Genomic DNA, 71,386 nt, shown 5'->3' on the forward strand with positions numbered 1-71,386 from the left:
CCTTCTCTCCTACCCGAGGGCTGCACCAAGGTGACCCCCTGTCGCCGTACCTTTTCTTGTTTGTAGCAGATGGTCTTTCTTGCTTGATCTGGAAGGAGATTGAGGATGGGGCGCTCCATGAGTTACATATTTGCCTACGTGCACCTGGGATATCTCATTTTCTCTTCGCAGACGATAGCCTTCTTTTCTTTGAGGGGTCGGTAAATCAGGCGTTAGTGATCAAGTCTATCTTGGATCGCTATGAGCGCAACACGGGTCAATTGGTAAGTCTTGGAAAATTCTCCATCATGTATGGTGACCATTGTCCCCCTGAGGTGCAAACTGATATAAAGGACATCCTGAAGTATGAAACAGAGAGTTTTGAAGAGAAATATTTGGGCTTGCCGGTTCCTGAAGGTAGAATGAAAAAGGGGAAGCTAAAGAATACAAAAGAGAAGTTTGTTAAACATGCTGATAGTTGGGCGGAGAGGTATATGTCTAGTGGCGCAAAGGAAATCTTGATCAAATCCGTACTGCAATCTTTGCCAACATATGTGATGTCTACGCACGCTTCTATTCCTGTAGACAGTGTTGGGCCTCCAAGAGCAGAGGTTTGTAGAACAGCAGCAAGTTTCCCTTAAGTGAATCATCCAAGGTTTATCGAACTCAGGGAGGTAGAGGTCAAAGATATCCCTCTCAAGCAACCCTGCAATTAAGATACAATAAGTCTCTTATGTCCCCAACACACCTAATACACTTGTCAGATGTATAGGTGTACTAGTTTGGCGAAGAGATAGTGAAATACAAGTAATATGGATGATTGTAAGTAGTAATTGCAATCTGAAATAAAGATGGCAGCAAGCAAACATGTAGCAGAACTTGTTGGAAACGATGTTTCAATGCTTAGAAACAAGGCCTAGGGATCATACTTTCACTAGTGGACACTCTCAACAATGATCACATAATTAAATAAAGCTACTCATAAACACTCTCTTGTTGAATAACAAACACCATTCATTGTGTAGGGCTATAAAAGCACACCTCAAGCCGGAGTAAACAAGCTCCACAACATCCGGAGTTCATATTAAAGTAACCTCTAGAGTGCATAATAGACCGTTGCAATTTAGACAGAGTACTAACATAGCATACACACTGTCAACAATAGCTATAAAAGGGGGAATAGATTGCATCAATACTATCATAGTAATAGTTAACTTCATAATCTACAAGAGATTACAATCATAACCTATGCCAAGTACTACATGATGCACACACTGTCAACATTACATCATGGAGGAGGAATAGACTACTTTAATAACATCACTAGAGTAGCACATAGATTAATAGTGATACAAAGCTCATGATCACATAAAGATCACACCATGGGAGAGAGAGATGAACCACATAGCTACCGGTAGAGCCCTCAGCCTCGGGGGAGAACTACTCCCTCCTCATCATGGGAGACAGCAACGGCGATGAAGATGGCGGTGGTGTCGATGGAGATGACTCCGGGGGCAATTCCCTGTCCCGGTGGCATGTCGGAACAGAGACTTCTGTCCCCCGAAACTTGTCTTCGCGATGGCGGCGGCTACGGAACTCTTCGTGGAATATCGTCGGTCGTCGTAGGGTTTTCACGTCTGGGAGCTTATATAGGCGAAAGGGCGGCGTCGGAGGGGCCAGGGGGTGGCCTCCCCATAGGCTGGCGCGCCTGGGGGCCTGGCCGCGCCGCCCTGTGGTCTGGGCCCCCTGCTGGCCGCCTCCGACTCTCCTTCGGTGTTCTGGAACCCTCCGTGAAATATAAGATCGTGGGCTTTTGTTTCATCCAATTCCGAGAATATTTCCTGTGTAAGATTTCTGAAACCAAAAACAGCAGAAAACAGGAACTGACGCTTCGGCATCTTGTTAATAGGTTAGTTCCGGAAAATACATAAAATCATTATAAAGTGTATATAAAACATGTGAGTATTGTCATAAAACTAGCATGGAACATAAGAAATTATAGATACGTTTGAGACATATCAATATGCTATGGGGGTTTTTCAGTTCCCTATTGGTCTTATTGATGAATTATCAAAAATTATCCGAGATTTCTGGTGGGGGGACGAAGAAAATAAGAAGAAAATGCATTGGATGGCCTGGGACAAACTTGCCCGGCCTAAATATCAGGGTGGAGTTGGCTTCCGTGATCTAAAAAATTTAAACCAAGCTTTACTGGCCAGACAAGCTTGGTGTCTAGTGCAATTTCCGAACAGCATGTGTTCTAGATTGCTTAAAGCAAAATACTTCTCGGCAGTTAACCTCCTAGATACTGCGTTTGTTCAAAATACATCGCCTACCTGGAAAGGGATCATGCATGGCCTTGAACTGTTAAAGAAGGGAGCCATATAGAGAATTGGGTCTAGAACCAGCGTGAAGATATTCCGTGATAGTTGGCTTCCCCGACCTGGTGCTCTTAAGCTTCAAGGTAGGAACAGACATGCACGCTGCCGCTGGGTTTCTGACCTTATTGACCCATTATTGCATGTGTGGGACGAAGCGCTGGTCCGACAATGTTGTTTGCCAGATGATGCTGAGGCCATCCTCGCACTAAAGCTCCCTGCTCGACCGTGCGACGATTTCATCGCATGGTCGCAAGAGGCAAATGGCATGTTCTCTGTGCGGTCGGCGTACAGACTTGGAATTGAGCTAATATTATCTGCCCTGAGTACAGGTCAATCTAGTAGTGCTCCAAATGGAGATCGCCAAGTTTGGAACATCATTTGGAAGGCAAATGTGCCACAAAAGCTAAGGATATTTGCTTGGAAAGCAACGACCAATTCCCTTGCTGTAAGAACCAATCTGAATCGTCGTATTACTTATGTGGATCCAGTCTGTGCCATCTGCGGCTGTGGTAAGGAGGATATCCATCATGCCCTCGTCAGTTGTACCTTGGCTGTGGCGTTACGTCATGGAATGAGAGATTGGTGGAATTTACCGGCAGAATCAGCCTTCCGTGATACTGGGGATGAGTGGTTTCTGAACCTTCTCATCAATGTGGCCGCTGTTGATAGATCCCGCATCATCTTTCTTCTATGGAGGGTTTGGCACCATCGCAACAATATAGTACACGGTGATGAGAAGGCGTCTGTTGATGCTTCTGTTCCCTACCTGAAGAACTACTTTGAAACCTTTGTCTCATGCACAAGGCCGGTCCTGGACGCTAAAGGCAAATCAGCATTTTTGCAAGTACCACAACCTGATCCTGAGGGCTCTCTTATCTCTAAGTGGGCAGCACCACCAGAACATTCAGTTAAAGCCAATGTCGACGCAGGATGGGACGCTAAAACAGGGAGAGGCGGTCTGGGGGTTGTCATCAGAGACCACCATGGTCGTGTTATGCTGTCAGAATGGAAGCACATCCCATATTGCTCAAGTGCTAAAGAGGCTGAAATTTTAGCATGCCTGGAGGAGATGAAACATTTGTCCAACGTTCCATGTGATAAAGGCATCGTCGAGTCTGACTGTCTACGGGTGGTACATGTGTTAAATGATGTATGTCAGTACAAGTCTCCTTGCTGGTGTCTCTACAAAGAAGGACATGAATTACTGCGTATTTTCAGGCATATCTGCATCTCAAAAGTGGACCGTGTGAGTAATAGGGTAGCTCACGGTTTGGCACACTTAGGCAAAGAGGGCGAAGTAGGTTTATTGCATGGCTCATTCCCTACTTCCCTGGAGGATTTAGTCTTGGAGGATTGTAATCCTGTGAGGTCGAGGTGTCCTCTAGTTTCCTATGTTCTCTCGCCTCCTGATGTAACCATTTCTATGTCTCTTGGTGCAGTAAGTTTTTCACGCACTCTTTTCCTTACCAGGGTACCGAAGGGGACTGAAAGATTTTTAATGAGACGGCTTGTTTGCGTTTATATATAATGGTTTCATCTTTAAAAAAAAGCATGACTCTTTTTCCAATTGGCACAGAGCCGGCCACACCAAATGCAGCATTGAGAGTGTACCTATGGCATGACCAGACGTACCAAAGAAAACTAGAAGATTGGGAACCAAAAGCTGGGATACCAGTTCCAAGAGGTGGGCAACCATTCATTCCGCTTCAAAACCGATAGCAAATTCCATTTTTACGGACAGAGATTTGGTGCACATGAGCACCAGTGATCTCACTTCAAAAAATAAATTAAAAATCATATTTTTAAGCTTCACAAAAATCTGAAAATAAATTATGATGTAGCCGGTATTGTATCCCATAATCGTGTAAATTTTCAACTGAAAATAATGTGTATTTTAGGCTGCACAAAAATAACAAATGCATAGATCTGAGTGTAATGATTCAAATCTACAAAAAGAAAACAGATTTTGTCATTTTTGTATAGGTAAAAAAAACAAAACATTTGAAATAGAGATTTTGTAGGTTAGTGGGGTACATCATTAGGTACTTTTAGAAATTTTTTACATAATTATTTTAAACATATAAATATAATTTTCGAATTTTTTAATACGGTGAGAGCACTGGTGCCCATGATCCAATATGACTTTTCGCATTACCTCTTATTTTACCATTTATGATAATAATTACCTCACTTAGCGAAACTCGTGCCAATTCTTACCTATTTAAATGTTTACACCATTCACTGATATTCAATCATCATAGCAAATATACCTTCCCACATCTCACGTGTTATTTATTCCTAACATATTTTTATCCCCAGCGATTTCCCCTCGCCTGCACAATGACCTCACGACATGGCTTTGTACCTGTCTCCTGGCGCTAGCTGGCGATTCAATAGTTGGCTCAAACCGATAAGAACATATTTGGTTCAGATGGGATCCAAGTGGATTAAAAGGTATTGAGGGATATTTAATACCCTGTAAGTAAAAAAAACCTAACCGAACCCAATCCCGGTTGATTAAGCAAATAACCAATGGTTTCCCATCCTTGCTTTAGCTAGCAACTATGAGCACAAAATAGAATGACATCACAGTAGGATGACTGGGCTGGATGGATAATATTCGGGTGGGAGGGAGTAGGGTTTGGGACTTGGGGGCTGTGGATGCTGGGGACGGGAGGGAAAATATGAGGACCGTAGGATTAGGCCTTTCTGTTATCTAAGCATACATCTCTAGTATCCTGGTCCCACATATAATGTGTCTAACAAGGATTTCATGATTATGTGTAGATAGTGCTAACCTAGACCCAACCCCGCCTTAACCGATGGGGATGGTTTTGCCTCAAATAAAAAACCTACGTAGATCCAATACTAACCAAAATCATGCCCTAATAGGTGAATTTACCACCGGGGATTGAGGCCTCGTTAGGCCTCGTTCGTTTATTACACTCAGGGATTGATGAAACCGAACAAGGCCTTACCAAATTGACTTCCAGCTCACTCGCCTCCCTCTCTCTCTCTCTCTCTCTCTCTCTCTCTATCTCTCTCTCTCTCTCTCACCTCCCTCCCTTCTCTCCCTCTCCCCATATCTCTTTCCCGCAGGACGACATGAACCGCCTCGCTCTGGCCGGCTCATGGCCATGCATTCCTCACGTTGTACTTCGGCCGCTCACGTCCTCGCCCTGGCTTGCCATGGATGCAAGCTCCGCGCCTCCGCCGTGCTCCCGCAGGCTTTTGGGACAACGGTCCATGCATGAAATCAAGTTTTTTTGAGCTTAATGCACGAAATCAAGTGTGTCGTGCTTTTCCCATTTCCAGGCAGGTAGGCCATAGGCCTAACTGGCCCAGCATGAAAGTGATTCAGGCTGCGTTAGGCCGGCCCATCCCGAGGCCAGCATTACTCTAGAAGGGAAGAGAACCCAAGTCCGAGCAGTAGCCGACTCCTCCTCCGCCTTAAAACCAGAAGGCGGCGGACAGGGGCAAGCGAGCAAGCGAGCTCTTCAAACCCAGACTGGGGCGCCTGCGATTTGCGAGGAGTTAAATTCATGGGTAGTCATGGAATTTGTCCGGTAAAATCAATTTGGTCACTGTACAACCAAAATACGAATTTACGTTCACTGGATACGGGTCCGAGATTCACACGCGGTCACAGCTCGCGGCCTAGCGTCGTATTTGCTGATGTGGCGCTAACTGGGTCCTATTGCCAGCTAACTTATCAGGGAGGAGGGCGTTTTTGCAAAACTGTCATCCCCTTCCTGGCTCTCTCCAGCGATTCCCTCTTCGCGATGCGCCCGAGCCGCCGACTGCTGCCGCCCCTGCCGTTGCCGGCCGTCCCCGCCGCCGCTCTCCGGCGAGGCTCCGCCTCAATATCCTCCTCCGGTTCCCCTTCTTCTCGACGCTGCCCTGCACCTGCTTGAGCCCCCACGGCTAACCCCGGCCGGAAGCGCGATTCGTTTTGCTGTTCAGATCCGCGTTGATTTGCTGTCCCCGACTTGTCCCGAGTCCTAACCCTAACCACAGCCTAGGGTAGCAAGCCTCAGGCCGTGTTCCGTTTGATGGCAAATTAGTTTGTTCCTGTCAATTTCCTTAGATATTCTGGTTCTTGCTCATTTGTCTAATTAATGTCTTCCCTGAATCAATGAATAAATAATTCCAGCTGGCAGGACAAGCTGATACAGGCATGAATCTCGCTGAGGCGCTGCAAGGTGCTCTGTCTCAGGATGTTGACGAACGGTCAGAAGCAGAAGGCGACCTCGAGCTGCTACGGGAGCACGATCTTCCCAACTTCCTCCTGTCCTTATCGTCCGTGCTCTCGAGCGATGCACATCCACCGGCGTGTAGAAAACTTGCTGGCATTGTTCTCAAGAATTCGTTCGAGGCAAAGGATTCCTCAGATAAGAAGCTACTGTCTAACAAATGGATCAACCTAGACCCATCCATCAAATCGAAGGTCAAGGAGTTGTTGCTGGCGTCTCTAGGATCTCCGGCTGATGCATGCCACATCTCACCAGAAATCATTGCAGTGGTTGCAGCCATTGAGATGCCCCGGGGGGAATGGCGAGACCTCGTTGCCAAACTGCTAGGCAACATGACGCAGCAGGGCGCGTCTCCTCAACTGAAGCGAAGAACTCTTGTGGCGTTGGGGCTTGTCTGTGAGGCGATTGAGGTTTTGGGGCCGGAAGAAGTGGATGGTGTTGTGAATGCTGCCGTCCAGGGGATGATGGAGCCAAATTCTGATGTCCGTTTCGAGGCATTTAAAGCTCTGTATGGTGTTCTTGGTTTTGCTGAGGTCAAGTTTACAAATATGGATGACATGGATCGTATAATGAGCGCAGTTTGTGAATCTGCTAAATCCAAAGATCCGGGCATCCAGCATGCAGCTATCGATTGCCTGGTTGAAATTGCATGCACACATTTTCTGCTGTTACAACCTTACATGGCAACCATTCTCAGTCTGACAACTGAGTGTATGAAAGGAGATGAGAAAGCCGCACACCCGTGTATTATGGTGTTCTGGAGCGCTATCTGTCAAGAAGTGATTATACACAGGGGCTCTGCTGATGCTGAACCTACTGCAGATTGTCGCTTTATTGAGGAGGCCCTCTCTTCACTTGTTCCAATGCTGCTAGAATATCTTGTGACCCATGAAGATCTAGAGGTAGATCTAGAGGGAGATGATTATGATCTGAGATTTACACTAGGTTATGATCTAAGATTTGCCTTAGGTTATGATCTGAGATGCCAACATGACCGGAGAGCTACCACACGGTGCCTAGCTCTCATCGCTAGAACTATTGGGGATGCAATTGTCCCCCTTGTGATGGGCTCTGTTCAGGCTAACACCAAAGCGTCAGATTGGCGTAGGCGCAAGGCAGCTATTTCTGAAATACGTTTTATCCTTGAAGGTCCTTCTGTTGAGAAACTTTCTCCCTTGGTTGATTTATTGCTCGGCATGATGGGAGATCCAAACAGCGAGGTAAAAGTAACCACTGCACGTACTCTTGGGCGGATGTTCGAGCTTCTGCATTCTCCAGCAAGTGGAAATGGAATCATAACAAATGCAAACCTTCCTCGCATCATCGATGTGTTAGTAGAAAGGAGTGAAGATACTCAAAATGTGTCCGAAAAAGTATGTGGAGCTATATATTTTCTTGCCCGAGGTTATGAAGATTCAGAGTCAATGTCGTCTGAGCTTCCACCTTTCCTTGATCGTGTTGTTGAAGCTCTTATTTCTGCTTCAGAACCTGCCGATGGGACCCCTTTCAGGCTTCCAGCATCTGCCTATGAAGCATTGAGTGAGATTGTGAATGTCAGCCACATACGTGAACCTGGAGTTACATATGTTGTAGAAGGTTTAATGCGTCGTATCATGAAAAGATTGTGCATGACGCTTGATCGCCGAGCTTTTGCTTTAGATGACAAGGAGAAGAAAAACAATCTTCTGGTTAGGCTGTGTGCTCTACTGCAGGTCATCATCCAGAAACTGAGAAGCTCAGGAATGGCAGGGATAGTTACCGATGCTGCTCATGTTTTGTTGTTTCTTTTTTGCCGAGTGTTTGCGAGCGATAATTCTGCTGTACGTGATAAAGCAATGCTTGCCATTGGCGCTCTTGCTAACGCCAGTGGTCCAGATTTCGGGGAACACATGCCAATATTCATACAGTTCTATGATGTGCACCTACTCTCCCCCATCTCCTTAGAAGTGATTGGTGATATCTTTCATGTCTTGGAAGGTAAAATGTTGCCATACTGTGATCAAATTATGGAAGTTCTTCACAAAGGTCTCTCAGAATCGACGCTTAAACCCCTAATTTTCTCATGCTTTGGAGACATTGCTCTTGCTATTGGCAAGGATTTCGAGAAGTACCTGAAGGATGTTCTGAAAAGGCTTAAACATGATGCTAATCTAAAAAACTGTGCCGATGTTGAGGTTGATTATGTTAACCAGCTTAGACATGGAATGCTAAAGGCTTACTCTGGCATACTACGGGGTATAAAGGACCCTGAAATTGGGTTGAAAGTATCAGTGCCTCTATTTAAATTCATTCAAGCTGTCTGCAGAGACCAGAGCAGGTAACATCATTTTCATTGCCTTCTTGTATTTTGTTATATGGATGTATGATGTGCATGCAGAATTATGTCTTTACTTTACGCCTTTTAGCTTTAGCAGGTCTATTCAATATATCATAAGCAACTCTTGCAATCAGTTGCTGCTGGATAGAAAATTATATACTCCCTCTGATTCATATTAATTGACTCTAATATGGATGTATCTAGAACTAAAATGTGTCTAGATACATCCATATTAGAGTCAATTAATATGAACCGGAGGGAGTAATTAAATTCACCGTAAGACAGTCATGTTCTAGAACTGTTTTTATACTTTTGGCATGTCTTTTTTGTTGTTCTTTCAGTAAGCATTTTTCTTATTATATCCTTGTTGCGGAATCCACTTTACGATCTTGTTATATCCTTATTTTGCTGATTCTTTGTATTCAGTCCTGATTTTTTTAATCATGTATATAATTCGAATCTTTTAGATATCAAATTTTTGTATGATAAATTACTGATCCAGTGAGAATTCCATCCCCTATATGAACATGATAGAACAATAGAATGACAAGTTCCATCACTTCAGCTCACTGTGTAAGCCTGATATATAAGGATGCGTTTGAGTCATCTGTCACAAACTCTTGTTCTGGCTCCGCCCTACTTCTCGATCAATTTTAATCCTTATTTACTATAGCTTTGTAAACTAATTCCTTCCTTTAAATTTTTATTTTAGAGCAGGTGACATCATTTTCATTGCCTTGTATTTTAGTTCTATGGATGTATGATGTGCATGCAGAATTATGTGTTTATTTTACTCCTTTTAGCTTTAGCAGGTCTATTCAGTCTATCATAAGTAACTCTTGTAATCAAGTGCTGCTGGATAGAAAATTATATAATTAAATTCACAGTAAGACAATCATGTTCTAGACCTGTTTTTGTACTTTTGGCATGCCCTTTTTTGCTGTTCTTTCAGTAAGCATTTTTCTTATTATATCCCTGTTGCCGAATCTATTAATATTGTTATTCTGCTGATTCTTTGTATTGAGTCCTGATTTTTTTATCATGTATATAATTCGAATCTTTTAGATATCAAATTGTTGTACGAGAAATTACTGATCTGGTGAGAATGCCATGCTCTGTATGAACAACTTGATAGAACAATAGAATGATGAGGTCCATGAAATTCAGCTCACCATAAGCCTGTTATTGGAGGATGTGTTTGAGTCATCTGCCACAAACTCAATTTCTTGTTCTGGCTCTGCCCTACTTGTCGATCGATTTTGATCCTTATTTGCTATAGCCTTGTAAATTAATTCCTCCCTTTCTATTCTGCGATGCATATGCTTTATGGGTTGTTGATTTTGAGAATCTGTTCTTGCTGCACATCTGCACATCAGTAGCTTGTTAAAGTTTACATGTTTATATTTTTCTCTGCAGCTATCTCCCTACGGATGACTGTCCCTGTTCAATACCACCATGATGTGTTTTTTCTTCCATCATTTTCATTGCCTTGCTCTTTCCTGTTGGTATATGTGCGACTATTCTTGTTCATTACCGTTGCGTGCATCTACTTTCAGGGACCAAAGTGTGAGCCTCGCTGTAGCTGATGTCTTGGCGCAGTTTCATCTTATGGCTGGGTCATGGGCAGAGGAAATGACTGAGAAAGCAATGATTAACTACCATGAGGGTGTAGGTTTCTTCTGAGTCCATTTGGTGTGGATGAATGAAAGGATCAACGTAGATGTAGCCTCAGTAGTAGGATCCTTCTCATCTGTGCACTATTTTGGTGGGTTCTGGCATCGGATTAACTTAAAATTCTGTCATTGGGCAGGCTAAACTTGTTTAACTTTTGACGAATCTGGCCCTAGCTTCCGAGGGACTTTCACCCACTCTGGATGTCTTTTAGCATAGCATCTCGTTGCACAAGCATCTCATCCACACTGTACAGGCATCTCTGAGAACAAAGTGTAGCCAGCCATGTGCTGCTATTGCTGTTAATTATGTTGCTTGAACCGTATTGAAGCATGAAGAATGCATTTGATTAGCATTACCTATTCAATGCTTTGAAGTAGTCCACGAGCCTCTGAAATAGTTCTTGTCAATAATCTAATTTTTAATGGTGATCCACCGGCAGCTGGAGCGTGAGCCCGTGCGGAACCGGCTCTTTTGTCCGGTCGCCGTGCGCCGTGCAGTGAATAGCCGCTTGCAGGATGGTAGGCATGGTACTATATACGATTGGTTCTCCTTAATTTAGTACTAAGTAACATGATGCCATATATAATTTTCTTATTCCAATTATCTAGAAGAGTTTTGTAAAGATTAGATTATTTTCGATGAAGATTCTTTTAACAAGATGGTGGTAAGAAAAGGAAATATTAACAAGCTAAGTGGAGCGTAGTTTACCGTCCAAAAGATCAGGGGAACTTCGTATTCACAACCAGACTTCAAGAACCGAGACCTACTACAGAAATGGCTTTTCAAGCTTTTTATTGAAGATGGGATTTGTAAACTATTCTAAAGAGAAAGTACATGGGCTTAAGGGCTTTGTCCCAAATTTATTGAAAACCTAGGAACTCGCACTTCTGGGATAGCCTTATGGTGATAAAGAAATTCTTATTTTCATATGGTTCTTTTTCCATTAAGGATGGATCTAAGATGAAGTTTTAGCAAGATAAGTGGGTAGGTAATGCCACACTTCGAAAACAATATCCTACCCGTTATAACATTGTACATCACAAATCTGATACATTACCGAAGGTGTTCGAAACTTCACCTCCAAATGTGACGTTCATAAGATATCTTGTTAGTCCGAGGATTGCATTCAGGAATATTTTGCTACAACGTCTGGCATTGGTTCAGTTGACGCAAGGAACCGACGAGTATTGATGGAATCTACATGAGAATGGTAAATTCTTTGTAGACTCCATGTAGAGAGTTTTAATCCAGCCCAATGTGTCAATCGATAATTTTTTTGGAAAATGAAGATATTACTAAAGACTAAGGATTTTGTGTGGTATCTTCGTAGATGAGTATTTCTCACTAAGAACAACCTCGCTAAACAAAATTGTATGTAAGTAAAAAAATATATCTTATGTTATCCGGACGAGACTATCAAAACTTATTCTTCCATTACCAATTTGCTAAATCTATATGGTCAATCATCTAAATAGGTTCTACCTTATACCTAAAGTTCTTGATTTTTTTTTTGAAAAGTAAGACGTGCAGGCTCAGTAAATTCAAGATCCAAAAGGACAGTAAATGAAGAAGTGTGTGCTGCACTTGCACGGTGAATGAATGAACTCGAAATCAATGTGAGATCAAGAATTGATCATTGTTCCTTGTTGCGAGAGCTCTCCTTCCTGTCCTTGAAGTAGGCGAACCACAGGTTGCCCACCCACAGCACGCTCAGCACTATCCCGGAACCGATCACCACCGTCCACGACACCCAAGCCCACGCCGGCACGGCACCTTCGCCAGCCCCGGTGACGTAGAATCTCACCATCCTCACGAACCACACCGGCCCGAGTACCGCCCTCATGGCCGTGTACGCCACGTAGAACGGGAGCGACAGCGCCGCGTGCGCCCTGGCGGCCGTGGGCGAGCCGGCGCGGCGCATGTCGGCCAGCGTCCACAGATTCTGCACGAGGCTGGTGGCCTCGGCGAGCACCTCCAGGGCGAGCAGAGCGTAGGCGCCGCGTCGGACGGCGGCGCGGCAGGTGGCGAGGACGTAGAGCGTGGCGAGGTGGTGCGCGACGAAGAGGGCCTCGTGGGGCAGGAAGACGAGGTAGTGGAGGAGGTCGACGGCGAAGTAGGCTGTGCTGAAGTCGAGGGCGAGGTCGTCGGCGTGCGTGTTGGGCGCCGCGAGCGCGAGGTCGCCGGCGGCGGCCGGGTTGGACAGCACGGCGCGCAGGGCAAGCAGCAACGCCGGCGTGCCGTGGAAGAGCGAGGTGAAGCAGCTGGACGCGTCCGGGCGGTGCTGCCGGCTCCAGCGGCGGAACACGACCAAGTAGCCGAGGAGGTAGATGGCCGCGAACATTACCAGGAAAGGCAGGAACATGGAGCCCGTCGCGCTCGTGGTGGATGATGCGTACTCCATTGATTGATCGAGCTCAGCTTCCTCGCGATGTATGAGTGCCTCTTCTTGCTTTGATCGGCAATGGGTACAATAGTGTGATGTGGTTGGCTTGGCTGAGAGGTGATGAGCGGTCGCTCTCTGGAGAAATGAGATAGTTCCGTGCATGGAAGAGCCATCAGGTTCGAGATTCGGATCCGGGTTCCTTATATTCTCGGGTATTCTTATTCTATGTCATGTTGTATGCACTGCTTCGCACTGACAGCTTTCTGCCAGAGCTGTCGAGAACTATCCCCATTCCCGCGACCTCTCCTCTCATCTTTTGAACAAAGGCATCCCGTTATCTAGTTTCACCATAAACCTAGCCTTGTTTACTTCTCTCGTAATTTTCTTCCCAATGGATATGGGGATGGGAGAGGATTTAGTGTTCACCCAATCCTCTCAAATACTCTTCCCAAAAAAATACACTAGTATGATGAAGAGTTTTTGATTTAGGCAAAAAATATGGGGATAGGAGGGATATCTCGGGATTATGTCGTTCAAAACCGGAGAGTAAACGGACTGGTGAAATTTTTTCAGGATACGAAATAATCCCCTCCCATCCCCATAAATACCTTAGAAGTAAACAAGGCCTAGATGAACCCCTCGTAGCACTATCGTTATCAAGGCAACGACAATACCTCTAAATGCAGCCGACCAGGATGCTGGTCAAATATTTTCAGGAAGGGGAAAATGAAACAAAATATTTTTAGTTTATTGCGAAAGGAAAACATACAAAGAAGATATTTCAGTTAGAATAAGAAGAGTGAACCACTGTGGGAGAAGAAAACTGGAAGGTCTATTTGACAAAACATTACAATGAACTCTTTGGACTGGTCTCAAATAATTTCTCAATCATGTGCGATTATATCCATGATATACCTCAATTGTCTCCTGAAGAAAATGCAATTCTTACAGCTGACTTCACTTAGAAGAAATTGTATGAAGCAATTTTCAGACGGGGCACAATAAAGCTCCTACACTAGATGGGTTTTTAGCAGATTTTTTCAACAAAAAAAAGAAAGAAAGAGGATGTCATCAAGATGGACTTGCAATGTTTTTCAGTTGTAAATTGGGAACTCTCCCTTGTTCAAACTGAATTTCAATGTTATCACACTACCCAAACACAGTGGTGTATGTCTTCTATATAAGCTCAAAAAATTTCACTAAAGTGGGTGCTGATCGCATTACATGGATTGTCGATAAGGTGATTAGACCCATTGATGTAACATTCATGCCGGGAAGACATATCTTAGAAGGGGTTGTCCTTTATGAAGGGATTCACACAACTTGATAAGTAAGACATATTGACCAGACCATTTTTTTAGACTACAAAAAGATTGAGACATGTCCATCCGTTGCCCCCAATGCTTATGAATATAGTAGCAGATACATTGAAAATTCTCATTGCAAGAGAAAGAGGGCAGCCTAAGTTGGAGGACTTACATATCCCAGATCTAGTTGACATAGGAGTATGAACACCAATAATCACCCTGAAGAGAAGCAAGAGACGGAAAGGCACAACATTTGCCGATTGGCACAGGGCCGACCAGAACAAATGCAGGCTTGAGCTGGAAGCCAGCAACCCATGCATGACCAGACAAGACACACAAAGCAATTAAGCAAAACAAGGAGTTTTAGAATGAAAAGCTGAAATATCAGTCATTCAGTTGCCACAGGCGTCAACCACTTTATACGCACCCACTGATCCCAACTGATAAATATGAAAAACGAGGGAACAAGGAGAAACAGATGCAAATATGTCACTATATAAATTGGACACTGGCTGTATGCAAGGATAACTGGTGTTACAGACTATCAAGTATGATTTATATCCTCTTCGCTGATATAATGTAATAATCAAACTCGCGTTTATTAATCACTATTGCTTTCAAAATGACCCTCTACTGGACACCAACTCCAGATTATGCTGATGTGTCACTCGCTCACTCTGAGACCTCTTTAATGAATCTATGCATCAGCTGCTGTTTGACATCCAGGACCCCTGAAGGGCTGTGGACTCGTAGATGAAGCTACTGGCAGGCTCGAAACTTTACCTGGTTACCAATCATTTCAGCCAAAAAAATGTGACCCCGATCAGGGCCACCAGACTGCCAAAGGCGACATCTTGCTCCCATTAGGCCTTAAGGTCATCAGACATCGCCGATGGTATACAGTGTGTTGTTAGAATGTCCTTAGTAGCAGCCTTCGCAGTTTTTCTCTCAAGGACAACAATCTGTCAAATCATACATTAGTTACTCAGTTAACATCAGCAAACAAAGCAACTGCATTAAACAGGGACCTTGTCAAACCATTCGCTAATTATTGTTTTATTCTACTTTATGATAATACCACCCAACCGCCAATTAGAAGAGACCAAGGGGAATTTAGCGCAGTAAACCAGCCAGAGATATATTTTTGAAGGGAGAAATAAAATCAGTAAAGTTGCAGACACTCTAGAAATCAACAGCCAATATAAGGGCCACTTGTCAAATGTCAACACTATTTTCCAGCTTGCATGAAATAAAATCAGTAAAGTTTCAGAGATTCTAGAAATCAACAGCCAATATAAGGGCCACTTGCCAACTTGCATGATCTTAGTAGCATTACTAAGAATGCAGTCATGACGAATTACTGGTACTCCCTCCGTTCCATATTAGTTATCACAGATTCAGATGTATCTATACACATTTTAACAACCAAATCAGCGACAGCTAACCAAGGTCATATCTGTGCCTTCGTAGGGACTTCAAGGCGTCAAAAAAAGGTTGGCATGAGAGATGTTTACAACATAAATAGTCAAATAAAGAAGGAACCTGGGTCTACCTGGTCATACTCCAAATCAAACTTCAAGAATTCGTCCTTGCAATTTTCTACCGTTGTTACCAAGTCTCTCAAATTTTTCACAGGATGACCATTGACAGCAAGGACCTGTCAACAGAGCAGTCATAATGACAATGTCAATTATTAGGTTCAGAATCAACTGTCTAGAAACAAAGAGGTGCTGGGATGCTAAAATAGCACTGAGAATGCCTATCTGACAATTATATTAGACTGCAAATGCCTCACCACAAAAATATATAGAGTATTAAAAAGTAACAACACCGTGTCAATAAATGCATTGGTAAAGAATAGGAGGCTTGAATTCCAGAGTGTGGGTACATATTCTAACAGCAAAATATCTGGAGGGAACTGCTAGAATCAACCGGAGTAACTCATGCTAGAAGTTTCTTACCTGAGTGTTGACAATATCTTCATAACCGATATTGATATCTGCCACAAGCACCTGCAAGTGTTTGATGCATGCAATCACGTTAGGAGATTAAAAGAAATTTTAGTTCATTATAGAGCTGCAAGAATACTTCAGTCATATCCGAAGAGAGTTGCCATGAACAACTAACAGGGGAAGAACTTATAACCTGTGATACCACAACCAGCTGTTCATCAGGTGATTGCGCCATTGAATGCAAATGCTTCACCAGCAGCTTGACAGGTGCATCATATTCATAGTCTTTCCCATACTGATAAATAAGTAGATCCAGTAAGCTTAGGAAGTATTTCTTTTTGACAAATTAACATCCTCTTAAACATAATTAAGTTTTATGTGTTCACTGTTTTCTAGGGAGATTGTCCAAGGAGAGAAGTTACCAGAAAGGCGATAAACCCTAAAATGTTCAACTTCTTTGCCATGGTAACTATCACAAATTAGAACTAAACAATGGTAGCTGAAATACAGATATAATTTGTTGTAGGTATAATTTTAATTTCTTAATTACATCTAAGAAACTAAATTAGCTCATAAATCCTCCCTTGCTATTGATCTACATCTCTATGCATGTGAATTTTCACTACCACCGAGGTTATCATTAGCAAGTGGCTACCGCATCACTATGAGCACTGAAACATTGAAGTGAACATTTTTTTTATTGAAAACTGATTACTAGTAGTGTAGATGACCTCATTTCGTTACTGACTCCCTTTAAGATCAAGAAGATCAGGATCCAACCAAATTATACTGAAATTGAAGGCATTGACAGCCTAGTTTGTTGATTATTCAATGCACTGAAACAGGATGCAAAAAGAAGATAGATAGAAACCTCCGAACGAAGATACGGAACGGAGACAGCTGCAAAAACAAAGCCTGCAACAATGTAATATGATGGTGGCCTGCCCTTTACATGAGCTGCAATCAGCCGCTTGTGGGTCGCTAGCTTTATTTTAAATTCGTGAACTTTTGAGTTGCGCAGGACTTTAATGACGGCTTTGTCGCCAGTATATTTCTGAGAAACAAGATAACTAAAGCCAATGCGCTCGCCATGCCTGAAAGGAACTAATACCCGAAAGAAATGGGGTGAGTAAATAACATTCGATAAAAAGGAATATTTACTGTTCTAAGTGAGGAGGTTTGAATTTGTCAGGAATTAAGCATAATTAAGATGCTAGAAAGCTAAAAACAGAAAGAAAAGTTTGCCAAAATAACAACATCACACTTAAGGAAATTGACAAGATTCATGTATCTACGAGATTCAAATGAAAACGAAAATCAGCAGTGTTGGCCGCCTGCAAACATTTTACATTTACAAAATCATAATTTAAGTGCTACAAGCTATCTGAATAATGTGTTCAGTTAGAACTTCCATTAGACTCCAGAGAGAAAGGATAGTTATATTAACAAAGCTTTGAGTGATACTTTCATATAGAAATACAAACATGGCACATAAAAGATAAAAGATAAAAGTGGTATCTAGAGCAGGAGAAGTCAAATAAAGAACGTGTTTAGACTTATTTACAGCACAATATAGGGCATTAAATGAACATGTTCCAATCCACAAAAGAGTGAAAATGTAAGAAGATAGGACATACCTGTACCATCATTGGCAATGTCAATACCATCAAAGCTAAGAATAATATCTGATGGTTGCAGACATCCAGACTCAGGAGCAGTAGGTTCCACCCTCCTAACACGAACACCCTTTTGATCCGGTTTCATTCCCATTGCTTTCCGGAGATCAGGATTTTCCATTTTCTGCCATTCTATCCCAATTATAGGGAAGCCTGAAATAATATCGCGAAAGATAATAATCAAATCACATCTCACATGCAGACACCAAAGAGATAGATGTGGGACAACATAATATTGAACATTAGACCAGGGGTTGACATGAAGGAAAAAAATGGAAAATACTAAACAAACTCTTTCTTAATACTCCCTCCTAGCCATAATATAGTGGGCATTGGTTTTCATGAAAGTCAAACTCCACTAAGTTTGACTAAGTTTATTGAGAAAATTATCGATATTTACAATACCGAATGTATACCATAATAAACTATACTTTACAATGAATCAAATGATATTAATTTGATATTCTAAATGTTATTATTATCACACGGTTTGACTGACAAAATCTTATACGCACTATATTTTGGCATAGAGGGAGTACAACAGTATTTTGTCCGTTGTATGGTCCATTAAAAGATCAATACAGAAAAGAGACGCATCAATCAAATTCAAAACAATGTATCTGCACACTGGAAAGTGCATTGAACAAACTGAAAGAGAAGGACTAAGCAAATAATTGATCATTACAGGATCTAATAATAATAGGAGGAAAAATCCTAAACAGAACTCTACGACAATATATTGGCTTTACTTTATTAATGTCATGATAACCAACCCAAACGATCAAGATTGCACAAGCAATACCAATCATCAGACTGCATGTCAGGAAAACACAGAACAGAGGAACACTCTATGAGACCCAACGCTAGTAACAATTAATAAATATTTGCAAAGTCATAAGGAACAGTCAGATCAATAACCTGGTATAGATTATGCCTATAATATCGTTCATAAGTTCTAATAAACGAGTTAAATCGTCCAAAATATGTCAAACAGTGTTCAGTGTGCCCAAGACAAGCAGTAAAATGAATGAAATCATTTATCATAACAAGATAAGAAAACGTATCCTCATACAATATTTGAATAGGACAATTTACCTGTATATGCCCCAGATTTTTCATAGTCCTGAATAAAGTGTTTGATAACTGGGGTGGGTATCACATAACCTATATTCTCTGCATCTTCGTGTTTGAGAGACTGAAAGGCTATACCAACACATATGCCCCTGTCATTAAAAGCTGGGCCACCTGAATTTCCTGAATTGATAGCTGCATCTATCTGTCCACGGGAGAAGGTCCAAAATTAAAAGTTATTAATAAGTAGATAAATATATATGATTCCTCGAAAGATTAACTTGACATCTAGTATTATTCTATCATGGAAGTTATATGAAGGGATGAGAAAACATTGGGAAGAACAATACCTGCAGCCCTAAAAGTTCGGTAGAACCATGAACATATGAAAGTACTTCTATCCTAGAAACCACACCACTTGTCACTGATATTGTATCTCCTCCAATTGGATAACCAACAACAGTGACTGCATCCTGAAGTGCTGGTAACGACCCAAATTCAACTGGTGAAACTCCTTCCCAGAATTCATCATCACTGACAGTTAGCAGCGCTGATATGCATAGAACAATTCCAGTTAGGCCGTTTAAAATACAGACAAGACACTCAACAAATAAAACTATCAGGCGCAATTACTGAGCAAGAATGCCAAAACAAGAGAATACAGCAATTTCTGCCGCAATGACATTTTCAAGTTCAACATTTAAGACTGCAGTTTTCTCATGAGCTGACTTTAGACAAAAAACCTTAACATACTAAATTGTTTTAACAGAACAAATTGCCAGAGTAATAAGGTCAGTACATGCTTCGCATTTTCAAATCCATATGTTCAACTTCCTTTAGAATAACCAGAAACAAGCTGTCATGTCGCTGAGTCAAGTTGAAACGACATGGGGCCCACCATGGAGACAACAAGGCTGGGCAAAAATAATAATAAATAATATATGGTAATAAATATGAAACTTTATTATCTCACAACTATATATGGCAACACAAAACCCTAGCAGTTCTCGATCGCTCTAAGCCTCTCCCTCCAACCCAGCTCTCTCCAACCTTGCCGCCCCTACTTTGATACTTTCCCAACCCGCAACCCCAAGCCTACAGCTGCTCCGAAGCCATGTGGCTGGGAGCCATGACGAGCAGCTCCAGCAGCACCGTGGATGGGAGCCATGGCGAGCGTCAGCAGCCCCGTGGCTTGCAAGCCACGGCGAGAACTAGGAGTTCCCCAGGTTCGTGTCTCCTCCACGAACAAATCAGCCACACCGGCGATAGCGCCCCTATCCAGGTAGATCTGAAGTTTCCGCCCATCTATGCCAAAACTCAAGCTTATCGTGCCGATTTCCACTGGTCGAGCGACACAGTTAGCTGCAGCGACATGATGCCATTATTTTCTGGGCACCACCTAACTGAGAAATCCCAGGGGTCCACCTCAGAGCACCCGGACAAAATGGCGGCGATTAGGTGACGACTTACAAACCTTAGCCAGAAAGGCTGCACGTGCACTAATTTTGCAACTAGCTCATGGTGAGTTTTTTCACTGTTATATGTTAGGTTACAAACCTTAGCGGTGGAAGTGAAAGGGATAGAGCGCACGCACCAATGTCGCACTCGGTGCCAATGGCGAGGACGGTGGCGAGGTACTTGGTGTCGGAGCCGCGCTTCTTGAGCTTGACCTGGGTGAAGTGCTCGACGGAGTGCGCGTTGGTGAGGACGCGGCGGCCGCCGATGACGAAGCCGCTGCTGCTGGAGCTGTACTGGCGCTTGCGCTGCCACGGCAGCGAGAAGTTGGGCTCGGTGTGCACGCAGAAGACCTTGACGACCGCGTCCATGGACGGCACCGCCCTGCCGGCCTCCTCCCAGCCCGCGGGGCCCAGCTCCGCGTCCACCCCGTTCGCCACGGGCTTCGCGGGCGGGCGCGAGGCGTCCGCGTCGGCTGCGGCCTCGAGGCGCCGCGACTTGCGCCCGCGGCGGCCGGCGGCGGCCGGGGCGGGGCTGTCGGAGACCGCCGCGGCGGGGGCGGCGGCGGGGGCATCGGGTGACGGTGAGCGGTGGTCCTCTGCCGCCTTGCTCTTCCGGCCGCGCTTGCGCTTGCCCTTGGAGGTGGAGCCGTCCATGGTGGTGGCCGGCTAGGGTTTCGCGGCGCGAGCTAGGAGGAAGACGAGGTGGAGAAGCCTGGCTCGGTCGGAGTATTATGAAGAGCCGTCCGGTTGGACCACGGCTAGGCACTGACGGATATGGAGAGTACGTCTTCCCTCAAGGGTTACATATTTGTGAAGCTCTGTTCTGCATTATGCAAAGCACAGCTCAAAAAGAGACGAAGCATACTTGTTTCTCAAGAAGAAGAAGAGAGACAGAAAGAAACCCTACACTTTTTTTTTATGGAAGAGTAACCCTACTTACCGCAGCTAACTTCAGTCATCGTCATGATGCCTTCCCAGATTGCTCTTTCCATCGGTTTCTTTCACCCTTTCGGCGCTCTTCCTTTCTACTCCCTCCGTCCAAATTTTATTAAAATTTGGATGTATCTACCTACTAGATATAGATACATTTAAATTTTGAAGAAGTTGAGAATTTTTTGGTGGGATGGAGGGAGTATGTTTCTGTCTAGAAATTAAGACGTTTTAGCTTTTTTTTTTAGATTCACTCACTTTTGTTTGTATCTATTCTACTTTTGGTGTGTAGGTGCACTTCTTTTAGTTTGTATCTAGTCTATTTTAAAAATATCTAAAACATCTTACATTAGTGCACGGAGGGAGTAGCTACCATTTCGTGGTTGTCATTGCTTTCATGATCTGCGTCGCCCCACACCGAGAGCAAACAATGAGCCAGGAAGATGATCCCAATCAACAACATGCAATTTTTTGCTTCGTTGTTGCATCTGTTTTTCTTGGGAAATACTTGTATTGTATCCATACCGTAGTAAAGAAGATACATTGCCTTGTTGCAGTCATTCATTTGATTTCCTTGGAATTTCAGTATGACGGCTGCTATTACATTTCTGCACTTCTCTTCTGTCCTATTTAATCTAATGTACCTGTCAGTCCTGCTCAGTTCACCATGCCTGTCAGCGTTTGCCATCCAAATCAAAATCTGGCCACCTTTGCTCGCTGCACCAGCTGGTGGTAGCAACGTTTCTCAGTGCACTTCGGATTTTATAATGTTGTCTGATAGATAGATTAGTGCTGATATCTATGATCAAAAAAAAAAACTGCAAGTGGTGTGGAATAGTGGAAGTTCAGTGCAGTATCATATTATGATATCTAGAACAGTTTAGTTAGACAGCAATGAAGAGGCCACACCCCTCACATTCCCCCGCACTGTTCTTTTTTCCTCGTGACAAATGTATGTTTTTTTCTTCAACTTCTAGAAAACAGCTTAGCCTCAGCATGAATAAATAATTGAATTAAATCTGTAATGTTTTCTGAAAATAACTTATGAATAACCTGTGTGTGAGAATGAGGAAACATGTGCACTTGTCATGGGTATCCAAAGATGGATGAATATAGCATCAGGTTCTCTTCTTCTCCCAAGAATAGCAGGTTTGCATTAAGAGGAACACCAAAACAGAAATAGAAAAACATCATGCATAAACATAACAGTGGAAATATCAGTTGGGACATTCTTAGAACAGCATGTTTTAACCATGACCAAGATAGCACACTTCCTAATTTGACATCCACCACATCATAAACTAAGCCATGCCGGCAAGGGAGAAGCCAAAAGGTGAAACCATCAACTGGATAGATTTGGTCCAATCATATGACAAATTGCTAACAGTTTCAGATAGTCATTCCTCACTCTCATGCCAAGCTAGCCTCAAAGCCACTTGTCACATCACTCGTTCTTGTCTGCAGCAGCATTGGCCGTCCCCGCTGCTGCCACTAGCTCCTTGACTTTCAACTCCAGGATCATCACCTTCACTTCCAGGGTCACGACCTTCATCTGGGACCGAGTTAGCTCCCACAAAGCCTTGCTTGCTGCCATCTCAGCTTGGTGGACACGATTGCAGAGCTCATTTTCACGCTTGTGGCGCTCCATTTCATGATTGTGGCGCTCGGTGGCCTCCTCGCGATCCCGCCTCCTGTTTTTCTCCTTTGCGGCAACATTGGGGTTGGACACGCACAGTCCCATTGCGGCGCCACCAAGGAAACATAGGGAGGTTTTCCTGCAAACAGGGAGGAAGGAACATTTCACTCATCAAGCATGAATGCCTAGAAAATGGAAATGCCAGTTTACACCCAATGCAGTGTATTTCCAAATAGACAAACCAATTACCAAGATTCAGCTAATTTCAATAATTTTAAGCAGACAATACATTACAAAGGTTTTCAAGTTCAAGTGAGCTTGGCTTATCTTTCGAAACAAAATCTGATCAAATCCACATTTTCTCCCATTCAAAATTCATTAGTGTTTCCAAAACTCTAATTCAAAATGGGGCGGCTTCGCTACAAACGATGCGGAACATTTCTCACCTGTCAATCTTGCCAAAGACTGAAAAATGTGAGTTTTCCCCCATGCACTGGATTTTGAAGAGACAAACGCATCACAAAGATAAAGATTTAGCTAATTTTAACAAATTTAGGAAGATAAAACATTGAAGGTTTTCAGGTGAGCTTCGGTGATCTCTGCAAACAAAATCAGATCAAGTCCACAATTTCCCTCATTCAAAATTCAGCAGTGTTTCCAGAACTCCAATTCAGAGTGCTACACCAACACTCAATCAAAAGCATGCAGAAAAAATTCAGATTTATTTTTATACCAGATCTTATCATGCATATCATATACTAGATTCTATCATGCTAAAAGCAGAAAACTTGTCGTGCATATCAATATATACTAGATATTATTCACCAAGACTCAGCTAATTTAACAAATTTTTAGCAGATAACACATTATGAAGGTTTCCAAGTGAGTTTGGCCTATCTTTGGAAACAAAACCAGATGAAATCCACATTTCCCCCAATTCAAAATGCAGTAGTGTTTCCAAAACTCTGATTCAAAATGGGGTGTTTTCCTGCAAACAACGCGGAACATTTCTCAGATGTCAAGCTTTCCAAAGAATGAAAATGTGAGTTTGCCCCCATGCACTGCATTTTCAAGAGAGACACATCACAAAGATAAAGATGTAGCTAATTTTAACAAATTTAAGCAGATAAAACATATTGAAGGTTTTCAGATGAGCTTCGATGATCTCTGGATACAAAATCAGATCAAGTACACAACTTCCCTCATTCGAAATTCAGTAGTGTTTCCAAAACTCCAATTAGAGTGCCTAAACAAACACTCAATCACATGCATGCAGCAACAGTTCACGTTTATTCTTATACCTGATCTTATCATGCATACAATGTACCAGATCCTATCATGCCAAAAGCACAAAACTTGTCGTGCATATCAGTATATACCAGATATTATTCAGCGAAAAGATTCGGTAATCGCCGGTCGCCTCCTTCCCCTGAGACACGACACAACCAGCCTCCTTCCCCTGAGAAACGACGCGGCCACCCCCAGAGCACATGGGGCGCTGCAAAATTTAAAGGAGTTGAACAACGTCGCTCAGTTGAAGACTTATTACAGACGTAAACATGACTAAAGATGAGATCATATGTTTCTTACCTTCGGTATGAGCCGAGCGCTGCAGCTTGAGCGGAGAGCCGGCGTCAGAACCATCCTCAGGCGCTCCATCTGTGGCACCGCTCCTCCGGGACTGGGCAGCAGGGTGCTGTTCCAAGCAAATAAGACGCAGGAAGATGAAATCATTTTGCAAAGCACAAGGATTTATGTGTGGGGAAGGGGAAAACAAAGATTTGCTGAGAGATAAGAATGCAGAGGAAATGGGGTCGTAAGCTCCAACAAGGAAACCAACCAAACAAACAAAAAGTGGATTTTTTTTGTTGGAGTCGCCATCGGACATAGTACAAAATCTCCACCAGAAACGAAGCTTTCGATTCCGAAGTAGCATTGGCAATTCGGGGATTCGACGAACCGAACCCTGTTCAACCAACACACCAAAGGCGTAGCAGAGACGCACGGACACGAACCTCCCCAAAAGGCCAAAACCCCAGAAGAACCTCGCGCGCCCCCGTCGACAAGAACAAAGAAACGACTACAAAAAGGGCAGATTCCAGCGAGAAGAGGTGGAGGAGGAGTAGATGAACGGGAATGCTACTAGGGTTCCTCATGCAGCGCCACAGATGGATGTGCGAACGCCGGCGGAAAGAACCAACCAAGCAACCAAGAAAAAAACCAAGAAAGGTGGGAACAATCGAAATCACAAGTCTAGATCTGAGCAGCGATGGAGCGATTGGTATGCGTTACATGCCAGATTGAGAGGAGGAGGAGGAAGGTTAGTACCGAGGGGTGGAGGATGAGGAGGCGGCGAGCTCTCCGGAGCGAAGTGGCACAGGGAAAGCAGGGTGGCAGGGGCGAGAGAGCTCGTCCTTCCTTCCTTCAGAAGCCTCGCCCTCGAACCTTGCTCTAGTAAAGGGATGTGTGGGCCGGCATCGTGCTGGAGCTGGGAACAATGGGCTCAGAACAGTGTGGGCCGACGAGGTAGCGTAGGAGCCCATATGGGACGAATGCTCTGTATCGCCTCATGTTTTTTTTTATATCTCCACACTCCATTAGACTATTAGAGATTGCAATTTCTCAAAACAAAATCCCAGTCCAGCTAGCTGGTCCAATCTTTTTTTCTCGGGTAAATAGAAACTTCATCAGGCATGAAGGGTTACAAGACGATCATTTTCTAGTGGCTGAAGAACAACATTAGGGCCAGAGCCTAACCACATGTCCAATCAACCGTAAATATTTGGAAATGTTGCATCGTTTGTTTCTTCCTTGTTCACTACATGCCTTTGGAATTTTGTGACTCCGTTTAGTTGTACTTCCCCCATCCGAAAATAAGAGATCTGGATTTTTCTAGATTTGAATATATCTACATGTGTTTTAGTGTGTAGATACATGCGAATTTAGATAAATCCGAGTCACTTTTTTCGGGACAGAGAGAGTGGAATTTGAAGAACCCGAGCATGCGCAAATCTAGCACGTAATAGTCGGGTTCAACTAAGTTCATTGAGTTTGTGCTAATCTAACATTAAATAAGCTTAATATCAGCGGGGTGCTCTTGGGCAATAACTATATTGTGGTCGGGAATATTGTTTAATTTGTTTTTCAGTCATTGTTTAATTTGGTTTAATATTTTTTGGATGTTTCTGTGTGGGCAATGTGCTTGCGTGTCGTTTGGCCTTGTCACAATGAAAACACTTGTCGCTCTCCGCATTTTTCTCCATATGGAAAGAAAGCAACAAAAAATAGCATAACAATAATAATATATGAGAGTGCAAAAAACTATGCAAGACAAAAAAAAATCACTGGTTGAATGTAATCAATTTCGAAGTGATCCACTTGTATCATGAAGCACATATCGCCCTCATATGAATTTGAACCAATCAAACATCACAAAAGGAAATGGAAGGATATAGAATAATTGGATCTTGGAACTGATCAAGGCGAAGAGGAATTTGGCAAAAAAAATAATGCTACGCCATTCTTGAGAACAGAGCGAACATCATAGCTTGTGCGTGCCAAATTGCCTCAACTCGGCTATACACCTAGACCAGAAGTAACGCATTGGCATTATTTAGTTGCTACCTCCATTATGAAATATAGTATGTTTTGAACAGCTAAATTAACTTTCCAAAACAAGCTACACCACCTTGCCTCTATAGAGATATGGCAAACATTCAATCCAGATCGAGAAATGCGAAATAGTATAATCGGCACCTCCTACAATGTTGATTTGGCTACCATTACTTATGGATTTTCAAATGGAATGTCATTGATGGCCTGATGGGTATGACCACCTTACGGTCAATACAATGAGCATAAAGCTTACACACATACATCAAAAAAATCAAATATGAAAATACCACAAATAAATAGATAAAAAGCAATGTTACCACCATTAATTTATTGGGTGTTCTTCGTAAGGAAATATAGTTATTTCACACTAACTAATAGCTTTTATTTTCCCTATATGGACTCAATAGACATGTTCAGTTAAAAAATGGCATGTTCGTACTTGTTATGGACTATGCCGTGACATAAAAAAGTCCGGAAATAACACTAATAGAAAATATAACTAAGATTGGTTAGGAACTTAGGATACATTGCTTTCTTTTATATATGTGGACCGAGAAGGTAAATAGTAATGTTCAAGCAAAAAATGAACACTACAATAGCAAACTAAAACTGACATTAATTACAACGCATGCGGATTTTTTTTGTTTGCGATTAGAAGGTAAAAAATAATTTTGATCTTTACAGCCTATAGAAATGAACATCTGACACCACCGTCACCTAAGGCCAACACCCTTGTACTAAACATAACTACTTAGCATAACTATTAGTGATTAGTTTGACCCAATAGTTTGCTAACCATTAATTTGTCGCCAAAAGAACTCTGGCTTGGCCCCTAAACGAAATAATAGAAAACACACATGATTATAATAGAGAACGCACATAATACACACAAAAAAAACGAAGAGTTTTTTGCTGGAAGTGGTTTGAGTGGATGCAAATTTTTCCTCCAAATAGAGTATCAAGGAAACCGTAGGGAAAATGGTGCATCATCCACACAGAGAAAGTTTCCAAGGAACCCAATCTTTGAGATATAATAATCTGTAACCTTCGATACCTTGAGACTACTTTCAACGAAGTAATAAAGGTCGCATGCATCTATTCGATGCAGAGACCGTGGAATTTCTCCATTTCAGAAAAAAAAAACATAGTGAAAGAAAACCTAAGAATTTAAATCTTCAACAATCCTGTGAAACTAGAATCAAATAATCCTTGGCACAGCTACCACAGTTTTAGCCCATCATGTTTAAGTTATTGGCATCCAAATCATAATCCAGACTGCGCTAGGTGCGACAGCTAGGCCAGTGCACTTGAGATTCTGTGCTGCATTGTGATCATAGATTAGTACGGAGTACTTAGAAAGCTGTAGTTTGTGTGGAACCTCTGTAAAATACCATATTATGATACTATCCATCAATATTTAAACAGACAGCAAGGAAGAGGTGACACCCCTGACAGTCACATACCCAGCATATACATTGAATAAACAACCAGACGGACAGGACAGATTTCCAGCAGATTGCTTATGAGACGTGAGCTAGTACTAAATCAATTGTGTGCAAATGATTAGCGCTCAACTAGGATCAATATACATACCAGACGCCCATACAACTGCTGCAATCATCAACCGGATGATGATACGGCAGCCAGCATTGTTTACGCCATAGTTTCAGTTCTCTGCTGCTAGTTGTCATATCAGATACACTATGATACAGCTTTTTATATAGGTTTCCGTTGGAAAGCCAGGTTCTGCGCTAACCAAATCTGACGGCCGAACACTCAGCACAGCGTTGTAAGTACCTAACAAAGCCCTGGGACGAGGATTATTCCTATGCATGATTGAAATGGACAGTGCATTGCATGAACTCGTCGCAGAAGTGGGTCAGGACAAAGATAAGATACTGCATACTTCATCCGATCATGAGTTACAGATATGGTTTCTGTATTGTTAGAATGGCCTACATATTTCTTATCTTCAGGAATCCAGGAGATCATGGTGGTGGCTTCGCTGTTTTGCAATGCAGAAACCATCAAAAGTGGAGCGGGTGATATCGTGTCCGCCTGTAATCTGTGTGTGTGATACAGTTTTAAAGTTTCAGGACAACACTTTTTTTTTTAGAACATTCAGGACAACACATAAGGCATTGGATTGTGGTCCGGCGAGTTTGTTGGGAAGAAAAGCTCAGGGGGTGCTGGAGCTGGACGGTTAGAGGTTAGCATCAATCGAGTCTGTCTGGAACCCGATACCGCGGTCCGTGATCCTCTAAAACTCACGGGTCTCGCTATGAATTCGCATAAACGTTCTCCTTAACCATCCCTTTGCAGCCAGGAGTATTACGATACAGCTTTCTATATAGTTTTTCGCTGGAAAGCCAGGTTCTGCACTAACCAAATCTGACGGCCGAACACTCAGCACAGCATTGTAAGTACCTAACAAAGACCTGAGACGATGATTATTCCTCTGCATGATTGAAATTGACAGAGCATAGCACGGACGCGGATGTGGGTCAGGCCAAAGATAAGATGATGCATACATACATCTGATGAAGAATTACAGATATGGTTTTCATGCTGTTACATGGCTTCACATATTTGTTATTTTCAGGAATCCGGGAAACCACGATGGTGGATTCACAGATTTGCGTTGCACAAAGCCAGAAACCATGGAAGTGGATGATGTTTTGTATGCGTGCAATACCAATCCGTAGCAGCGTCAGGACGACAGAGAAGTATTGCCTCTGGTCGGGCGAGTTTGTTGGGAAGAAAAGGCTCCGCTGGGGGTGCTGGATGGTCAGAGGTTAACATCAGTGGAGGCTGTCTGGAATCCGACACGGCCGTCCTCGATTCTCCGAAGACCACGGTTCTGTCGCGATGAATTCGCATCAATGTTCTCCTTAATAACCACCCCCATTGCAACCATGAGTAACAGCGATCGATTGATGGTTCACATGTATCGCGACCGTGGAAGAACGCTTGCGAAAGTGCGAACATGCGTTACGAGATCGCGGTTGCCCTGTCAGTTGCAAGACGTGCGCAGTCGCGACAGGCATCTTGCTGTCTCTGGAAGCAGAACGCCTCCGGCCAGAGGTTTCGTCTGTCGCAATCAGTCACAGCTGGAACACGCCAATCTTTTAGAATTCGGATTGGAATTGCTCTCCTTGGTCCTTGCCAGTCGTGCAAGTCTCCGGCCGGGGACACGGACAAGGAATGCCAAATTGCTAGTAGTACAGTAATTCACACCAACCATTATTCATCATGGAATATAGTCGAACACAAGGGATTTCTCAGCCGTAATCAATCAATTGGGGGACAAAACTGTGATGAATTCACGAATGAAGCATGTAACAATATAGCAGTACTCATGTAGCAATCGCTTTCTTTTTTGTACAGTGATGAAGGAACGAATCAATCAGAATTCAGAAGGGGGTGAGAAGGAAATCCAAGCAACGATCCCCATCGCCGGGCCGAACCAATCGAGGAAAAAGGCAACCATCTTTTCGCCGTGCTCTGTAGTCTGAAGTTTGACCACCACCAATCCACCACCATCGATCGAGCAATAATACCTTTCCCTTTGGACATCCGGCGCGATCCGACGAGGGGATTAGCTGCGGCGGTCGGCCCCGTCGGCGTTGCTGGGCGGCGTGGCGAAGAGCGACGGCGCGTCGCGGCCGCCGAGGTCCATGGAGGACTTGGCGGAGGCGGGCGGGGCGGCGAAGCGGGAGGAGAAGTCGCGGAAGGCGGCGTGGTCGCCGGGCTCGGGGGTGGCGCCGGGGCCCTCGTCGAAGTTGAGCGCGTAGCTGAGCGCGTCGTAGTTGAGCTTGCGGCCGAAGTTGCCGTGCGGGCGCGGGCCGTTGCCGTTGCGGCCGAAGCGGCGGATGAAGGTCTTCCAGCGCGGGCCCGCCGCCAGCTCCGACCACTCGCGCACCTTGAGCAGCGCGTCCACGCCGCCCTGCCACCAGCTCTCCTCCTCGGCGGCGGCGGCCGCGCCGCCGCCGATGCGCTGGTGGGAGAGGGAGGAGGAGGTGGAGGGCCAGCAGGGGAAGCAGCAGCAGCGGCGGCTCCTGCGCGCGAAGAAGGCCGCCTCCGCCTCGTCGGCGCCGCCGCCGTGGTCGGGGTCCATCATCGTCGGTGGGGAGGGGAGGAACGGGAGCGAAACCCCTGCGCCGCCGAGGCAGGCCGAGCCTGTGTTTGGGGTTTCTTGGCGAATTGCGGCTCTGGGTGTTTTTGGTGTCTCTCTCGTGCTGTGTATGTGTGTGCTGCGCCGTGTCGTGCGAGGATGTGGCGTGCGGGTTTTTATTGGGAGGCGGTTTGGGTGCGGGCGCCGTGGGTGAGGTCAACGGTAGGCGCGGGTTGGCTGACGTGCGCCGGAAACCGCGGGGCCGCCTGCCGGATAGGAGATGCATCCCTCTGACTGGCTGCCACGCTTGCTTTTCGTCCTCTCCTTCTCCCAGATAAGCAAAGCGTCCAGGCCGTGTCTAAGGGCATCTCCAACCGCGCGACCCAAACCGCGCCCGCGCGTCCGTTTGGGTCGAGCCGGACAAAAACGCGACCCAGCGCGGGGACGCACCGCAAAAGCGGACGGCCGCGGCGTCCGGAACGACGCAAACCCGGCCCAAATCTGGGCTAGGTTTGCGTGGCCGCGGATGGCACGCGCCGTCCGCTCGCGTCCGCGGCTGGTCGCCTCGTCTCCTTGGGCCCACCTGTCGGTGACCAGGGAGACTATTAAATGGGGACCGGAGGATCCGACCCTCCACCCGCCTCCCACTCCACTCCCCGAGCAACACCGCCGCCATGGCCCCGAAGCTACGGTTCGCTCCCGGAGCGAACGATGACGAGGCGAGCAGCAGCCGCCGTCGTCCACCGGTGTTGCGGCCGTCGGTCGGAAACCAACGCGGCCTCCACATCGGAGAGGCCGCCTGCGGCGGTGCGGCATTGCCGCAACCGCCGCCTCTCCTCCTCGAGCCGGCGGAGTCCCTCGGAGGAGGACCCGGACCTCCGCGCCGCCCGATCATCTCGGCGGCGGAGGAGGAGGCGAATGGCCGCACCTCCATGCGGCCATTCGCACCTCCGAAATGGAGGAGGCGGCGCGGCGGGAGGTGGAGGAGGCGGAGGGCGGGAGCTCTACGCCCAGCCCTCCCGGGCGCGACGGGAGGAGGAGGAGGAGGCGGCGCGGCGGAGGAGGCTGTGCGCCGCGCCGACGAGCAGCGCCGCCGCCGGGGAGGACGAAGGCGCCGGGAGGCCGGGCGCCGCGCCTAGCAGAGAGGCGGCAGCGCCTCGGGGAGGAGGTGCCGCTCCGTGCGCCGCCGCAGCCGCGCGGTGGCTCCGGACCCCCACTCGCCGTGGGAGGAGGCCCCGTGGTCTCCGTGGCCGGAGTCCCCGCGCGGTCGAGCCACAACAGCTAGTCGCCGCCCGGGGACGTCGACGACGTCACCGACGACGCCCACAGGGGCTAGGCGGCGCACCGGCGGCCACCGCGCCGCCGGCCAAACCCTAATAGAGGGTTTTTTATTTTAGTTTAAATTTAAAAGCCCATATAGGGGCTTCTTTTGTTAGTTTTATTTGCCCAAAATAGGACTATGTACAAATTTGCCCAAAATAGGGCATATGTTCAATGAAATGTCGTTTAAATTCGCAATTTTTTGTTTGTTTTCGTGTTTGTACGGTTATGCGATGCGTCCGCGCGTTGGGCGCAGCGCGCGACCCAAACGGACACGGGACTATGAGATCAGTTGCTTTAAGTTTTTCCATCATCATCTACCCGGAAAAAAAAGTTTTTCCATCATCCCCATGACTTTGTTCTCCAAACAAGATGCTGTCAGTGCGGTGCTAGTCACACAAGTTTTATCAAAAGGAAATGGAATGGATCAACGGATTGGAAGGACAGCGCGGAAGCAGAGGGACGAAGCTGGACTCGGCGGCCGACGCTTTCTCAGGTGTGGGTGACGGGGAGCGCGATAGATCTCGCCGGTTGCTCAGTTGTTAACAACGGCGGGCCAAGTCCTCTACGTGCCATTTGCGTTGCGTCTCTGCGGTTTCGCCAGCACGAAGTTTTGCAGCTACTCGCCGTCTGGCTGCACTGGTGCCAATCACACATCTGGCTGCGTCGCTGGCGTGTTGTACCTATACGTGATCATGTTTTAAGGAAGCAATAATAGCTAGCGTTCTGTCGTGCTCTATCACCCCACAATTAGCTGTCTATCTTTGGGTGCTAATTATGTGCTGCCAATTGGGGTTCCTTGTAGCGGGTGGCTGGAGCTACTATAAATCAGCAAAATCATTTCTAATATTTTAGATGGTAGAGAAATGTTTCTTCTATCTAAAATAGAAAATAATACTCTTATATCCAAATCTAATTTGCATCGATGGTATAAATCCAAAATTCAGCACAAGATGAATAACTGCAATTTTTTGCGCGTGCAAGATTAAGATAACTTCAAAATAACTAAGATATTACGGAGTACAAGATATTTTTACTATTACTAGTACAAATGCCCGTGCGCTGCCACGGGTCCTCAAATTTATTTCTCAATGCACATATATGATTCGCAACTTATTAAGAAAACTAGATGATGCCCCGCGCGTTGCGGCGGAAATTATATAAAATTTGTAGATATTCTGAGTTCAAAAAGAAAAGGAAAATTGACGTATATAGTGAAATAAATGCAACATGAAAATAACTTTCAAGATTTTTTCGTTTTTCTAGGAGAAATTACGAGGAGATCAAGTATAAATAATAATGTGCATGGGTAAGTTTTTAGTGATGAACAAAGCAAATGTCTGATTATCTACAATTTAGTCTGATAAAAAAAAGTAGTAGAATAAGCCAACGGTTGATAAAAATGCATCCTATAAGACAAATATATGGGGGTCATGTTGTGCCATAGAAAATTGATATATATGCCCGTATAAGTGTTTACAGAATGCCTGAAGTCAAAATTACGAAAGAGATGATGCATACAGAGGAAGAACAACCTCACCTTTCTCCTGTTGTTTTTGGATCATTTATCCTGCTTAAAATATATGAACTACAGTCTATGATTTCGAATAAGAAGAATGCATGTCAACAAATGAAGATAGTTGCAGGATTTTATGTAATAAAAAATTGATAGGATGTTGTTGCACTACACAATCAGAGATACACAGTAGTAGGTCAGTACATAAGGCTTCGACCAATACTGGGAGCAAACCTTTACCTGGGCACATGTGTTCAACTGGAATACAGGCTATAATCTCCAAAGTTTCCAGCAACAAAGTGAATATTTATGACGCAAAAGGAAAAGAATTGAAAATGAATGGGAGTGTACCAGGAAAAGTAATTGCGCACATTGATGAGTATGAAAAGTGCTGTGTAGAATTAATTCCCATTTAATATTCCAACTGAAGTTTTCCTCTAATAAAATATTTCCACTGAAGATTGCACCTGATATATACAGATACAAACACAACTTTATGTAGTCCTCGGCAAACTAAAAGGGAAAATCCACCATCAAAGCTCCATAACCATTTAAAACTAATTCATGTGCTGTCTAATGACAAATTGCATCTCCTTGTCTCCAGAGAGTTTTGGATGATGAAACAATAATGGAACCTTATCATCCATAGTTGAATAAACATATAAGAAGATACCGAACTCGAGAGGGTACATCTAAACTTCAGTATTACAATATTAAGTTTAATCCATAAATGTCCACTGATCTGCTTAAATTCCCCGATGTACGAAAATCAGCACACCAAAGATCGAACCTCCATTGAGACAATCACCCATAGGTGGACAGAATATCAATCAGAGCATTCTCAGATGGATGAGATCTGAAGGTCAAGTGCTGAAAGAAGAGAGATTGAGAGAGGTGCTTGATTACGGAAAGCACAATCTTGGTTTCTGTAACAAATGCCTACTTGCAAAAGAAATATATCTGGTTACGTGAGAAGGATGTGAGAAGGTACCTGCTGAATCATTCAGTCATCACATACAACGACTGTTCTTATGACAATCGATTCAAAATAATCAGAATTTTATACATGAACATATGAATGGGGAAGAGAGCATGTACCTGAGGTGAGAGTGAGACCAGGGACTTGTAATAAATACATCGCCAGGTCAATGAGATCTCATAGGCAAGGACAGTATACTGATCGGTGCTCCAAGTTTCATGAGCAAGCCGGCAACTGGTGTGTTCTCGAGTCTCGACAACCTAGTATACTGGAAAAATCGTGATGTTAGCATGCTAGATATATGAATGAAACAGATTCAACCGGGATTGGCACACGGTGAGGAACTGCACTGCTCGAAAATCACAATAAATCCGTCTTGCTCTCATCCGTGTCGTCTATGGTAGCAGTTGCGATTTGCGAGCGGTGGCGATCGAAGAAGGCGAACCGAGGCGGCTGAGGCGGGGCGGTGGTGGGGGACGAAGACGAACCCTAAGCAGCCGAAGCGGAGCGGTGGTGTATCGATGGGGACAGACGGAGTTGAGGCGAGGAGGACGAAGAGAATCGGCCCGTTCATGGGCCGGTGTCGGCCCATTGTGCGTCGGCGCCTGGCCAGCACGGGCACCTGGTCCACGCGCGTTGGGCCATCGGGCGTGTGCGCGTCGCCTGGCGAGCACCTGGCGAGCATGGGCATCTCGTCGTGTCTCGTGTGCGTGTGCGCGTCGCGATGACGGGCGTGTGGTTCGTCTGGCGCTATCGGGCGTGCGTCCGGCTACTACGTTGTAAATTTTTATCTGGTGACGTGGCTCACTGTGTGAGCCAGCAAAATGGGGCCATCTATTAAGAAAGAGAAGATTCAAAACAAATTAAGGATATCATAATGTACTACACCATGATAATACTGAACACAATAGCAAGACAACATTGTTGTGTCTCTTCGTGGTTCCAAGTTTTAGGTCTTCTTGTGCTCTTCCGCGGTAAGTTCAACACCTGTGTTCTGAGCCGTCATAACTATCTACTCAACAACTTCTTCTTTTGAATGTATTATTGTCTCATAAAACAAAGGTGCTTCAAACACATGTATACCTGAAAGAATACTTCTTTTCTGATTAGTCCAAACAACACTTTGATATTCATAGTTAAATGCTCGTGTGTTGCCATGGAGAAAAATGATTTTATCTTGTCGGGCACCGCAAGCACGGTGACTTGTAGTTTTTTAATACCCATCCTTTGCAATGTTATTTTTATCCCTCTCAGTATAGGACCAACAACATGTGTTCTTTCTGTCCTTATTACCCCTTTTCTCCCATGTCATATTAACGGGGGTTTTATTGTGTAAGTGTGTTAATAACAAGAATTACTTTGTTAATCCTAAATCAGTGTCGATTCAAAAATTGCAACAGAATGCAGAATGTGAAGCAGCGACAAATAAATATAGTGTGTCTCTTTTTTATGCATTGATTCTAATAAGATAGTTAAATGCCCGGTAAGTTGCTATGGGAGCCCACACATAAATGCATAGCGAAATCAATGAAGTTCTAGCCCAGATATATTTTGATGATTTATCAACTATACTCGTTATTCAAATTATGATAAGTTATTAATTTGTATAACACGCAACAAATAATTATGACAACATTACAATACAATTGGTGTATTAAGGATCTAAATGTTTTATTCCATTAAAAGAATAAAATGATAGAGAAATTTAAATGCATGCTAACTAAGGTCATGCATCATTCTGAGATCAACATAAATCTTGAAGACGCTCATCTTAGTAAGCATTTTTAAATACAAAAATCTATACATTATCACAACAGAAACGCATATTTTTTTTCCTCTTCATAGTGTTATGGGCAGATACCACAACTACTTACCATGCATTATCAATAGTTCAAACACTTCTTTGAATGTGTTGCCATACTATATAAAACTAACCCATACCTGTGTTCTGAACCAGATCCATTTGAATTGTAAGTGGACATGCTTCCAAGATAAAGAAAGGAAGCGGGGGGGGGGGGGGGGGGGGCATGCGGATGGGCAACATCAGTAACCATGAGGAATATGGCCAAAAAATAACCAAATTGATGGGCAACATAGTCAAGCTGAAAAATCTGCAACAATGTACCACTTAGTCACTCATGTTAAACAAAGCATATTCAGTATAAAAACACATTACAAAGAAACAAAAAAAAATTGACCAACTAAAGTAGAAATAAAATAAGTTCACAAAGGCTCAAACACAAAAAGTTATTTATGGGTTCATTTATTTGTGCACATGGATCAACAAACAAAAGTACGAAACCAGCTGCAGAAAGATTATTAGGCCAATTAAAAGTTACAATGCCAAATAACGCTATGGTGCATGGTAATGATGTATTTTACAAACCCAAACCTAATGAAGAAATATAGATTACATTATTTCCTCATATCAAAATGGCCAAACCTTTAAAGCAAGGGGCTCGTGCCATAAGTCCAAACATGGCCATAGTAGCACCTGCAGCTAGAACACGGATACCAGCGAGAGAGCAAGAAAATAATCAAACCAACCATCCATGGTACATATAGCTCTTCGACAAGTTAGAGCTGGCAGGACATAAATTAAACAATAGAGAAGTATCAGCGCCGCAAGCAGAGAGTATCTACAAAGAGCAAGTGGAGCCAAAAAAAAGTACAAAAAAACATGAACATGCAACTAATCTTGAGCGAGATGAGCATTAATGTCTACAAACTTTAAACCTTTAAGGGTTGAAGGCGAGTGGATCAGGGGTAATATATGTATATTAAAGTGCACTCACAGGCGGACCTTAGTGGGGGCGAAATGGGCCGTCGCCCCCCCAGCAAAAACAAGATTTTACTAGTACCCAGTAGTATTTTCGGCCCATAAGAGGGATAAGGCCTTATCTCTTTTCCCCTTCCTAGTCTGCATCGTTGGTTCGAAAAAAAAGGCTCGTCTGCATCGACGTGAGGACGTCAGCAACCGCGCTCCGTCGCTCCTGATGCCGGTCGACCGCATCCCGTTCCTCTGCCTCCAGCGCTGCTTCTCCGTTGGAGCTCCACCATCTCCTCTCAATCTGCTGCTCGCCCAATCCCACCTCCAGGGTGCCCGCTCGCTCGAAGTGCCTCCCGGCGACCTCGGCTGAATGTTGCAGCTGCGAGCTACTGCCTACCGGCCGGCCGGCCAGCGAGCCAGCGAGGAGAACCCTCTCCGTTCTACGAGTTTCCCACCAGCTGCTAGCTGCTGGTAATTTCTCCTCTCATGCTGCAGTCCCAATTTTAATTCATCTCTAATTCTTGCATCTTAGATTTAGGGAAAATTCGAGCTAGGTATAGAGTTTTGCCGTAAAATTAAATTGCGGTTTACAGATTTTTGTTTCTTTGTGTAGGTAGGAAGTACTGATGGGCAGGCCGCATGGGCAAAACCATTAATTCATTTTACAAAAAAGTGAGAGATGAATTTGAAGTTAATGAAGTAATTCCTAAACGTGAAGAACCAGTGTTTGTTCATGTCCATCCCCATCTCTTGTTGCTCAAATATGAACAACAAAATTAGAAAGAGAAGGTTACATCGTACCCACTGATCAAAGAGATGATGTAGTGTAATAATTAATTATAATACTACATGGTTCTATGACAACCTGTAGCACATCACATAGTTCTTTTGTTCTGGAGTAGTTTAGGCATATATTGCTGCTAGAAGTTTATTTTGTGGAAAAATCAATCCAATTATATCAGTTTCTAAAAATACTATAAATTCTAGCTTGTTGCTGCATAATTTCATTTTCCATAAAATTTACATGTTATTTTCGCGGCTTCGCCCTCCCAAAGATTTTCTGCAAGGTCCGCCACTGAGTGCACTGCTAGATGGCAGACCATCACCCCCAATGTTTATAATTCGAGAAATACTCAGTTTATTTCTATTTCATATAGATCATAACATCAAGATAAAATGGTTTGGCTTTTCTGCATGATAGATCAATATTCTTCAATTGTGTAAGGAGAGTTTCACCTTTGAACTGAACATCTTGCAGCGTCTTCCTAGAAATGTTTGGCGCGATGTTGGCCAACCAGACCGTCTCGTTTATTACCTGTAAAACACGAGGCAGAAATTAGTAGCAATGCATTTCTTGAATTAACCATAAAGAAAAAAACATCAGAATACATAACCACATGGCCACACATAATTTGCTACTGATATTCTGGTAGGACATGACCTATCTCCAGTATGTAGATAATTCTTCATATGCTCCTTGTTGATTTGGAAGCAAACCAAGCTTTGCATGCTTGCAGAGAGAATTAGCAAACGGTATGCCTACAAAAGTGTCAATAATTGCTTATTTGTCTTCAGATGACCAAGGATTGATATGAAACAAATTTGGGGAAAATAGCCTGGCATGTCAGGACCAGGGATTGATATGAGTTAAATATTTTTTTTATACGCTGATTTGTTACAATTACCCACATAAAATTGGCAACCAAGTATAGATGTATGAATGGAGTATATTAGAGTGTACCTTGTACATTGTCAGCATCGCCCAATACAATAATGACATATTTATGCAAAGGAATAAGCTCAAAAAATCCAGAGAAAGTACAGGGACCCAATTCGTAGGTGCCTTTTTCTTGGTCGCGTGCCTCTCCAACCGATTCTCATATGTATCTTTCCTGCTTCACACACGCAATTACAGATATAACGAATCGGTTTCTCCTCTACAACACTAAATCAGTCTGAAACATAAAACATGCAGTGAAAAGTTCAGGAAAATCTGCACGTGATGAAAAATTAAGGAGATGGAAAGAGGAGAAGAAAGACAGAAAGAATCTCACTTCATGGGATGAAGTCGCTCGTGTCCGTTCCATTGGCTCGTCTCAAGGCATGCCACAGAGGAGGCGGCCCGACGAGGCCTGAGTGACCGCGCAGGGCGGAAGGTCCGAAGCGGCGTCCCGGGCATGGACATAAACCGCACCGCCTGCATTGCCCGTCCACACCGGCGACAATGACAACGGGCATCTTCTTGGTACATGGCAGCGTCGATCTGGTGGAGCCGTCGTATAGGACCTCCAGCTGCACGATGCAGCGCCCCGGCCTTGTGATATAGTGACCAAATCATGCTACTCGAGCAAACACAATCTTATCCCAAGCCATTTTTTCCATGAAGACAAGATGTGATCCCAGCACAAAGACCCTGCTCTAACCATGCTACCCAATCGAGACAGAACAACAAGAATATCATCGGATTTGATGCTCACCTTAAGAACCGAGCATCAGCTATCTGGGGACGGCGGAGCGGCTTCGCTGCAAATCGCGGGGTGCGGTACGTGCTGCGGTGGGCGTCGCGCTGCTGCGCTGGCGTGGTGACTGCCGCCATCGGAGCAACGGGGTGACGTAGCAGCGTCGTGATAGCGTCGAGGCCAGTGTTGACGGCGACGACGTAGTGACAGATGGATGCCCGCGTGAGCTGGAGAGTAGAAGGACAGCACGGTTGTCTATAGCCGGCCTCTAGATCGCGTGCGCGTGGAAGTAACCAGGGATGATGTATGGGGAGAGGACGGAAGAAGGCGGCGAGCGACGGGCTGTAGTGAATTTGGGGGTGTGGGGCGGTAGGTCAATCTTGTAGAAGGCAGGGGAGTACTCTACCGTAATTAGATGTGACATTAATTAGTATCGTGCATAATTTGGGGTATTTTTTGATTGGGGGCGTGGTTTGGCCAGATTTCAGAGAGAGGGAGAAGGGGCGACGGGTGGAACGAGACCGAGGAAGGACGACGAAAGTAGGAGAAGAAGGAGAAACACATTCCTTCTTTTTAAGTAGTAGAGATAGAGAAGCTCCAATGCGACCGTGGCTTCGCACAATCAAGCCGACTCGCGATCGCTAAAGGCCCAACAGCCCAGGCCGTGGTCACAATTGAACTCAATACATGGGCCGAATATAGTTCATCCATGGTTTAGCTGACGGTATATAGTTCAGATAAATATTCATTTTATGGGCACATCAAGACAAATATTTGAGCATGGCTATCGCGTATTCTGTTTTAGATTGATCAGGTAACCTCAGAAAGAGGAATAGATCGTGGCACCTTTCGTCTCAAATAGAAGGTCGGCTGGAGTCCAACGTTAGAACAGTTCCGAATATGGATATGGACTGATGTTGACTGCCGTTCACGCTTGGATAAGATCGATCGCTCAGCACTGGGCCACAACAGCAACCGATCCATCTTGAGGTGCAAGATAACGATTGGCTATAGACATACCGTACACTATCGCTGGCATAGAAATCATCGTCATCATCATTGACATAATAGATACGATCATTCCAAACCAAAACGTTGTGGGTTCATGTATGTTTCGGCGGGCTTATTACTACGGAGTACTACTAGTCAACTTGAGGTATTTTTTCCCAGATCAAAGCCGAGTTCATATTCCGGAGAAATTGCCTCCCGAGGTCCCGCGAGAGTTCTAGCATGCACGGTTGCTTCCAAGAAATTCAGCTGCAACTCTCGACAGGTCGCAAAGTCCAAAATAGCAAAGGGGATTAACGCGCATCTGAAACACACGGAATGGACACGAACAAGAACAGGCATTTGCACCTTCTCGGTGGGAGTTAGCCGAGCACGTCACCCGTGTTATGGCATCAGCCGTGATGCAAAAAAGAAACGCGGAGCTTAACAGACTTAAGCAAGCGAGCCTTACATTGATGTTTTGCATGCGCGGGAGGCCTTTGGACAGAATTGGAGATGGAGTAGCATTCTTGAAGCCCATTTCTGGGGTATTCAACGAGGCCTCAAAAGAAGGCCATGGGATCACCAGCAGTGTGGCAAGCCGGGTCCTCCTCCCTAGGGCTCGCGCGCCACCCAGCCTATGCTTCGCTGAAGGATTGCCAACCTGGGCTTGATCGTTGGTGGCCCATTTATATGGGCCGACATTCGCGTGTTGCTACTTTCGCCAGTTTCCGGATTTCATCCAGGTTGCTTGCACTAGCATCGAGCCAGACGGGTATTTAAGGTGGTGGTATTCTTTGTCCCGCGGCGAGGGGACGCGGCTTGCCTGTGCCCTGCCCGTGCGCCCATCCGTGCGGCCACGGTACCTGGCATCCATCCGACGCCTCCGCAATTTTTTCTCGAATCCGTGCCTTTGGGCTGGAAAACAAATCCCAGAATACGGGCAATTCGACCCCGCTATACACGCACCAAACTAGAACGACGAACATGCTCATGCGGGCCTGCCAGTCAGCCAGTCACCGCCGTAGACAAAAGGTAGAACGCGTCGAGCTCAGCACCATCGCAGCCCCGCCACAGGCGACGTCCCATCGGCTTGCTGCTTCACCCCAGAGGCTTCGCTTTTAGCCATGGAGATGATGAGCTTGAAGGCGACGAGGAGGCTGATTCCGCAAGGCTTTCAGCGCGGAAGAGGAAAAGGACGGTTTGTTCACGGCGGCCGGCGCAGGCGCAGGCGAGCACGATGAACAGACCCATCACCCATCGGCGATAACGAAACCTTCTCACGTTGCACACATGCCTCGCGGTCATCACGATTGGAGAAACAGAACCAGCCGAACACAAACGGGGCAAGGCGAGCAGCGGGATGAAGTTGACGGCGGCCTGGATCAACATGAATTTCTCTTAGGCCGGCCGGGTTCCTCTCAACGACAGGGACGCACGCGCGAGCTTGATTCAGAGATGGGAGAACCAGTTGAACATGCAGACACTACGGAGATCCAACGACTCGCTCTACGACTTATTGTTATATGGAAAGTAATCGGTATTATGTATTTCTACTTTCTTTTTTGCAACGGGTGCGGACGGAAAACACTAGAGATGCGCGATGAATGCCACGTACCCTGGCCGCACGGATGGGCGCACGCGCAGGGCACAGGCAAGCCGCGTCCGCGGCGAGGTGGGACTAAAAATTGAATCCGTATTTGCTGTCGTACCACCCGTCGGGCCGACGCTGCGCTTGATGCTTTGGGCCTAACGCGATGTAGCCTGTCGTGTACCTCGTGTGGCCCACTATTGAACATGTGGCACTGCTTTCGCACGCGGTTCGTGCCAGACGTTGCTCTTTGCATGTTTTGGTATGATAGAAAAATACGATCCTGCATGGAAAAATACGTTGCTCGTTGCATGTCAAGCGCTGCTTTGGTATGATAGAAAAATACGATCCTGCATGGAACTAGCAGGTGGTGAACCGAGCGTAGTACACCGGGTGGTCTGTTTTTTTCTTCTTGTAGCTTAGCTCACGGCTGTACACACTGGTATTAAAAAGCTGGAAAAAACATGCATGTACGTGGACATAGGCACGAGAGTAATATCCAAAAATCCTCTATCTACTAGGTGAAGCATCTACCCTTTGCCAAAAAAGAGAGGAATTTAAAGCACAAAAACATGATTTAGTCGAACTTTGAACTAAATAATTGTACAATAGGACAAAAATTATATACTGCGGACAAAGGAAAATATTACTGATACCAACTTTGTAGAGTAAGCGTAACACAAATTTTTAAACAAATGAAGAAACACTTATACGGTGGGATTTCCCACCGTATAAGTGGATCTAATTTTCTGCATTTGCGCGGTCATGTGCGTGCATGTGAGTCTCTATGGCCATGGAGAGTACCTTTTTGTTATGAAAATTTTTGTACAATGTCTTGATTGTAAAAGAGGAAAAAATAAAGGGTATCGAAAAATAATAATAGTACATTTTGTTATGAAAAATAATTATATTGGAAATAAATATAAGGGGAACAACAAAATAGATGGAGGAGAACAACACACTAAACGGATGGGAACAACAACATAAATGGAGGAGAACAACACACTAAACGGTGGGAACAACAACCTTGACAGAGGGGAACAACATCCTATACGGAGCGGAACAAGACACTAGACGGATGGGAACAACAACCTAGACGGAGGGGAACAACAAAATAGACGGAGAGGAACAACACACTAGATAGATGGGGACAACAACCTAGACGGATGGGGACAACGAAAATAGACGGAGGGGAACAACACACTAGAAAGATGGGAACAACAACCTAGACGGGTGGGAACAACAGATTACACGGTGGGGACCAACAATCTTGATAGAGGAAACAACATCATATACGGAGCGGAGCAAGACACTAGACGAATGGGAACAACAACCTGAACGGAGGGGAACAACAAAATAGACGGAGAGGAACATCACACTAGACAGATGAGAACAACAACCTAGTCGGATGGGAACAACGAAATAGACGGAGGGGAACAACACACTAGACAGATGGGAACAACAACCTAGACGGATGGGAACAACAAAATAGACGGTGGGGAACAACACACTAGACAGATGAGAACAATAAATTAAACAGATGGGAACAATAGATTACATGGTGGAAAACAACAACCTAGACGAAGAGGAACAAGAGACTAGATACATGGGAACAACGGCCTAGACGGAGGGAACAACGACCGACATAGAGGGGAACAATGGCCTAGACAAAGGGAAACAACTCGTTGAAATATGAGGAACATACCAATAGATTGACATATACCGGAAAAATAGCTATTAGAAAACATACCAACGGAAAAATTAGCCGAACAAATTAAACATATAAAAAACAAATAAAAAAACAAAAAGTTAAAGAAGAAAAATAGAAAGAAAAGTACACATGAACAACGACCTACATGGAGGGGAACAATGACCCAGACTGAGGGGAAAAATGACCTACACGGAGAGGAACAACGACCTAGATGGAGGGGAACAACGATCTACATCGAGGGGAACAGTGACCCAGACTGACGGGAACAATGACCTACACGGAGGGGAACAACGACCTACATGAATGAGAACAACGACCCAGACTGAGGGGAACAACGACTGATACGTCCAATTTGCATCACTATTTTATATCATAATTTGCTGTTATTCATTGATATATTTCATATTGGGACACAATACTTATGTTATTTCATCTATTTTGCATGTTTCATCATTATTGGAGGATCAAGCACCGGAGCCAGGATTCTGCGGGAAAAAGCGCCGTCAGAACGCAATATTTCGGAAGATCAACTGTGGAAGGAAATTATACCAAAAATCCTATTTTTCAAGATGACGAAGGAAGCCAGAAGGAGGGGCCAGGAGGATCCAGGGTGGGCCCACACCCTAGGGCGGCGTGGCCCATGCCCTGGCCGCGCCGCCATGTGGTTTGGGGGGCCCACGACCCCTTTCGCCTCCTTTTCTTTGCGAAATCCTTCGTCCCGAAGACCTAAGCCACAGAGGGTACCTCGCGAAGAGTTACAGCCGCCTCTGCGGGGCGGAGAACACCAGAGAGAAAGGAGCTCTCCGGCGGGCAGGAATCCGCCGGGGAAATTCCCTCCGGGAGGGGGAAATCGACGCCATCGTCACCGTCATCGAGCTGGACATCATCTCCATCACCATCATCATCATCTTCACCATCATCACCGCCGTCATCACCGCTGGACACCGTCATCGCCGTAGCAATTTGGGTTTGATCTTGATTGTTTGATAGGGGAAACTCTCCCGGTATCGATCTCTACTTGTTGTTGATGCTATTGAGTGAAACCATTGAACCAAGTTTATGTTCAGATTGTTATTCATCATCATATCACCTCTGATCATGTTCCATAAGATGTCTCGTGAGTAGTTCGTTTAGTTCTTGAGGACATGGGTGAAGTCTAAATGTTAGTAGTGAACTATGGTTGAGTAATATTCAATGGTGTGATATTTAAGTTGTGGTGTTATTCTTCTAGTGGTGTCATGTGAACGTCGACTACATGACACTTCACCATTTATGGGCCTAGGGGAATGCATCTTGTATTCGTTTGCTAATTGCGGGGTTGCCGGAGTGACAGAAACCTAAACCCCCGTTGGTATATCGATGCAGGAGGGATCGCAGGATCTCAGAGTTTAAGGCTGTGGTTAGATTTATTCTTAATTACTTTCTTGTAGTTGCGGATGCTTGCAAGGGGTATAATCACAAGTATGTATTAGTCCTAGGAAGGGCGGTGCATTAGCATAGGTTCACCCACACAACACTTATCATAACAATGAAGATTATTTAGCCGTATGTAGCGAAAGCACTAGACTAAAATCCCGTGTGTCCTCGAGAACGTTTGGTCATTATAAGTAAACAAACCGGCTTGTCCTTTGTGCTAAAAAGGATTGGGCCACTCGCTGCAATTATTTCTCTCGCACTTTACTTACTCGTACTTTATTCAACTGTTACATCAAAACCCCCTGAATACTTGTCTGTGAGCATTTACGGTGAATTCTTCATCGAAACTGCTTGTCAACACCTTCGCTCCTCGTTGGGATCGACATTCTTACTTATCGAAGATACTACGATACACCCCTATACTTGTGGGTCATCAAGACTATTTTAAGGCGCCGTTGCCGGGGAGTGAAGCGCTATTGGTAAGTGGAATTGGTAAGGAAAACCTTTCTTGTTGTGCTGATTTTATTTACTTTGCTGCTATAAGTCATTATGGAGAGATCTTCTCTTCAATTTTTATTTGGGAAATCTACTACTACTGCAACGGTAGTGGATGAGGCGCCAGTGAGGAAGTAATACCATATAAAATACCTATGAAAATTATTGAACGTGTTATGGATAACCGCTATGAAGGGGATGGAACTGTCCATCCCTGGTGATCATTTACCTGTTTTTGCATGAATTATGCGGTTTATTCAAATGTGCAGGTATTGCTATGGATGAAGTGAGGAAGAAACTATTCTCTTTATCGCTGTCTGGTAAAGCGGCGCATTGGTATAAATTACTGGATAATGGGGATTCTCTTGAATGGAATGATATTGTGCCCCGGTTTTATTCTAAGTTCTATCCTCCAAGTGAAATTCATAAGGATCGGAATCGCATATATAATTTTTGGCCTCATGATGGAGAGAGTATTGCCCAAGCTTGGGGAGATTGAAGTCTTTAATGCTCAAATGCCCCATTCATGAGCTTCCTGGTAATGTTATTATTGATAATTTCTATGCAAGACTTTCTTTTCAAGACAAGACCTTGCTGGATACTTCTTGTTCTGGATCATTTACATGCAACAAAGAAGAGTTTAAAAGGGACCTTCTTGATCGGATCCAAGAAAATACTGAAGGTTGGGAGAACGACAAGGATAGAGAATCAGGTATAATTTATGATTATAAATGCATTGAAGCTTTTATGGATACTGATAAATTTCGTAATATGAGTGCTACATATGGTCTTGATTCTCAAGTTGCTGCAAATCTTTATAAAGCTTTTGCCTCTCATTATGAATTGCCTAAGAAGAATTTTGATAAGTATCATGAACCGTATAAAGATAAAATTGATTCATCTATTAATAAATGCGTTGTAGTTGAAACTGGCGATCATGTTATTCCCGAAGCTTATATTGAAAAAACTCCTTTCCTCGCTAAAATGAAGGAGTACTCTGTTATAAATAGTGCGGTTCATAAAAGTGAAAAGAAACCCGTAGAACCTGAAGAACAAATAAAAGTTGAACCTCTGTTGCAATAGTTAAAGATCTTGTGACTGAAAATGTGGAGGATGGTCATATTATTTTCTGTGAAGATGCTTCTAATATTGTTTCACATCCTAATAAACCCAAACAAGCTAGTGTTCCTATGCTATCTGTTAGAATTGGTGATCATTGCTATTATGGATTATGTGATATTGGTGCAAGTGTTAGTGCTATTCCTTATGAGCTTTACACGGAGATTATGCATGAAATTGATTCTTGCGAACTTGAAGATATTGATGTGGTTATTCAGCTGGCTAATAGAGAAACTATTTCTCCAATTGGTATTGTTCGAGATGTGGAAGTATTATGCGGTAAGATTAAATATCCTGCTGACTTTTTGGTACTTGGTTCTGCTGCTAGTGATTATTGTCCTATTATTTTTGGTAGACCTTTTCTAAATACTTGTGGAGCTATTATAGATTGCAAGAAAGAGAAAATTTTGACTAAATTTGCTGGTGAATCTTATGAGTTTAACTTCTCTAAATTTACTAAAACTCCTTATAAAGCTGACTTGCCTAGTAATGATTTTAAAATGGAGCAATGTGCATCTATTGTTCTTGTTCCTAATAATCCTTTGCAGCAACATTTGGAGGATAGCGAGAGTGAAGTTTTTAGGAAAGAAAGAGATGAGCTTGAGGAAATTTTTCTCCGCCAACCTATTCTGAAGCATGATTTACCTATGGAAGATCTGGGTACAACACCGCCACCAAAGGAAGATCCTGTTTTTGATTTAAAGCCTTTGCCCGATAATCTTAAATATGCTCATATTGATGATAAGAAAATATATCCTGTTATTATTAGTTCTAAGCTTTCAGAGATTGAGGAAGAAAGGTTATTGGAAATATTGAAGAAGCACCGAGGAGCTATTGGCTACACTCTTGATGATTTGAAAGGGATTTCTCCTTCTATTTGCCAACATGCTATTAATATGGAAGATGATGCAAAGCACGTTGTTGAACATCAGCGTCGTCTAATTCCGAAGATGAAGGAAGTGGTAAGGAATGAGGTATTACGACTTCTTGAAGCTGGTATTATATATCCTATTGCCGATAGTAGATGGGTTAGTCCCGTGCATTGCGTTCCCAAGAAAGGAGGAATGACTGTTGTGCCTAATGATAATGATGAGCTCATCCCTCAAAGAGTAGTTGTAGGGTATAGAATGTGCATTGATTTTCGAAAAGTTAATAAAGTTACTAAGAAAGATCATTACCCTTTACCATTTATTGATCAAATGCTAGAAAGATTGTCTAAAAATACTCATTTTTGCTTTCTTGATGGTTATTCAGGTTTTCACAAATTCTTGTTAAAGCTAAAGATCAAGAGAAAACCACTTTTACTTGTCCTTATGGAACTTATGCTTATAGACGCATGCCTTTTGGTTTATGTAACGCTCCTGCTACTTTTCAAAGATGCATGTCTGCTATTTTTCATGGTTTTTGTGAAAGTATTGTAGAGGTATTCATGGATGATTTTTCCGTCTATGGGAATTCTTTTGATAGTTGCTTGCGAAACCTTGATAAAGTTTTGCAGAGATGTGAAGAAACTAAACTTGTTCTTAATTGGGAGAAATGCCACTTTATGGTTAATGAAGGAATTGTATTGGGACATAAAATTTCTGAGAGAGGTATTGAAGTTGATAGAGCTAAAGTTGAAGCAATTGAGAAGATGCCCTATCCAAGGGACGTTAAAGGTATTCGTAGTGTTCTTGGTCATGCTGGGTTTTATAGGAGATTTATTAAAGATTTCTCCAAGATTTCAAAGCCTCTTACTAATCTTCTTCAAAAAGATGTACCATTTGTTTTTGATGCTGATTGTAAGGAAGCTTTTGAAACTCTTAAGAAAGCCTTAACAACTGCTCCTATAGTTGAACCTCCTGATTGGAACTTACCCTTTGAGATTATGTGTGATGCTAGTGATTTTGCTGTAGGCGCTGTTCTTGGACAGCGAGTAGATAAAAAGCTGAATGTTATTCATTATGCTAGTAAAACTCTTGATGCTGCTCAAAGAAATTATGCTACAACTGAAAAGGAATTATTAGCTGTAGTCTTTGCTTGTGATAAATTTAGATCTTATATTATTTATTCAAAAGTTACTATTCATACTGATCATGCTGCAATTAGATACCTAATGACAAAGAAAGATGCTAAGCCGAGGCTTATTAGATGGGTACTTCTTTTGCAAGAATTTGATTTACATATTGTAGATAGGAAAGGTGCTGATAATCCTGTTGCTGATAATTTGTCTAGATTGGAAAATATTGCTTATGATCCTGTTCTCGTTAATGATAGTTTTCCAAATGAACAATTGGCTGTAATAAAGGTGAGCTCGCGAGACAGTCCTTGGTATGCTGATTATGCTAACTTTATTGTTTCCAAGTACTTGCCTCCAACCTTTTCAGCTCAGCAAAGGAGGAAATTCTTTTATGACTTGAGGCATTATTTCTGGGATGACTCACACTTATATAAAGAAGGAGTGGATGATATTATGCGAAGATGTGTTCCCGAATATGAACAACAAGAGATATTGAGTAAATGTCATGGTAGTGCTTATGGAGGACATCATGCCGGAGAAAGAACCGCGCAAAAGGTTCTACAATCAGGTTTTTATTGGCCAACTCTCTTCAAAGATGCGAGAAAGTTTATTTTATCTTGTGATGAATGCCAAAGGGTTGGTAATATCTCCAGACGCAAGGACATGCCTATGATTGATACTCTTGTTAGTGTACCGGTGGAGGGTTGGGGATTTGACTTCATGGGACCTTGTCCGTCTTCGAAGGTAACACTCACATACTTGTTGTCATTGATTATGTTACTAAATGGGTGGAAGCTATACCTACAAAAAGTGCTGATGGTGAGACCTCTTTAAGAATGCTTTTAGACATTATTTTTCCTAGATTTGGAGTACCTAGATATATTATGACTGATGGAGGTTCTCATTTTATTCATGGAGGTTTTAGAAAAACTCTTGCTAAGTATGGTATTAATCATAGAATTGCTTCCGCTTATCATCCTCAAACTAGTGGTCAAGTAGAATTATCAAATAGAGAGATTAAATCTATTTTGGGAAAGACCGTTAATAAAACTAGAAAGAATTGGGCTAGTAAATTGAAGGATGCACTATGGGCTTATAGAACTGCTTATAAAAGTCCCATGGGAATGTCACCTTATAAAATGGTTTATGGGAAAGCTTGTCATTTACCTTTAGAACTAGAGCACAAGGCTTATTGGGCTGTTAGAGAATTAAATAAAGATCCTAAACTTGCCGGTGATAAGAGGTTGTTGCAATTAAGTTCTCTAGATGAATGGAGAAGTGAAGCTTATGAAAATGCTAAACTCTTTAAAGAGAAAGTTAAAAAATGGCATGATAGAAGGATTATCAAAAGAGAATTTAATATTGGGGATAAAGTCCTATTGTATCGGTCTCGTCTCAGATTCTTTGCAGGGAAATTACTCTCGAAATGGGAAGGACCATATGTTGTCGAGGAGGTGTATCGTTCAGGAGCAATCAAAATTAGCTCTCTCCAAGGCAATGCTACGCAAGTGGTGAATGGACAAAGACTCAAGCATTATATCTTAGGTGATTCTTATAATGTTGATGTTGATATTATTCAAGTGGAAACACCGGAAGCTTACATCAAAGGGCAAATTTACAGTCCGCCAGAACTCGACTTTGAATAGGTAACAGTACTGGTAATGAAAAGTACGCAATTTACTTTCCGAACAATATATTCGCTGTTTTTGGAAAATATGAAAAATTACGAGTTCGAAACGGAGTGGAAAGGACGCACGAGGGCGTGGCACCATAGGCCGGCGCGGCCTGACCAGGGCCCGCGCCGCCCTATGGTTTGGCCGCCCCGTCGCCCCTTTCCGACTCTGGTTCGATCTGGTACTTTCCGTTTGTTGTGAAAATTTTTGCTATATAATCCCCCGGACCCCTGGAGGTCCGTATATTGTGTTCTCGACGTGTTTTGTTTCGAGCTGTTTCTACCAGGATCTGTTTTCAGTTTAGAAGCACCATGGTTTCCAAGAACAAGGGCAAGGAGTTTCCGGATGAAGATGATCGAGATCTTGGGTGGAAAGAGGAAGACAAGGACGTCAAGGAAGAGGATGAAGAAGAGGTGGAGGAAGATTCGCGCGCACACCCGCGTGCTACTATCGCAAGCATCAAGGTGGTGGACAACCCTTTTAGTGCAAACAAGAGCGCAAGAATTCGCACTGGAGGAGGGGTTCCACGTCATTACCTAGCTCCGAAAACATCTCCATCAGGCACTCATCACCCCTTTCACAATCTAATTTTCAATAATCAAATTGAAGGGACTCCCAAGGCAGCATTGCCTAGCCAGTGGGATATAGATCGCTCTAACACTGCAGGAGAGAAGGAGCCTGAGGCTGAAGAGTGGGGAAATAACTCCAAGAGCTGGGACTCGCCGTCGTACGCACTCTTTAACCGCGTCGAGCACAATTCAGAGATGATTCGCAATCTCATATACAGGATTGACGAGCTTCAGGAGCTTATTGAGAAGCTTGTCAGGAATTCATCACCACCATCACCAAAGGAGTAATTCATCATCGGTATTGGCATCCCCTTGGTTTGTTCCAAGCTTGGGGGAGTGCCGCGGTATCACATTATCACTACCTTTTACTTTTATTGTCAAGTAGTGTCATATCATGAGTAGGGAAGTTATCATATAAGATGGGTTGCAGTTGGAAGTATCTCTCTTTAGTTGTCTATGTATCCCTTGGTGTGAGTTATCGTTATGGAATATTAATGAGAAGTCTTATTATTTATATATTGCACATCTTATTTTAGTTTGCAATCTCTACTATATGATTTACCTTGTTGTTAGTATTGGTATCACTTTGGGAGCATTGAATAAATCTATTTGGTTTTGGCAAACTTAGCATTGGTCAATAGCAACAACACTTTGAGGTTTAGTTAGAAAAGAGAAATACATGTAGATGTTTCATTGTCTTTCTTGTTAGCTCATAGCTTACTATTCTGAAGTTAAAATTGTTTGTGCTTACAAGGAAGATGCATGATTGTTTCTATCACATGTATATTTGTTTGTTTCTCTCGACTCTCATGCTTGCTAATTAACCTTGCTAGCCAAAGACCTGTACTGAGAGGGAATACTTCTCGTGCATCCAAACCTTAACCCAAACCTATGTCATTTGTGTCCACCACACCTACCTACTACATGGTATTTTCTGCCATTCCAAGTAAATACTTCATGTGCTACCTTTAAACAATTCAAAATTAGTATCTCTTATTTGTGTTAATGTTTTATAGCTCATGGGGAAGTATGTGGTGTTTTATCTTTCAATCTTGTTGGGCAACTTCCACCAATGGACTAGTGGCTTCATCCGCTTATCCAATAATTCTGCAAAAAGAGCTGGCAAAGGGATTCCCAGTCCCAAATTAATTAAACTAAATAGACACTCCTCCATGGTATGTGATTGATGGACGGCACCCGAAGGATTCGGTTAGCCATGGCTTGTGTAAGCAAAGGTTGGGGGGAGTGTCATCATCATAATAAAGCTAAAATAAAAAGGCACTCCTTCATGGTATGAGATTGTTGGCAGGCACCCGAGGATTCGGTTAGCCATGGTTTGTGAAAGAAAGGTTGGAAGGAGTGCCACACAAAATGAAAATAATATGGGAGCCGCTCTTAGGAGGTTGTCTGGCAAGGGGGTTAGAGTACCCGCTACCAGTCGTTGACAACAACAAACACCTCTCAAAATATTACTTTTATTCTCTTTATATGATTGCAAAACTGAAAAAGCTCTAGCACATGATTTAATCCCTGCTTCCCTCTGCGAAGGGCCTGTCTTTTACTTTATGTTGAGTCAGTAAACCTATTTCCCTCCATCTCAAGCAAGCATTTGAGTAGTTGTGATCAAACCATTATACTATGATTTGCTTCATCATGTCTTTTATTCTTCCTTGTTTAGTACAAGTTTTATCTGAATGAATATAGCTTTGCAAGTTATCAATGATTATGAAAAGACCATTATGATTGAGTATGCAAGTTGTGCCTTATAAACTTTAACATGAGAGCGCTGCTCAATGAGATAAATATAATCTGTTCTCTGACCAAGAACGAAGTTTGCCATCACCAATTATGATTTCTTATGCACCTTTACTTGTGATTACCTCATACTTGTTTCAAGTTGAGTTATAAGAGGTTGTTTACTATAATATCTTGTGTGAAAGAATATGATGCTTCTTGTCCGTATTTTATTTATCGACTCTTCACTCCATAAACATGTGGTCCTGTCTATCGAGCTCAGTTTCGCTTGGGGACAAGCGAAGTCTAAGCTTGGGGGGAGTTGATACGTCCAATTTGCATCACTATTTTATATCATAATTTGCTGTTATTCATTGATATATTTCATATTGGGACACAATACTTATGTTATTTCATCTATTTTGCATGTTTCATCATTATTGGAGGATCAAGCACCGGAGCCAGGATTCTGCGGGAAAAAGCGCCGTCAGAACGCAATATTTCGGAAGATCAACTGTGGAAGGAAATTATACCAAAAATCCTATTTTTCAAGATGACGAAGGAAGCCAGAAGGAGGGGCCAGGAGGATCCAGGGTGGGCCCACACCCTAGGGCGGCGCGGCCCATGCCCTGGCCGCGCCGCCATGTGGTTTGGGGGGCCCACGACCCCTTTCGCCTCCTTTTCTTCGCGAAATCCTTCGTCCCGAAGATCTAAGCCACAGAGGGTACCTCGCGAAGAGTTACAGCCGCCTCTGCGGGGCGGAGAACACCAGAGAGAAAGGAGCTCTCCGGCGGGCAGGAATCCGCCGGGGAAATTCCCTCCGGGAGGGGGAAATCGACGCCATCGTCACCGTCATCGAGCTGGACATCATCTCCATCACCATCATCATCATCTTCACCATCATCACCGCCGTCATCACCGCTGGACACCGTCATCGCCGTAGCAATTTGGGTTTGATCTTGATTGTTTGATAGGGGAAACTCTCCCGGTATCGATCTCTACTTGTTGTTGATGCTATTGAGTGAAACCATTGAACCAAGTTTATGTTCAGATTGTTATTCATCATCATATCACCTCTGATCATGTTCCATAAGATGTCTCGTGAGTAGTTCGTTTAGTTCTTGAGGACATGGGTGAAGTCTAAATGTTAGTAGTGAACTATGGTTGAGTAATATTCAATGGTGTGATATTTAAGTTGTGGTGTTATTCTTCTAGTGGTGTCATGTGAACGTCGACTACATGACACTTCACCATTTATGGGCCTAGGGGAATGCATCTTGTATTCGTTTGCTAATTGCGGGGTTGCCGGAGTGACAGAAACCTAAACCCCCGTTGGTATATCGATGCAGGAGGGATCGCAGGATCTCAGAGTTTAAGGCTGTGGTTAGATTTATTCTTAATTACTTTCTTGTAGTTGCGGATGCTTGCAAGGGGTATAATCACAAGTATGTATTAGTCCTAGGAAGGGCGGTGCATTAGCATAGGTTCACCCACACAACACTTATCATAACAATGAAGATTATTTAGCCGTATGTAGCGAAAGCACTAGACTAAAATCCCGTGTGTCCTCGAGAACGTTTGGTCATTATAAGTAAACAAACCGGCTTGTCCTTTGTGCTAAAAAGGATTGGGCCACTCGCTGCAATTATTTCTCTCGCACTTTACTTACTCGTACTTTATTCAACTGTTACATCAAAACCCCCTGAATACTTGTCTGAGAGCATTTACAGTGAATTCTTCATCGAAACTGCTTGTCAACACCTTCTGCTCCTCGTTGGGATCGACATTCTTACTTATCGAAGATACTACGATACACCCCCTATACTTGTGGGTCATCAACGACCTACATAGAGAGGAACAACGACCTACACGGAGAGAAATAACGGCCTAGACTGAGGAGAACAACTACCTACACGGAGAGGGAAAAAAAAGAAATGAAAAAATGAAAAGGAAAAAATAAAAAAATGTAGGAAAAAATAAAATAAAATAACAAGAAGCCGTACGTGTAGAAAAGAATGTATAATAAGAAATAAGAAAAATAGAGATTTAATATAAGAAAAAAGAAAAGAAAGAATGGTAAAGAAGAATGGAAATATATAACAATTTCAGTGAGCATTTTTCATCGTTTTGACGCCCCGGGATCGAATCCCAGCTTCGGCTTGTTTATTTCCGTTTTTTACTCTGTGTGCTCCCGCAGATGGGCCGGCCCAGAACAAAACGCTCTTCAGTGAAACAGTGTTCGGTAGCGCGCGCTAGCGAGCAGTTTCCGGCAAGCCCGTCGGTTGAGAAAATGCCCAACCGGCGATGAAAAATGCACACGCACGAAGAAGCCCAACAGGCCGCACCCGCTGGCGGCGGGGAGAAGCCTCCAAGTCAGGGGGCCACTTTGATCGCAGGAGTTTGCAGTTGTCTCTCCGTTCGTGCGTCGCCATTTTTTTTTTGCTTTTCTGCCAAACAGCATAGACTCACACGCTCACATATACATACACATGCATCTATAAATCCACGTACACTCCACCGTATAAACACATGCGAAAGACCCAGTTAAAGAAACTGATTCACCGAGTCTTAAGACTGCCGAACGCAAGAAGTTCTTTTCGACGCGTGGGTGTGCCTGCCTACTCACTTTGGTTCTGTTGAAAAGATCGACGATCTAATCACCCATCATTCCTGCAGCAAACTACTTTTGTGAGATACCGATATAACATATTTAGCTAGGTAATTTATTTTGATTTCTCTTAGCATTAATACACAACTATTCACATCATTAAAATTACCCCTGATTACTGTGGACAATTGAATATTGCATATTCTTATACATAAAAATATTTTTTAGATAAAGGGAATATATCAATATCAAAAGGTACCAATTACACCTAGCCTCTGCAACAACGCTCCACCCTAGTGGCAGTACGGATGCACACAACCAAAAAAGAGAAAAGAAAACTAAGAAACAAAAACCCCGCTACAGTATTCTAGGCCTAGCAACAACAATACATCTACCACCAAGACAACACCTGAAATACAGACTCTCCAAAAACGATGCCTCCAAGAAGGAAACAGTGCACCAACACCGTCGTCGCCCGACCAAAGATCTTAGGTTTTCACCCTGAAGACAGTCCCCGCTCTCAAAACAATGCCTCCAACAAGGTCATTGCCAGGCACAACCAGTTAAGGCCAGACATTGGGTTTTCACCATGAAAGGTAGGACTCTGAACTTCACATGTGTTGCCTCCCCCACTTTCATACCACTGCAGTGAAGCCCGGAACACCAAGCAAGTCTCTCAACAGCGCGGAGACTTGAACCTTCATTGGCTAGTCCTCCGATCCGGCCTTCATGATATTCTCTTCTTCTGACTTCACCATGGACCAAAATGTCACTTGATGTCAACATAGAATAGAGCTTCGCGCCGCTCCCTCCAGAACCAAACGGCTGGAATAAAAACATGGGTGCGCACGGCCGAATACCACCCGATCCAGCAAACTCCAGGCAATAGATGCACTCTTCCATTTGCGACGGCGCCTTCTAGAACTCAACACTCCGGCGAGATCAAGAAGAACAGACCTGGGGAAGGTCTCCATCTTCGCGCAAGAGAAACCCTAGGACCACCACCTTCAAACCGCGAAACATACGAGCATGCCCCCTCGCCGCCATCTGCTAGCCAGCGAAAACGAGGGCCCCAAAGAAGGCCATGGCATCACCAGCAGTGTGGCAAGCCCGTCAGTTGGGAAAATGCCCAACCGAGGGTGGAAAATGCACACACACGAAGAAGCCCAACAGGCTGCACCCGCTGGCGGCGGGGAGAAGCCTTCGGGTCCGGGGCGACTTTGATCGCAGGAGTTTGCAGTTATCTCTCCATCCGTGGGTCGCCGAAAAGTTCATTTTTTTTCCTTTTCTGCGAAACACCACAGACCCACGCTCACACATACATACACTTACTTCTATAAACTCACACACACTCTACCCTATAAACACATGCGAAAGACCGAGTTAAAGAAACCGATTCAGCGAGTCTTGAGATTGACGAACGCAAGAAGTTCTCTCTAACGCGCGGGTGTGGCTACCTACTCACTTTGGTTACGTTGAAAAGATCGATGGTCTAATCATTCATTGTTCCTGCAGAAAACTACTTTTGTGAGATAACTGATATAACATATTTAGCTAGGTAATTTGTGAGATAATTTATTTTGATCTCTCTTAGCGTTAATACACAACTATTCACGTCATTAAAATTACCTTGATTACTGTGGACAATTGAATATTGCATAGTCTTACACGTTTTGATTCACGCGATAGAGTTTTTAAAAGATCTCGTTGCACGTGCGGGTATCTTCTACGTAGTAAGTAAATAATTTAGGTGGCTATTTTAGATCACGTCATTAGAGATGCACTAAGACCACGCCTAACCTAGAGTTGCCCTTTGAGACAAGGGCCACATGGAGCGCGAGACACGAGTTCGTTTACTGCTTGCCACATGGTGGCGGCACCAAGCCACAGGGCGCTGCCCTCCCTGACGAGGGATCACCTCGCCAATGCCTACGTATTGTAGACTAGGGTTTCGGGAGAGAGCGACGATGGAGATTCCGGGAGCGAGATTAGGCATACGACGTACCCAGCTTCGGGTCCCCTCGGTGGAGGATCCCTACGTGCTGCTAGCAATCCAGTATAATATCATATGTATGTTTACAGGGTGTCGCCATAGGCGGATCTATGTTGTCTCTATTCTGTCTATCTGTTGTCCTCTCTATTTCGGGTGCCCTGGCTAGCTTTATATATGCAACCAGCCTAGGGTTTTATAAGAGTCCTAGTCGACTACTTCTTCGGGTTGCCTTGTTGGGCCTTCTCCATATTTGGTCTTCTCCATATTGGGCCGAGCCAGGTATACTAATAATGGGTACCCGAAGGGTATGCCCATGTCAGTAGCCCCCGAGTTTATAGGGAAGTCGAAGACTTGCGTAGAAACTCCAAGCATAACCATCTCCTATGTCGAAGAAAATACAAGGCGAGGTCCATATCGTAGATCATGTGTAGCGTAGATGATGTCGACGATTCTTGAAATTATCGGGTGCGCGGCAGCGCTCCCGATGGGAGTAGCCCCCGAGTCTATGGGCAAGTGTTTGCACTTGGGCATAGACTCAAGTTGTACTACTCGATGAAGAAATTAACTATATTTCCGGAGAACTTGATGAAATCCATGTGCTCCCGATGGGAGTAGGCTCCACTCGAGTCGTAGAATCGAGTTGAGTCTACAAACCTTGATTGTCATAGATGCTGTCGAAGTTATTTTTCTATCGGATGCGCGACCAGCGCTCCCGATGGGAGTAGCCCCCGAGGCTACAGCCAAGTGTTTGCACTTGGGTGTAGGCTCAACTTGCTTTTAATCGACACCACAATTTTTCCTCTTTCTTGTATCTTATCGGGAGGGTGAACAATACTCTCGATAAGAGTAGCCCCCGAGCCTATGCACAGGTGCTTGCACCTAGGCACAGGCTCGAGTTGTACTACTCGATAAAGAACTTGGCGCAGCCCCTCTTTTTATCGACTCCAGGCCGTTGCTATTTTTACTTGACATCCATATCTATATTGTACAGGGATAATGGTAATTGGGGCTAGTTCATCTGACGGATCAGGTACTAGTTAACTGCTCTAGTGGCAATCCGCAAAAACCTACTTCAAGATCACGTCCCTGGACATGATCTCGGGATACTGGTGTAAACTTCGACAGGTGCCGCTTAAGGTCTTACCATTCTGTCGAGTCCCAGTCATATTTATCGGGTACCTAGCGCGTCCGTTAGGATTTTTCTTCGCATCTGTTGATACGGAAAAAAGTAGCAGAGCGCAGCCTTTGGCGATGCCACGCCACACAGAACGGATTTGGGGTCTTACCTTCGCAAAGTTTTGCGGCATTCAGAAATTGTTCGCAACTTTGGCGTTCTGAGAATATATTGTCGAGTGCCTTGTTCGGCTGATGCAATGACCCATTTTGCGGGTTCTTCTATTTTTCTCTCGGGCTTGATGAGACAGCCGAATATATTGGTTATTCTATATTGTCGGGTACATCACCGATGCTCTTGCTCGGAACAATATGACGAGTCGAAGATTTGTCCACCTTTTTTTTTTTTCTCTTTTTTTCCTCCTTGATGAAAATTTTGTCGAGTTCTTTCTTGAAGAAAATTTCTTCGGGTCCTCCTTGAGCACAATTCTTCGGGACCTCCTTGAGGATAATTCTTCGGGACCTCCTTGAGAGTAATTCTTCGAGTTCTCCTTGAATAAAATTTCGTCGGGTTCTCTTTTGAAGAAACTTTCATCGGGTTCTCGCACGATTTTATCGGGTTCCTCCCTGAAGAAGATTTCGTCGGGTGCTATTTTGATTTCACCGGGTTCCTCCCTGAAGAAGATTTTGTCGGGTGCGCGGTCAGCGCTCCCGATGGAAGTAGCCCCCGAGGCTATGGTCGGGTGCGCGCATCCGGACATAGGCTCAAGAACTTGTATAATTTGCTTTCTCTTATTGGGCACGACGGAGTCGATGCGATGAAGTCTTCGAGTGCCAAGAAGAAGTCGAGGTGAAGTAAAACCCACCAAATAACGAAAATAAATGCCGCCATATTGTTGATGAAGAAATAGCCGAACCCCCGAGCGCTGCTGGGGTGATATGATGATTATTGCTTAGATGATGTATCGCAGTTGCGACCCGAGGCGAAATCATGATCGAGCCCCCGAGTGTTTGCTATCATATCGAAAGAAATTGATGGAGTCGCGGCGTCATATAGGGTAAAGCCATTTATGATGAAGCCATTGTTCATAATATAATATGAGCCCATGAAGATGAATCGAAGATATTTGAGATGAATCCATATTGAAGATTATGCCATTAAATATATATCATATATTGAAGATGAATCCGCCGATATCATAGAGGATGAATCCATTGACCCGAAGAATATGTAATAATTATAGAAGATGAATCCGCTGATATCATAAAGGATGAATCCATTGATCCGAAGAATCCGATAATACCCATAGAAGATGAATTCGTTAATATCATAGAGGATGAATCCATTGAACCGAAGAATCCAGTAATAACCATATAAAGTGAATCCGCTGATATCATAAAGGATGAATCCATTGAACCGAAGAATATAGTTCCAGTAATAATCATAGAAGATGAATCCATTGACCCGGAAATGCATCGGGTAATATTGTATAAGTGAACCAATAATAACCCAAAGAAAACCAATCCAGTAATCCGAAGAAAATAAATCCATTGAGCCGAAGAAGATAAAGCCACTAAGTCGGAGAACTTCATTCCAATAATTTCACTGAGCCAGAGAAGATATATCCATTGAGCCGGAGAAGATATTTCCACTAAGCCGAAGAAAAGAAATTCACCAAGTAACCGAATATATTTGTGATAATGAAATAATGGTGCAGCCCCAAATTTTTGGATGAATCTGCTGTAATAATGTAATGGCGTAGCCCCCGAGTATTCGAGTGTGGCGAAAGTTAATAATAATTGACTCTCGGAAAAGGAACACTTAGCTTTTTTTTATCAGCTGCGGTGGAGCCCACGTGGAAGCAAATCATGTGGCGGATACTGTCGATTTAGTCGCGCGGCGTCTTTCAGTACGACGGGTGTACAACGGCAGGTGCGGTTGGCCGAGTAGAGTAGTCGATGCTTTGTTCCGATATGCAATTATATTGTAGCGCGCAAAAAAAAAAACTGTGCACAAATAATAGTACGAGCCAAAAATATTTGGTGAAATAAATTTTGCAAGTAAAAAATTAATTGGAAGTATAGCACCTGGTATTTTTGCGTCGGACGTTCGTCGGCAAGCTGGATTCTTCTCCTTTTTTTTTTACTTGAGCATGCAGATTGATTGAATTTCCTCTTTGATTGATCGGATCCAGTACGGTCCATACGAGTATTGATTCCACTTCCTTTTTCTTCTCGTCTCTTCAGCAACCTTTCTTTCCATCTTTTTTCTTGGAAGTTGATTTTTTACTTCTGATCTCTCGAACGGTATTGAATAGCAGCGATCTTTGGAATAATTAGCTGCCACCGACGCGAACGAGGCTGCCCAGCTGTGTGATGTGAACCAGAGGCTGCCTATCCGAACTGGAGCAGAGATAAAATACGTAGTCAATCTCTTCCAGTGTTGATCTAGACGAGAATCCTTTTTTCTCTTTCTTTTTCTTTCCCCTGGACCTTGATTCTTCCTTGACATAGTGATGCTGCCTTGTATTCCGTGTCTCCTCATGGCGTTGTTACCGATGAAATTGTGCTCTGCGTCAGCCTGATCGCACAATGCGCTGGTCCCGTGCGTCGAACGGCCGAATTAATTATGGCAGATTCTTTGCGCTGATCAGACGGATCAAGCCAAGAGGGCAGCGGAATTTTTTGGACCCGCTGCCGCCGGTAAGTAACCAGATGGCAACGCGAAGAAATCCGGCCGCCCAGCCGATGAAATTGATGGCGAACTCGACGATTTTATGCCCAGGTGTATCCGAACATTGTTGATGATGAACTTGGCGGATCCCGCCCGGATGACAAAATCCATCGACGCGATTCCCACAGACGGCGCCAATTGACGAGGGATCACCTCGCCAATGCCTACGTATTGTAGACTAGGGTTTCGGGAGAGAGCGACGATGGAGATTCCGGGAGCGAGATTAGGCATACGACGTACCCAGCTTCGGATCCCCTCGGTGGAGGATCCCTACGTGCTGCTAGCAATCCAGTATAATATCATATGTATGTTTACAGGGTGTCGCCATAGGCGGATCTATGTTGTCTCTATTCTGTCTATCTGTTGTCCTCTCTATTTCGGGTGCCCTGGCTAGCTTTATATATGCAACCAGCCTAGGGTTTTACAAGAGTCCTAGTCGACTACTTCTTCGGGTTGCCTTGTTGGGCCTTCTCCATATTTGGTCTTCTCCATATTGGGCCGAGCCAGGTATACTAATAATGGGTACCCGAAGGGTATGCCCATGTCACTCGCACTCAAAGCAACCCACATGCGCACGGTAAATTTCTTCATGGACCCGCATGATGTTGTTTTTTCCCCAGACGTTTACCTACAAAATAAAACATAGTGCGCAAGAAAATTAAAAGAACCTGAATTCTTTCCAGCGGACGCGTGCCAAATCAAAGTTCTGGGCGGACGCACCAGCTCCATGTGAGATCCAGCTGTCACATAAATGGTAGGCTAGCTGATATTACGTTTTGTTTTTTAAAAAGCTGTAACTTTTAAATCGTGCGGCGAAATTACAATCCGTTTTCACTTCTAGAATTCCCACGACGAGAGCTTCGAAACTAGACCACATTTTCATATGTTTTGACGAATTTTTATAAATAGCAACTTTGATGCGCGACAGAGCAACTTTGTTGTGTAGCAAAACAACTTTCGTGTGCGGAAAAGCAACTTTTGTGTGCAACGAACATGTACATTTTTTGGTTCATGAAAGCACAATTTTGGTGCTCGACAACAATTTTGGTGTCCATTGGAGCAATTTCAATGTGTGGACGAGTGGTGCCCGACGACATAACTTTGGTGCCAACATAGCAACTTTGGTGCCCGGGGACACAACTTTGGTGCCAACACAGGAACTATCATGCGCGACCGAGCAACTTTGGCGCCCGGCCGAGCAATTTTAGTGTCCTGCAGAGCAACTTTGGTACTTGACAAAGCAAATTTGGTTTGTGACGGCCCAATTTTGGCGTCCATCGAAGCAACTTTGGTGCCCACCGGATAATTTTTGATGGACGGCTGAGCAACTTTGGCATCCAGCGATGCAACTTTCGTTGTGAATGTAGATTTACGCTGTGCAGCAAAGTTGCTTCGCCCCACACTAAAGTTGCATCTTCTCGCATTATAATTGTTTTGTCGCACGTAGAAGTTGCTTTAGAAAAAAACTTTATCAAAATACATAGAAATGAGATCTAGTTTGGAAGAGCTCACCGCAAGAAATTCAAAAGTGAAAGCGGATTCTAATTTTGACATCTGGTGCAAAAGTTATATGATTTTGAATATTTGAAAAGGAAAATTAATGTGCGTGCAGTCATTATTGGGCATGTGCTATAATTACTGGATGTGTCACCATAAATAGCAGGTGTTCACACTGACAAAGCTAGCATATTTCCTTTTTAAGTTGCCCGCTCAGATTCTCTAACGGGCATGCGGCCGCTCCCTAGACGCTCCCTTAAAAGAAAGTGTATTGCCGAACCAAGGGCGGGTTCACTGTCAATAAAAGGCAGTGCACTACTCGGGCACTGCATTTTCGCTGAAAAAAATACACATGCACACCACTGCCCAAGCGAAGACAATGCACTGCCCAATCAAAGAAAGTGTCACTTTTTTGTGGAGAATTACTGATATTAATCTTGTATTGAAAAATAGAAGAATTAGGGTTTCGTGGATAGGCAACACGCCTCCACCTCTTCTCATTATATACACGACAGGGTTACAGGGTTACAAGAGTACATGATGCATACGATACAAATACAGGTATGCAAACTGTTTCGTAACACTCCCCCTCAATCTAAACCACTACTACATACAAGGTTTAGATTGGTTCTAAAACGATCTAACATCTGCCGTGTGGCTAGCTTTGTGAAGACATCAGCCAACTGATCTTGAGAAGAGATAAACCTTACCACCAGGGCACCATCAGCCACTTGCTCTCACACAAAATGAAAATCGATCTCTATGTGCTTGGTTCGAGCATGAAAAACTGGATTCGCCGTGAGGTAAGTAGCCCCCAAATTATCGCACCACAAAATAGGAGATTGCCGCTGGGAAACACCAAGTTCTCTAAGCAAAGAACGTACCCACATAGCTTCAGCTGCTCCAATTGCAAGTGCTTTATATTCTGCTTCGGTGCTAGACCTAGACACAGTGGGTTGTTTCTTCGAACTCCATGAAATCAGGTTTGAACCCACAAACACCGCAAAGCCGCTCGTAGAGCGTCTATCATCAACATCTCCAGCCCAATCTGCATCGGTAAAAATACTAATGTGTTGCTGCAATGATCTCCGAATACGAAGTCCTGTATCCAGCGTTCCTTTGACAAACCAGAGAATACGCTTTACCGCCTCCCAGTGAGCTTCCGTGGGTTGAGACAAGAACTGACACACCTTATTGACAGCAAAAGATATATCAGGGCGTGTGAGAGTCAAATACTGCAAGCTACCAACCACACTGCGATATCGGCTAGAATCTTCATGACCAAGTAGAGCACCCGTGTCACGAGCAAGACGCTCAGTAGGAACCATCGGAGTGGAAGTAGGATGACAATTCTCCATGTTGTTCAGTTTTAAATGCGAACCGGCTAAAGAGGAATGACCAATGTGAGCGATAGACAAACCTGCACCGTTGGCCACCAGAACCTGGTCCGTTCCACCGTAGCATTCCTGCATATGAAGGCGCTGAAGATCATTTGTCAGATGATCCGTCGCCCCGGTGTCCATCATCCAGGGCGGAGAGCTAGTCGATGCAGCGTTGCCGGCGAGCTGATTGTTGTTGTTGCCGCGCACGAAGTCGGGGTTGTAGTGGTTCCGACAATCCGAGGCAGCATGTCCCCAGTAGCCGCAAATCTGGCACTGTGGACGCTGACGACGACGGCCACCGTTCTGGCCACCACGGTTGCCACCACCGCCGCCGTTTCCGCCGTTGCCGCCGTAGTTGGGCGGTTGTTTCCACCACCCTGCTGACCATAGGGCTGGCCATAGCCGCCTCCACCGGCGTTGTACTGTCCACTGCCGGGGTTGTGTCCGCCGTAGTTTTGGCAGCTATCGGTGCCCCCATCATAGCCAGGCTGAGGAGGCGGGGTAGCGGGTGCACGCGGATGCCAGGGCGCGCCGCCTTGACCTCCGCGGGAGACAGCATTGGCTGACGAAGACCACTCCTCGCTGTCGCCTTGCTGGGACAATTGGAGTCCTTCATAGTTCAACACCATGGAATAAAATTCAATGGCGGTCACTGGCCTGGTTGCCATGTTGAGAGACGCGGCAATCGGGTTGAAGGTAGAGCAAAGGCCAGTGAGCATATAATCGATGATCTCGTCATCGCGGAGAGGAGAGCCAGCGGAGGCCATGGAGTCGGCCAAAGCACGCACCTTGTGCATGTACTCGCTGGCGGTCATATCTCCCTTCTTCAGCGCCTGTATTTGACGCCGGATGTGCCGCACGCCTGCACGGTGATAACCCACAAGTATAGGGGATCGTAACAGTCTTCGAGGGAAGTAAAACCAGAATTTATTGATTCGACACAAGGGGAGGTAAACAATACTTATAAGCCTTAACAACTGAGTTGTCAATTCAGCTGCACCTGGAAAAGCACTAGTAACAGGGGCGATGTGAAAGCAGCAGTAATATGAGAGCAATAGTAACAGTAACACAGCAGCAGTAGCAGTAACACAGAGGCGATGGCACCAGAAAATAGTTGATACTACTTCCAATGACATATAGAACGAGTATATGATTATGAGAGATGGACCGGGGTTCCCAGCGATCTACACTAGTGGTAACTCTCCAATAACAAGTGACAAGTGTTGGGTGAACAAATTACAGTTGGGCAATTGATAGGATTGAAAGCATTAAGACAAAACATCAAGATTATTAATCATGTAGGCATGTTTTCCATATATAGTCATACGTGCTTGTAATGAGAAACTTGTACAACATGTTTTGTCCTACCAGCCGGTGGCAGCCGGGCCTCAAGGGAATCTACTGGCTATTAAGGTACTCCTTTTAATAGAGCACCGGAGCAAAGCATTAACACTTGGTGAAAACATGTGATCCTCATACCTACGCCTTCCCCTCCAGTTGTCCCAATTTCTGTCACTTTGGGGCCTTTGGTTCCGGACATAGACATGTGCATACAACTTGTAGATACAATCTAAGCAATAAGTATAGAGCTTAAATCTAAGATCATGCCACTCGGGCCCTAGTGACAAGCATTAAACACAACAAGATTGTAGCAACAATAACTTCACAAACTTTATAGATAGACTAATCATAATGTATCATCCATCGGATCCCAACAAACACAACACCGATTACATCAGATGAATCTCAATCATGTAAGGCAGCCCATGAGATCATTGTATTGAAGTACATGGGAGAGAGAGTACCAACTAGGTACAGCTAGAACCCGTAGTCCATGTGGGAACTACTCACGGAGCATGATGGAGGCGGTGGCGTCGATGGAGATGGCTTCCGGGGGCACTTCCCCGTCCCGGCAGGGTGCCGGAACAGAGACTTCTATCCCCCGAATTGGAGTTTCGCGATGGCGGCGGCGCCCCTGGAGTCTTTCTGGAGTTTCGTCAATTGGTATCGCGTTTTTAGGTCGAAAGGGCTCTTATAGGCGAAGAGGCGGCGCAGGAGGGCGCCTGGGGCCTCCTCCCCATAGGCCAGCGCGGCCAGGGTGGAGCCCGCGCGGCCCTATTTTCTGGGGGCCCCAGGCCTCCTCTCTGACTCCCCTTCGGTGTCCTGGTCCGTCTCGGTGAATTATGATGTTTGGTCTTCGTTTCGTCGAATTCCGAGAATATTGCCCGAACAGCCTTTCTGGAACCAAAAACAGCAGAAAACAGGAATTGACACTTCGGCATCTTGTTAATAGGTTAGGTCCGGAAAATGCATAAAAATATTATAAAGTGCGAGCAAAACATGTAGGTATTGTCATAAAACAAGCATGGAACATCAGAAATTATAGATACGTTGGAGACGTATCAGCATCCCCAAGCTTAGTTCCTACTCATCCTCGAGTAGGTAAACGATAAAAAGAATAATTTCTGTAGTGACATGCTACTTACATAACCTTGATCATACTATTGTAAAGCATATGAGATGAATGCAGTGACTCAAGGCAATGATCTATAGTTGCTAATCAAATAGATAACATATAGCAAAACTTTTCATGAATAGTACTTTCAAGACAAGCATCAAAAGTCTTGCATAAGAGTTAACTCATAAAGCAATAAATTCAAAGTAAAGGCATCGAAGCAACACAAAGAAAGATATAAGTTTCAGCAGTTGCTTTCAACTTTCAACATACATATCTCATGGATAATTGTCAACACAAAGTATGGCGGTTCCGTCATGGAAATGGAGTGTCTCCTTTGTCAAAACCCAAGATCTGGCTCATGCAACGCAAGATCCAATGATGGATGGTTTGGCCAATGCAACGCAAGATCCAATAATGGGTGAATTGCATCTATGGTCGGCCAAGGATTGGTTGGGTCTGATGACAACTAAAGGTACGCCGATCGTGGGCAAATATTTGAATAAGGGTGATCGGGTTGATGTGGGATCTGTGGTGGTCTTCAAGGGTTTTAAGGTGTCTGTTCTTCATTGTGTGCTGTCACCGTCTGAGGGTAGTCCTGCATCGGTCAGAGATCTCATCATTTTGAAGTTAGATTTTGCTAAGGCTTTTGACACAATAGAGCATGAAGCAATATTACAAGTCATGGAGCACAAGGGGTTTAATAGTAAATGGTTGAGTTGGGCCAAGATTATTTTGACAACTGGTACCTCTTCCATTCTTCTTAATGGTATTCCTGGGAAGCAGTTTCAGTGTAAACGTGGGGTCAGGCAGGGAGACCCAATATCTCCTCTGTTTTACACTTTTGGCTCTGATTTGCTGCAATCAGTGGTTAATGCAATGGTGTTAGAGGGTTCTTTATCTTTACCAATTGTTACAAATGATGAAGACTTTCCTATTATACAGTATGCTGATGATACTTTGTTGATTATGCCAGCAGACAAGATGCAACTTCAGGCTTTAAAGGAAACTCTCAGGAAGTTTTCCATGTCTACTGGTCTGAACATTAACTTTGATAAGTCACAGATGGTTCCTATAAATGTTTCTGAGGAGTTAATTACTGAATTGGCCATGGATTTTGGTTGTCAAGTGGGTGTAATGCCTTTCACTTATCTTGGCCTTCCATTGGGAGATACGAGACCAACCATTGCTGAGATGTCGCCTCTAGTATGTAGGCTTGAGAGGAAACTTACTTCCAGTTCTTGTTTTCTGTCGCAAGGTGCACGTTTGCAACTCATCAATTCAGCACTGGCATCTATGCCTTTGCATTTTCTGTGTACGTTGCAGTTACCTCTTGGGTTGACAGGACAGCTAGACAGAATTCTTCGACAATGTCCGTGGAGAGACCAAGATGGGGAGCCCAAACAATCACTAGCAGCATGGGAAATGATTTGCAAGCCTAAGTTCAAGGGTGGTTTGGGCATAGTTAATTTCCAAAAGCAAAATGCAGCCTCGCTGATCAAGTTTTTGGACAAGTTTTATAACAAAAAGGATATTCCTTGGGTGCACTTGGTTTGGTTTGCTCATTATCAAGGGAAGGTACCTCATGAGGAAAATCTATGTGGATCTTTCTGGTGGAGAGATGTGTGTAAACAAGTGGACAATTTCAGAGGGGTTGCTTATGTCACTCATGGTTCAGGGGAAACTGCATCTTTTTGGCATGATAGTTGGAATATGGCAGGTTCAAAGCAGCCAATGAGCCAACGATTCCCCAGACTGTTTTCCTATGTGCTGAATGATAAAGCATCTATTGCACATATTTATCAGTTGGAGGATATGATGGAGCTGTTTTATACACCATTATCTACACAAGCTTATCAGGAATTGATTGAGCTGCAGGGTCTGATGCAGAATAATCCTCTGATAGCACAGAAGGATAGGTGGCAATATTGTTGGGGGGATGCTTACTCTTCCAAAGCTTTCTATGATCAGATCCATGCTCATATTAAGGTGCCTATGGTTTACTCTTGGTTGTGGAAATCTGCATGCATGATGAAATTGAAAGTGTTTGCTTGGTTGCTCTTATCTGATAGATTAAACACCAAAGATTTATTGAAGAGGCGTCACTGGAATGTGACAGAGGATTACACTTGTCATTTATGTCATGCACATGTTTATGAGGATAGAGTGCATTTATTTTTTGAATGCAAGTTTAGTGCAAGAGTTTGGAATTATCTGCAGATTTCTTGGAGTACTGCTGAAGTGGATATGCAAAGAATTTTGGCACTTGCTAAGAAGGATTTTGGTTTACCATTTTTCATGGAGGTTCTTATTACTGCTTGTTGGAACATTTGGTTAATCCGCAATGCAAAGGTTTTTAGGCAAGAGCAGGAGACTTTTGCTAGGTGGAGAAGTCAGTTTGTGCATGATATGACTCTATTGCAGTACAGAATTAAAGCTAGGCACAAGGACAGGCTGTTATCTTGGATTAGGTCCCTGCCTTAGGTCCCTCTTCCTTGGTGTACATAGTCTTTCTGTTCTTTCTTTTTTTGTTTCTTGTTCTTTTGAACCAAGTTCTGTCTTTATTCTTTTAATATAAATGAAATTTTGCTGTGGGGCTTTTTGCCTCACAGTTCCGGGTCAAAAAAAAATATGATGAATGCAAATAAGCAAGTATGTAAGAATCAATGCACAGTTAACACGAGTGTTTGCTTCTAAGATGGAAGGAAATAGGTAAACTGACTCAACATAAAAGTAAAAGAATGGCCCTTCGCAGAGGGAAACAGGGATTAAATCATGTGCTAGAGCTTTTTAAGTTTTGAAATCATACAGAGAGCATAAAAGTAAAGTTTTGAGAGGTGTTTGTTGTTGTCAACGAATGGTAGTGGGCACTCTAACCCCCTTGCCAAACAGACTTTCGAAGAGCGGCTCCCATGAACATTATCTCTCACATGTACTTTAGTTTAATTTATTTTTATTTTTGGGTGACACTCCTTCCAACCTTGCTTTCACAAACCATGGCTAACCGAATCCTCGGGTGCCTGCCAACAATCTCATACCCTGAAGGAGTGCCTTTTTATTTTAGTTTTATTTAGATGACACTCCTCCCCTCCTTTGCTTTCTCAAGCCATGGCTAACCGAATCCTCGGGTGCCTTCCAACATTTCACATACCATGGAGGAGTGTCTATTTGCAAAATTAAGTTGCTTACTGACGAATCAGAGCAAAACATGTGAAGAGAATTATTAATGAAAGTTGATTAATAGGGGCTAGGAACCCCGTTGCCAGCTCTTTTTGCAAAATTATTGGATAAGCGGATGAAGCCACTAGTCCATTGGTGAAAGCTGCCCAACAAGATTGAAAGATAAAACACCACATACTTCCTCATGAGCTATAAAACATTGACACAAATTTAGAAGCATTTTGAATTGTTTAAAGGTAGCACATGAAGTATTTACTTGGAATGGCAGGAAATACCACATAGTAGGTAGGTATGGTGGACACAAATGGCATAGATTTTGGCTCAAGGTTTTGGATGCACGAGAAGCATTCCCTCTCAGTACAAGGTTTTGGCTAGCAAGGTTGTTTGAAGCAAACACAAGTATGAACCGGTACAGCAAAACTTACATAAAAATATATTGCAAGCATTATAAAACTCTATAATGTCTTCCTTGTTGCTCAAACACTTTTGCCAGAAAATATCTAGACCTTAGAGAGACCAATCATGCAAACCAATTTCAACAAGCTCTACGGTAGTTCTCCTCTAATAGGTTCAAACTACATGATGCATGAGATTAAACATGATCTACTTCAGAGCTCAAAACAATTGCCAAGTATCAAATTATCCAAGACAATATGAGGCATTTTCTGTTTCCAACCAAATAACAATAAATGCAACAGCTTCCAACTTTTACCATTGAACGAAGAACACAAGTGTTCATATGAAAAATCAAAGCGTGTCTCTCTCCCAAACAAGGATTGCTAGGATCCGATCTTATTCAAACAAAAACAAAAATAAAAGCACACGGACGCTCCAAGTAAAGCACATAAGATGTGACCGAATAAAAATATAGTTTCAATAGAAGAAACCTGATAAATTTTTGATGAAGAAGGGGATGCCTTGGGCATCCCCAAGCTTAGATGCTTGAGTCTTCTTGAAATATGCAGGGATGAACCACGGGGGCATCCCCAAGCTTAGACTTTTCACTCTTCTTGATCATATATCATCCGCCTCTCTTGACCCTTGAAAACTTCCTTCACACCAAACTTCTCATAAACTTCATTAGAGGGGTTAGTAAAACTTTAATCCACCTTAGTCCTGTAGTGACACATTGCAAAACTCAATAAAACATTAGCTACAGCTCTCCATGTCTAGAAAGCCTTGCTTAAAGTCCACAAGAGACAATGCAAAAAACAGAGACAGAATCTGCCAAAACAGAACAGCCAGTAAAGACGAATTTTTAAGAGGTACTTCCGTTGCTCAAATCAGAAAACTCAAAACTAATGAAAGTTGCGTACATATCTGAGGAACACGCACGTAAAT

General features: G+C 43.9%; 5 protein-coding genes and 1 long non-coding RNA gene across 7 annotated transcripts; 2 read left to right on the forward strand and 4 right to left on the reverse strand.

Moving 5' to 3' along the window:
- Positions 1-6,072: 6,072 nt before the first annotated feature.
- LOC127306090 (importin subunit beta-1) lies at positions 6,073-10,953 on the forward strand. Of its 2 annotated transcripts, none has more exons than XM_051336694.2 (2): positions 6,073-8,930; positions 10,347-10,953. In XM_051336694.2, exons 1-2 carry the CDS (start codon positions 6,538-6,540, stop codon positions 10,387-10,389), a joined length of 2,436 nt encoding a protein of 811 aa, XP_051192654.1. In that variant the 5' UTR covers positions 6,073-6,537; the 3' UTR covers positions 10,390-10,953. The 2 variants fall into 2 exon arrangements, with proteins under 2 accessions (XP_051192654.1, XP_051192653.1); XM_051336693.2 differs by having other exon boundaries at positions 6,075-8,930; positions 10,487-10,953.
- Positions 10,954-12,014: 1,061 nt separating this feature from the next.
- On the reverse strand, positions 12,015-13,217 carry LOC127306092 (TLC domain-containing protein At5g14285-like). Its single transcript, XM_051336696.2, has one exon. The coding sequence runs from the start codon at positions 13,147-13,149 to the stop codon at positions 12,238-12,240; it is 912 nt and encodes a 303-aa protein (XP_051192656.1). The 5' UTR covers positions 13,150-13,217; the 3' UTR covers positions 12,015-12,237.
- A 1,554-nt stretch (positions 13,218-14,771) lies between these two features.
- On the reverse strand, positions 14,772-21,163 carry LOC127306091 (protease Do-like 9). The gene is made up of 9 exons (XM_051336695.2): positions 20,588-21,163; positions 19,344-19,543; positions 19,018-19,198; positions 17,884-18,075; positions 17,118-17,350; positions 16,440-16,541; positions 16,256-16,306; positions 15,847-15,951; positions 14,772-15,256 (listed from the first exon to the last, which is right to left on the reverse strand). The coding sequence occupies exons 1-9, from the start codon at positions 21,102-21,104 to the stop codon at positions 15,158-15,160; spliced, it is 1,680 nt and encodes a 559-aa protein (XP_051192655.1). The 5' UTR covers positions 21,105-21,163; the 3' UTR covers positions 14,772-15,157.
- Positions 21,164-22,556: 1,393 nt separating this feature from the next.
- LOC127309313 (uncharacterized) lies at positions 22,557-25,429 on the reverse strand. The gene is made up of 4 exons (XM_051340211.1): positions 25,345-25,429; positions 24,607-24,712; positions 24,396-24,514; positions 22,557-23,155 (listed from the first exon to the last, which is right to left on the reverse strand). The coding sequence occupies exons 2-4, from the start codon at positions 24,673-24,675 to the stop codon at positions 22,825-22,827; spliced, it is 519 nt and encodes a 172-aa protein (XP_051196171.1). The 5' UTR covers positions 24,676-24,712; positions 25,345-25,429; the 3' UTR covers positions 22,557-22,824.
- Positions 25,430-29,930: 4,501 nt separating this feature from the next.
- LOC127306093 (uncharacterized) lies at positions 29,931-30,910 on the reverse strand. Its single transcript, XM_051336697.2, has one exon. It carries the CDS (start codon positions 30,749-30,751, stop codon positions 30,230-30,232), a length of 522 nt encoding a protein of 173 aa, XP_051192657.1. The 5' UTR covers positions 30,752-30,910; the 3' UTR covers positions 29,931-30,229.
- Positions 30,911-37,380: 6,470 nt separating this feature from the next.
- Positions 37,381-38,311, forward strand: LOC127306094 (uncharacterized). Its single transcript, XR_007854431.2, has 2 exons — positions 37,381-37,801; positions 37,944-38,311. It is a non-coding gene; the product is annotated as an uncharacterized lncRNA (long non-coding RNA).
- Positions 38,312-71,386: the final 33,075 nt, after the last annotated feature.

This window comes from Lolium perenne, chromosome 6, assembly GCF_019359855.2.
Source record: "Lolium perenne isolate Kyuss_39 chromosome 6, Kyuss_2.0, whole genome shotgun sequence".
NCBI classification, from domain to species: domain Eukaryota; kingdom Viridiplantae; phylum Streptophyta; class Magnoliopsida; order Poales; family Poaceae; genus Lolium; species Lolium perenne.

What these genes read in the sequence shown, in the direction of transcription:
- LOC127306090 (XM_051336693.2), top strand. Translation starts at nt 6,538, where the DNA reads ATGAATCTCGCTGAGGCGCTGCAAGGTGCTCTGTCTCAGGATGTTGAC. An exon ending in GTCTGCAGAGACCAGAGCAG is followed by an intron (nt 8,931 to 10,486) that starts GTAACATCATTT and finishes ATCTACTTTCAG; the next exon opens with GGACCAAAGTGTGAGCCTCG.
- LOC127306092 (XM_051336696.2), bottom strand. Translation starts at nt 13,149, where the DNA reads ATGCACGGAACTATCTCATTTCTCCAGAGAGCGACCGCTCATCACCTC.
- LOC127306091 (XM_051336695.2), bottom strand. Translation starts at nt 21,104, where the DNA reads ATGGACGGCTCCACCTCCAAGGGCAAGCGCAAGCGCGGCCGGAAGAGC. An exon ending in CATTGCCAATGATGGTACAG is followed by an intron (nt 17,351 to 17,883) that starts GTATGTCCTATC and finishes TTCGGGTATTAG; the next exon opens with TTCCTTTCAGGCATGGCGAG. An exon ending in AAGATATTGTCAACACTCAG is followed by an intron (nt 15,952 to 16,255) that starts GTAAGAAACTTC and finishes CTCTGTTGACAG; the next exon opens with GTCCTTGCTGTCAATGGTCA.
- LOC127309313 (XM_051340211.1), bottom strand. Translation starts at nt 24,675, where the DNA reads ATGGAGCGCCTGAGGATGGTTCTGACGCCGGCTCTCCGCTCAAGCTGC. An exon ending in GCGCTCGGCTCATACCGAAG is followed by an intron (nt 24,515 to 24,606) that starts GTAAGAAACATA and finishes TAAATTTTGCAG; the next exon opens with CGCCCCATGTGCTCTGGGGG. An exon ending in TTTTCGCTGAATAATATCTG is followed by an intron (nt 23,156 to 24,395) that starts GTATATACTGAT and finishes CCCTGTTTGCAG; the next exon opens with GAAAACCTCCCTATGTTTCC.
- LOC127306093 (XM_051336697.2), bottom strand. Translation starts at nt 30,751, where the DNA reads ATGATGGACCCCGACCACGGCGGCGGCGCCGACGAGGCGGAGGCGGCC.